Source organism: Prionailurus bengalensis, chromosome A3, assembly GCF_016509475.1.
Source record: "Prionailurus bengalensis isolate Pbe53 chromosome A3, Fcat_Pben_1.1_paternal_pri, whole genome shotgun sequence".
NCBI lineage: Eukaryota > Metazoa > Chordata > Mammalia > Carnivora > Felidae > Prionailurus > Prionailurus bengalensis.
The window spans coordinates 52,495,556-52,567,644 of NC_057354.1; the positions used below are offsets into that span (position 1 = coordinate 52,495,556).

General features: G+C 40.6%; 1 protein-coding gene across 1 annotated transcript; it reads right to left on the reverse strand.

Annotated features, from left to right (window-relative positions):
- Window positions 1-2,376: 2,376 nt before the first annotated feature.
- On the reverse strand, window positions 2,377-46,622 carry LOC122496658 (sulfotransferase 1C1-like). The gene is made up of 8 exons (XM_043603032.1): window positions 46,411-46,622; window positions 31,104-31,288; window positions 28,764-28,892; window positions 9,533-9,630; window positions 6,547-6,673; window positions 5,507-5,601; window positions 4,148-4,328; window positions 2,377-3,914 (listed from the first exon to the last, which is right to left on the reverse strand). Exons 2-8 carry the CDS (start codon window positions 31,273-31,275, stop codon window positions 3,802-3,804), a joined length of 915 nt encoding a protein of 304 aa, XP_043458967.1. The 5' UTR covers window positions 31,276-31,288; window positions 46,411-46,622; the 3' UTR covers window positions 2,377-3,801.
- Between the last annotated feature and the right edge of the window lie 25,467 nt (window positions 46,623-72,089).

A 72,089-nucleotide genomic window follows, 5' to 3' on the forward strand; every position in this document is an offset into this window, starting at 1 on the left:
CTTTATAATCCCTGCTAGCCTGGTCCACACCCACCATGGGTCCTGGATATGCTCACCTGCTTGCTCCTAGAACCCAAAATATGTGTGCTGCTTCTCGGAGTTGCATCCAGATGAGGGTGGTGGGGCAGACCCCACCTTAGGAGCTGGGCATCTCTGCTGCCCTGGGCCCTGTCTGGGCCTACTTGGCTGGAAGTACTGCCCCCAAAAGCCTCAGAAGGAGGCAGGCCTCTCCTAGGTACACATACTTTTGTTGCTGGAGGTGCTGGGAGGTGCTGCCCAGGTGCCTGCTGGAGGTGTTCTTTGGGAAGCAGAGGGAGAAGCTCTGGCAAGATCTAGATTTCTGGGGCTTCAGTTTGATCCCATCCAGGACTTCTGCTCTTGCATTCCAAATGTGGGAGTCTGAGTCTTCACAAATATGGACCTTCAGGATGCCTCTAGACTCATTCACACCAAGTCCTGGCCCAGATAAAGCAGATCCAAAAACTCAGGTCTGAGACAGGATAGTAGATGATATTTCAGGCTTTAAGGATCCCTTCTTCTTTGTTTCTGGTGTTTTTGCAACAACCTTTTTAAAATAGAAAAATCCTCTTAGCTCCCATGCATACCAAATGAAATGAATTTGGCCCAGGAGCCATAGTTTTCCAGCCCTTGTGACCCCTAGACCAACAACAGAGTAGGGAGAGAGAAGGGCAGGGCAGTGATGTTGAAGGAGGGTGGATGGTTTGCCACTGAAAAGTAAACTCAGAAGAAAGCTGGTCATCAGATTTCACTAGTATAAACTCTAATTTCTTCAAGCCAAAAAAAAAAAAAAAGATTGGATACCTAGAAAGATTTAAGAGTTTTTATTCCCATGCCTTGCCTTCCTTTCTCCATCAGTTTTTAAAGTTTATTTATTTTGAGAAAGGGAGAGAGAGAGTACAGAGGAAGGGCAGAGAGAGAGAGTGAGAGAAAGAATCCCAAGGAGGCTCCACACTGTCAGTGCAGGGCTTGAACCCGTAAACCATGAGGTCCTGACCTGAGCTGGTATGAAGAGTCAGACACTTAACAGATTGAGCCACCCAGGTACCCCTCTCCATCATTTGTTATTACCATTTCACATACTTGAATTCAGAATATTCCAGATTATGTGGACTAAGTTTGACGCAGATGGATGTTTTGAAGTTTCATTACCAGCAAACCCCACACAGGTTTATTATAAGTGAGATGGGTAAGGGACAGAAGACTGGTGGATGCAGGGTGGGGAATGAGATCCTCTTCCCCAAGGGTAGGCAATGGGCTTGGGTATGTTAGGATGGGAAACCCATAGAATACCAAAGAGCAAAAGAAGGGCCCAGGAGCCTGGGACAACAGATGGCTTGGAAGGACGGAGGGACCAAGAAGGCTACACTATTTTGGGAAAGGGGAGCTTCTGCTCAGGGCTACCTCACACTCACAGACTTTTCCATGACAAAGACACTCTGATCCCAGCGTTCTACTAGGGAAAAACTGCCTTTCTAACCATATTTCCACTAAGCCTTGGTTTTCTTTTTCTAAACATGCCAGTTAGGAAGGTTTTGGTATTTGTTAGATAATCAGAAAGGATCCCCGGAACCCCAGGTTGTGATGACAGTGTTCTGAGTGCCCAGATGAACTGAATTACAGCCTGGAGGAGGTGCAGGGAATATGCTCCAGCTCCAGGAGTGTGCTAAAAAATGGGCCTGGCCGGGAGCAGGGGCATGAATTCACTTAGCTCTGCTGGGTCCCACCTGTTGATTCTTAGTCATCTCATCACCAGTGAAGTCTTTGGGCAGTGTGACCTCATTCCTCAACTTCTTATTCTGGTTTCAGGATTCCAAGCTCAGTTCCATTTCCCATTACTCTGTTTTTCTCTCCTTCTAATTGCATGGCTCCAAATCCCTTAACCATGAATATTTACAATATCATCTTACACGACCACAGTATATAGAGGAATGTGTGTGTGTGTGTGTGTAAATATGTAATATGTGATTAGAAGGATATTATATTGCCCTGGATACGTGGATAGTCACCTTCTCCATCATCATGATTTTATAGAGCTGGGACTAAAGACTTAAAATTGAATGAAGCCTGGGACACCTGAGTGGCTCAGTCAGTTAAGCCTCAGACTCTTGATTTCAGATGTGATTCATGAGATAGAGCCCCACTTTGGGCTCTGCTGACAGCATGGAGCCTGCTTCGGATTCTATCTCTCCCTCTCTCTCTGCCTTCCCTGCCCCCCTCTCAAAATAACTAACCAGGTAGCTAACTAAAATTGAATGAAGCCATTACTTCTTGTTAGTACTCCAAGTATTGTTTTAAAGCATATATCAGAACGTTGTGAGAGAGAAATCCATGAATACTCTGCAACTGAAACTGATGGAGAATACAAGAATGGAATTTATTTTTATAATAAAAGTAAAAAGAATTTTACAATTCATAAAAGAATAGTTGCACATTTTCCCAATTTGTGAACTCCAGACGCATTACAGATATTCCCTTTATTTGCCCAGGTCATACTGTGTACAGAAAGGGAGTTTTAGCAGTCTGCTGTCTATATTTTTAGGTAGCTCTTAGAATGTGAGCTGGGAATGTGGTGTGGGTGTTCACTGATAAAAAATGTATTTACTATTCAATCATGCTGGTTCACTTCACCATGTATTTTCTCAGAGCAGCTTGGCACTGCACAAATACTGTACTGGATTATTTGCCATGTGGTTAATGATTTTCATGCTTAGAAAGTATGACGATGAAAGAATGCAAATGGGGCTTCTTTTGTTCCTGCACAGAGTTGATAATATTCTGTATATTATGATTTAGTGGCATAGGAATGCAGTACTCCCACAAACTGTACCTTCCTGACATCCTTTTAAAATAATACATTGATATTCACACTACTTGTGTAAATGATGCTAGACACTTTCTTGAGACAGATTTTAATGAAAAAAAGAGGCAGAACATAATTACATGTGTAGCTGAATAATTTATCAATATTGACCATTTTGCTTAGAGCCTCTTTTTAAGAAGCATGAAAGATGATCCTTCCAGAGATGTGATACTCAAGATTTTCTTAAAGTGCATGTGGTGCTGGTATCTTATTTTCTTTGAGGGAGGGGGGCTAATTTGAAGATTTTTCCTCCATTTCTCTCTAAAAAGCCCATCTGAAATATATATTGTTTTCTGCCTGTCTGCCTTGTGTTGGTCTCAAAAGTGAACTGCATCTGTTTCTGTTTCTTGTGCTGCTTATCACCCATTCCTTTCTGGCCTTTCTTCATGTCCAGCTTGAGACCTCCTGAGTCAGGCATAGTTCACTGGCTTCCCTTCTTTTTACCTTCTGCACCTCATAACCTAATACTTCCAAGAGCTGGGCCATCCTCTGTGTCTCGTTGTTGATGGTTAAGGATAAAACCTGGTTCCCTTTTCACATTCTCCATAGTGTTCACCTTCTCCTTCTCTGCTTCTCACTCACTTTATCTTATGTTGAAGTTCTACTCTTCTCTATTTCTCTCTTTTAATGAATTTTGCATCCAGAAAGCCAGGCTATTGTGAGATAGTGATTGGGTTATATCACGGGTTTGCAGATAAGCACACCATCACGTGGTGGGTGTCTATGTGAATGATCATGTAATTTAATTTTAAATTTCTACCCAAGATTTGGTTGCATTTGGATGAAGTATATCACAGTGGCATAGAATTTCTGAGAGTGTAGGAAAGCTCAGGATTAAAGTTTAAGTATTCTTGATTATGAGGCTCAAGTGTCTAAAATCTAGGAAGGAGGTCCTTGACTGATGGGCTCCCCTGTTGCCCTCAGATCTCTGTGCGGAAGGTCAGGGTGCTCCCTGCCATCTTCTTCTGGTAGTCCTTGTCAAATTCTTCATTCTGGGTCACAGTGAAATGGCTCTTCCAGTCCCCAGGCATCCCTGAAATGGAGCAAAGTCTCAGTGATTACCACACAAGAGTACAGGGTGGAGTGAGCACACACCCTTGGAACCAGGATAAGAGTGGGAAAAAAAAGGAAGTTTGCCTCTGAAAAATTATGTAGTGTCACTGACAAGAATGCATAATGGGGCAAGAAACATTACTGGAAAATCTAAGCAGAGTATGGGGACCACAGAGTCCAATCTGGCATCTGAGAATATGAGTCTTAACGTACCTTTCCTCATAAAAGGGGAGATAGAGTGGTCCAGGAAGCTGATAGGCAAAGTGGTGTAGTTGGCCATTGGGTTGTGCTTCATTACATCAAAGGATGTGTGATAGATGATTTTATTCAGAATTTCCTCTGGTATTTCTTTCTCCAAGAACTTCAAAATCTTCTGAATTTCCCGCTTTGGGTCCTGTATGTAGAATAGTTATACAAAGCAAATAATTTGAGTTTTCCATTAAGGATGACATTCTGTGTGGACAAACAGTGTTTGGGGAGAAATGAGTTAAGGGATCAGTTCAAATATATTCAATAAACATCCCTCAGGTGACGACTATGTGCAAAGGTGCTGCCAAGACACAAAAATGAGAGCTGTTCCTGCCCTCAGGAGGCTCATGCTGCAATAGGGAGATGAATGTAGACATAACTAACTGTAAGAACTGGCCCAGAAAACATGCTGTACACACACACACACACACACACACAGAGAGAGAGAGAGAGAGAGAGAGATTGAGATCCATGAGATTTGTTGAAAGCAGCAATTATGTTTCCTGGTAGAGATGAGGAAAAGTTGTATAAAGGAGAAAAAATGTTGCAGGTGAGTCATGGTATGACCAAATTTAGTATTTGAGCTATAAAAGATGACAAAAAGTCTGTGAATTTAATAGAAGGTCAGTAAGGGGATGAATACAAAGGAATCTCAAGTTGCTACAGAAATGTGAGTTCTTGTGCACTGGTTCTTTGATCAAAGAGTTGCAGAAAAGGAGCTATAGCTTTTGATTAGATTTCTCACCATTGGCACAAGAAGTAGTTTAATTCTAGGACACTAACCCTGGGGTCCTGAGAGTGATTTTGTCATGCCTCTCATACACAATGATTTGAAATGGAAAAATCCATCCTCTGTCCCAATATGTGAGATTAATCCTGCCAATGATTAAACTTCAGTTTGTGATGTGGGCCTGGGGTGTGGAAGAGGGAGAAGGAAACTGTCCCTCCACGTTCACTGAACACAACTAGGCACTTTGCATATGTGATCTTATAAATCCTTATAATAATTTCATGAGATACAAAATGAGATGATACCCACTTTGTAGGTGAAGACATGGTTCATGAGTGTCAGAATTAATTCAACTATAAAGACATGTGATATTTCCTGAGGAGGAAGGATCTTCCAGAAACTTTGAACTGAAGCAAAGAAAATTGAGAAGAGCAGAAAAGTAGTTAGAACTTTCAAGGGTAAAACTGAGTCAAGAAGAGTGTCATGGAGAGAAAGGACTTGCACTGAAGGCTCTCCTGTGGGCAAGCCCACAAACAGGATCACGACTGTGGTTTGCTGCCCTGGAGAATATGGTAGACTGCACTGCCCCTCACCTCCTTCATGTCCTCATAGAAGATGTAGAGAATACGGTGCTGGTCTTTTGCATCCCACCATCCCTTCACATGGTCATACCAGGAGCCCCATAGCACTGGAGGGAACAAGAGAGAAGTGGGAGGGGCATCAATATCAACTTGAAACTTATACAATGAGCATGGATGTCTCAAATAAAAGGGAAAAAGGCATAGAAGACAAAGACCCTGGACAGAATTCTTATTTGCAGAAGACAGTTTTTTTTTTTAATATTTAGGGAGATGATAAGAAGTATTCTGGATTCCTTGGTTTTATATTTCTTCTCTGGAACTTAATAGCACATTAGATACTGTGTAGTTGCCAGGAGTCATAATCTTTCTTTCTTTTGCATCACTACATGATGCCTAGATTAGTGTTACACAATAAACATTGTATCCTAGTAGGCTGATTTTCATTCTGGAAAATCTATAATTACCAGATATTTGGGCACCTTTACTCTCTGTAATGGTGAATGAGAGGAAGAGAGGTGCACTGGGTGTCTTCTGTTGGCCCTGCCAAATCCACTCTGCACCCTCCTCCACCCTGTGAGGTTGACCTCTAGGGACTGCGTCGATGCCTCCTTTGTGCTCAGACTTCCACCTGGGCTTTGCCAGGAAAAGGTACTCAGAGGCTTTTGCGGGTAAAGGAGAGTAGGGAAGGTATTTTTATTTCCCTGATGCTCTTCCTGTTGGCTCACTGTTGTGGTCTGTTTCCCTTAATGAAGGCTTCAGCTCCTGTTAAGGGGCCCTGTCCTTTTTCCAGGGGGCAATGGCTCCCTGCTCGTACTCACCCAAGAACACTGTATTATCACCTGTTTGTTTCTTTAAACTCTGCCCCGTAGCTTTCTAAATAGTCTCTTGGTTAAATTCTCCCCAAATGATCCAGCTTGAATGTGCCATCACACCCTCCCATGACCTTGATGACTACAATCATTCACTGAAAACCCATCCTTTCTGAAGTCAGTAGTGAACAAGGAAACATGAATGAATAAGGACACATGCACCCACAATTTCCTTTCACTTACCTTTACCAGCTTTGAATGCCTCAACAAACTCCTCCCATGTACCAGGGTTAGGTAGTAGTGCAGCCATTCTTGAGAAATGGTAGTAGGACACCACAGTGTCTTTTGCATTTCTAGCCACATAGATAATCTGAAATCAGCCAGCAAGTGATTGAGACAGAGAGAAAACAAAACACAGAAATATTATTGCTCGATGCAGAGGACCTTAGTATTAGAAGAATCTTAGACTATCCCATTTGAGTATCTGAACGTGTGTGCCTTTTCTGTGATCGGGATGACCACATTTTCCAGTTTATCCAGAGTTCCAACATATATCTGTGGTTTCAGATAATGATTAGGAGCATCCCTCCTTTTCTTAAAAGTACCCTGGTTTGCCTGATAAATACTATGGTCACCCTAACTATGATATTCCTGGAGGCTAAAGAGGCCCCTGTGTTTTTTTTCCAGTGTGTAAGGTAGGTCCTCCTTGGCTTGCACTAAGTGAGGACTCTAGGTTATTTTATGGGGGTAGCTAATGCAGTCAGCCATTTGGTCTCATCTGCACATGATGAACTGCAGCTTTATAGATTACTGATATCACTCTTACTTTTCATTTGTGGTAAGATTGCAGGACTTTTGACGGCAGTGCTAAGTCTCCCTTTGGAGCTGCTTGTGATGATTCTTTTCATTGGAAAAGCAGGGGTGTGGTCTGGCCAGGGAGATGTCACCTCTTTGCTTTGTGTCCTGTGGTTCCCTTTTTCCCACTCACTGTCCAGGCTCTAATGCCCACCTGTGCTGCTGTGTGCATTCTCAGCAGAGCCAGAGAGGAGGAGCACATTAATGGTGTCACAAGCATTTTCCCATGTCTCACTTACTGAACAGAATTTCTGTGTCCAACACAACCATTCACCCAGTGGTATTTCTCTCTCAGCCAATCTCCCCAGGCTCTTGCTTTCCCAGCTGCCTTTCCCCCACTGCTGTCTTAGAGGAGCACAGACCCAACATGTTTCTCTGCCTCTTTTCCTACTGCTTGATTTTTCTCTGATATTTGTGAAAGCATGTAGGGAACCAAAAAGTGTGACACAGCTGCCCCATCTTATAATGTAAATACATTTCTTAATGCTGGTGTTGGTTACTGCCTTTTTGTAAACTTGAGTAATTGTGAAGGGGCAGTCTGTGCTAGACGGGGAACATATCCAGTGTGCTTGTGGCAGGAGTCTGATGACTGGATATGACCTAATGTCCAGGACATTTTCTGAGAGCCTGCTGACTTATCTGTGTGAATCCCTCATGGCTGCTGTAAAAAGTGTACTGGCTTAAACAATAAGAGATTTATTCTCTTATGGTTCTAGAGGCTAGATTTCACTGGGCTCAGGTCAAGCTGTTGGCAGGGCTGGTCCCTTTGGTGGCAGTAAGGGAGAATCCCTTCACTTGCTGTTGCTAGCCCCCAAAGGCCACTTGCATTCCTTGGCTCTTGACCCAATCCCTGGCTTCACTTTTCACATCTCCTACTTTTTACTTTGATCTTTTTGTCTCCCTCTTCTAAGAATCCTTTTGATGATATTTAGGGCCCACCTATTAATCTAGGATAATCTTCTCATCTCAAGATCCCCAATTTAATCAAATCTGCAAATCTCATTTTACCGTATAAGGTAGCATTCACAGGTTCTGTTGATTAGGACATGGATATCTTTAGGGGATGGCTATTTAGCTTACCACTGCATCATAAAATGAAAATCTTGGCCTAAACTCTCTAATGTCACTTCCTGCTCAAATAATCCACAATTCTAAACAGATAAAAGGAGGTGCCATCATTGAGATTTTTACATTTTTAGAAGGCTGATTTTTATAAAAAGAAGGTGCTAGTATGATGACTAACAAAATGCTATTGTGTCTTCTCACACTGAATCTATAATACCATTTGGAAATAATATTGCTTGTTGAGCATCAAGAGTCACATGAGTTATCTACCTGTGGGAACAAAGCAGGAAGTTTTCACAAATCAAAATGACCTGGGTATAATCTCAGAGAAGCAGGTAATGAATGGGCTAGCATATTGGAATGTGGAATCTTATTCAATTGTATTGTACCTTGTTTGGAGATGGGAGATGGGCAAGATGAAGAGCTGATGACTCATGGAAGCCCAGAAAAAAAAAAAAAGAGTCAAAAGCAATCACTTGCCCTGTGTATCTGAGCACCACACATAGGGGAAATTGTCTTGACTAAATAGACTTGACCCTTATGGTTTTCTTGGTAAGGGTTCAGTATGGGTTTCTAAAGTAGCTTGCCTGCAAGGAGAAGATGTTCTGGTCTAGTTGATACAAACATTTTGATTCTGCTGGATGGCTACACTTTTCACTGCAAATTTATAAGTCCGTATTTTGCTTATATTCCATATTTCATTGACTTTAAGACTCACTGATGAAGCATATATCAAAAAGCAACACTAGCATTTTGCTTTACATTACACATTGATCCTGAATTTGGAAGGTCAAAATAAATGAAAATTTTTGAAAACGGAGGACATAGTGTTATAACAGTTCCTGGGAGCTTGCTCCACAAGATATTCTGTAAGGGTGGTCAATGTAGTATCATGGTCTTATGGTTGTTCATCTTTCTTTGTATTGCTCTACCTTTCCCTTCACAAGTTTTCCCTAAATAAATCACTTTTATACCTTGGCTTTTGCTTCTTAGATGATTCAAACTAAGATAAAAGCCTTCTTCAGGAAATATGTGCTTTGTTTCACAACTTGTTGTTTTTGGATGTGGGTTCACTGGCAGCTAATCAGAATGATTTTGTATGAAAACTTCCTAGTATATACCCAGAAATAATATTTTGAAGAAAGTTGGATCCAGGATGGAGTATGTGGGAATGTGGAGGTAAGGACACCATCTGCTGTATACCTTCATTGGTTATTTATCTTTCAACATCTTTGATTGTTTCCACTTAGACAGAGATAGTGTTTGTCCATATGAACAAAACTGGGATTGAAGAGCTGGATTTTCCTACCTTTGAATTTTCTTTCCAGAAGGAAGGTGGCAGCAACTGAACAGGAAGGTGAGTCTTCATAGTTCTAGGAGAAGGCATTTTTTCGGCCAGATCTAGACCTGGGAAAGAAGGCCACACCATTTGCTTGAACATTTTTCATCATCAGCCCCCTGCATTCAATATTATTGTTTGTTAAATATCTAGAATGAGATTTACCAAATAGTTGTCTTTGCCTGAAATTATGGTTTTACATGTCTAAATGCTTCCCTCCTGGTGACACCTCTACCATCCATTCAGGTAGAGGAAATCACTGATGAGATACCGGAAACCACCAAGGGAGGCAACATTACTCTTCTTATTTGATGGATTGGTTGTACTTGTGTGGGAAGATGAAGATGCTTTGGGAGGTCTGAGGATGGTGATAACTATGACCCCAACAAGCACTTGGATATTTTGTCCTTTGGGGTTTTCTATTACTGCAATGGAGAGTAGATTAAAGCAGCTGGAGAAGAGCTGGTGTCCCTCTTGATGTAGGTGAATTTCTAGCCAGCTCTACAACACAAGCAATTCCACTGATCTTTCTTCCAACCTTTACTTTCCAGGCCAAGAACTGCAACAGTCACTATCCAAACACCACACTGGTCTCTGTGCTAGGATGTATTTTCAGATGAAAAATTGAGCCTTACAGTAGTCAAGTAATTTCAGTAATTTCTCCAAGTTTGTAACTATGACAGCCAGGGCTGGAAATCAGTTAGTCTTTGGTGTGGAAAGCCAATGGAGTGGGGGGAGGTGGGGCTCAAGAGACTTCATGAAAAGCACCAGAGAGGCAAGGAACAATTAGATAAATCACAACCAAATCCTCCTTGGAAACAGAATGTCCAATCCTGAGTGTTAAAATACCAAATATAGGCTGGGATTTGGCCACACACAGTACCAGTCTCAGGGAGGGGGCTTGTCACTGAGGCAGATAGGCAGACTTGGTTGGAGAAGCACAGCTTCTAGTGGCGAATCAGAAGGAGGAGGCACCCCCTGGAGACCTGGCAGTGATGGGAAATAAGGAAGTAAGAGAAAGAAAAATAAAGATTCTGCAGAAATGAAAGAAACAGCATGCCAATTCTTCCTCCCCACCAACCACCAATGCTGTCCATGAACAAAACTGCACAGTAGAGGGCCGAATGGACAGAAGAGGGTGCTTTCAAACTAGAAATTATGACAATAAAATGAATACAAACATAAAAGCAGATCTCATGAATACAAAACTAATATAAAAAACAGAAAAGGCAAACCGAAGCCTTTAACCTGATGAAAATTCTCCCCCCAAAACCAACTACAATCCTAAACAAAATTGTGATACAATACTCCAATCTTGATTAAATATCCAAAACAAACGTTTGGGAAAAGGAACAAACAACTCAGAAATATAAAAATTAGGAAATGAAATAGACAAAATTTATTTATAAAAATAAATAAAATAAAATATATAAAAAAAGAAAAGGGGATAAATGAGAAAAGATTTTATGGAACTGAGAAAAGAAAAAGCACAATAACATAAGAAGGGAAGATTAAATCATAAGGTTGACAATGAAGGATAGGTTTGAAAGGAAATTTAAAAAAAGATGTTGAAGAAAAGCAAGAAGGTAACCAAGAGATGGACAATGAGGTAAATAAACAAGTAAAAAGGGTCAGAGAGAAAGTGTCTGATCTGGAAGACAAGCCTGGCAGCTCTAACGTTGGTATAAACTGCAGTTCCTGAAAAGAAAATGAAAATGGTGGAATAGAACTAATATTTAAACTTATAATATGAACAAACTTTCTTGAAAAGAAGACTTGAATTTGTTGAGATTTTAGCTAAACTATTCCATAATATTGTCTCGTAATCCATTCTGGGTGGCCAAGCAGCCTACAGGGGCCTTGAGCATGCCAGTTCACGCCCCAGCTGCATAACAGTCGGCAGAGACTACCCAATGGCCCTGAGATCAACAGTGTCTGTTACCTCCCAAGGCCTTCCCTGGGAGCACCCCTTTAGATAAGACCCTTGTAGAGCCTACCAAAACCCTGATCGTTTTGGTTTGGATTGACTGTTCTGGACTTAGCCCAGAAGCCCCAAAGCTTTCTACTTATGTACCTTAATAAGGGCATGTGCCCCAAGTCCCATCTCTCTACCAGCATCCTGCCTTGACCTCTCATTTGGTCACTCAAGGCATGCCCTGTACTTCCTCCAGGACCAAGGAGTAGTGGACAGTGCTATTTCAATTCCTTATGGTCTTTCCTTGAACTGAGGCTCACCAGACCACCAAATGTTAATTTAACAAAGTCATAATTAGGTTCACAAGTAGGATGGACTAAATCAGCTTGCTTTTGATAATAAGAAATGCATTTTAGTTTCAATGGCTTACTGACGGGCTTTATCATGTGCATAATTCCATGGGGGAGGAATCCACTGCCTACTGGAATTTGGTTGCACTGCTTTGCCCTACTGCATACTGCCTTTTCAGAGAGCTGCCCCAAGTTTCCATCCCAAAAGTGCACGTTACAAAAAAAAGCAATGATAATTCTCCCAAACCTTGAGAGTATTGCTAATCAGAGCTGGTTTGAGGGGCCATGGATGTATTTCCCACTTATTAATGCCCAAGATTACCCTCAGTGGCTGTTAGACTTTGAGCATGTTTCTCAGCTTGTAGTACAGACCCAGATGCTGACTGTTAGGGGCAACTAGCTAAGATTTTAGCAATATCCTCTTGCCCTTAGTTAACAGAAGGGAATATGTGAGTTGCACACCCGGCTCATATATAGGGCCACATAAATGTGCAGTGCCCCTAAGAGGAGAGGGACACTCCCTGTCTCTGATTGGCGGTGCTTATGGGATGTACTAGGACTCTAAGTTATAACTTGGATGATAGGGATGTCCTCACTGGGGAGGTAATGGCCCCTCAAAAAGACAAGAGTGGCTGGGTCCCACGGTCCCTCTGTCACTGCATACCTTGCTGCTGTGGCAGTTTGTCCCCTGACCCTATGAGGTATCAGGGGTCCCACTCCTGGTGTATAGGGGCACAAAATCTAATAGCCAAGTACAAATGACTTGAGCACCTGGTGCCTGCATCAACTAAAACTGTCTGAGGAAATTAGCAAGCTCTGTACTAAATGGAAAACACTCATAGAAGTGCTGTGGGCACTGCTCAGTGTTGTGGTGTACCAACAGACCAAGGGACTGGTTCTATACTTTAGGGACCTGGGGCCAGCCCTAATGATTCTGCCACTGCTGGTCTGATGGAGACTAACACTAAACCCAGTGAAGTCAATTGGGACACCCTGGAGAGGGAAGCAGCAGGTATTGGCCACTGGGGACGTCTACCACAGATTTTTCCAGTGAGGATTCAGAAAGTCAAATCAGTGGTGGGTAATAGAGAATTAGAAACTGAAATTTGAAGCTTTACACACCTCAAGATTAAAAATATCTGAAAGGACTGTAGAGCAGGAGGAAGGGAAAGGGGCTGACTGGCTGTTGAGAGTGTTTAATACTGACTCTGAGCTATTATTACTCAACTCACAGACATGAGTCAACTAGTCAGTATTTACAAGAAGCCCCAAATGGATAACTTTTTAAAAGTCCAAATTCTGGACAGACACAGATGGCCCAACCCCCAACCCACAAGAGACTACCCCAGGACTAATTCAACCAGAATTAAAGCAAAAACTGCAGCCACAGATTGTCTCCATGTCCTAACTGGGATTTCTAATAACAAGGGAGAATCCAAACCCAAAGGCACAAGCCTCAAAGATATAGAGGGCAAATTCCACTCTCTGCTTACTTGGATTTTCAAGGTTTGTTGTGAAGTCTACCCTTTTATCATAGTTATTACTGCAAAGATTCAAAGCCAGTGGAAGATATTCAATGAGGCCCAACTCCTTTCCTGTATGATTGATATGGTCCTGTGGGTATATCACTCCTTTGAATATAGCAACCTATCCAGATGACCTGGATTTCATCTCCAATCTGAGGAAGTCCCAATTGATTATGAATCCAGAGAATTCTTCTTGCAGGGAGCCTCCACCAAATGACAGGACCAAACTTCATTTTAAGAGGACCTCCCATAATATTCTGGAGGCCATGCTGGGAATAGACTTGACAGTTCTTCCTTCATGAGGGAGACACTCTGCCAGCTGGGGGTCCAGATCTCATATCTGGACAGTTATGGTGCAAGCTTCTCTCAAAAACTCATGTTCATTTTGAAAAAGATCCCAATCTCAATGGCCCAGATGACTTTAGGGGGTTTCAAAGCTCCCTCTGCCCCAAACAACATCACTGACCTGTGGGTCTGACAAACCCCCAGAGCATTACCCTAGAACTGAATGGCTCATGGAACTTGTCACCTCCTGGGGATAATTGCCTATTCATGACTCAGTAGTCCACAGGGACTAAGGCAGTAACCTGACATTCTTTTCTTTGTTAAACACCATAGCCCAAGTCATAGGAATCCCAGGTAATCCTAAATTTCTCAAATAATCTACAGCCTACAAGTCAAAGCCAATAAAACCACAAAGGGAGTACAAGGAAAGCTGGCTATGGCTTTCCAAACCAGTTGCCAGTGGTGGTGGCCTCCCTGGCTCTCTTTTTCCCTATTATAGGTTTGCATGCACTTACTTCATGACATGCCTAGTAGAATAAACTCAAATTCCTGGATTTCTCATAAAAGGTGCCAGACAGTAACCTGCCCAATTGCCTCCTCCAGGAAAAAAAACTAAATACACCACATTATTGACTGAGTACACAGGACCTAAGGTCTGTCATTAGAGATATACTTGAATTGGGGTCAGTAGGCCCCCCATCTCACACTTTAATAGCCTGGTCTGGTCAGTGTGAAAACTGGCTACCAGTTAATGGAGATTAACTATTGACTATTATTGGAGGTGGGGGGGTGCCTGGGTGGCTCAATCAGTTAAGTGTCTGACTCTTGGTTTCAGCTCATGTCATTATCTCATAGTTCGTAAGACTGAGCCCCACGTTGGGCTCTGTGCTGACTGTGTGGAGCCCGCTTGGGAATCTCTTTCTCCCTCTATCTCTGTCCCCCGGACCCCTGTTCACCTCTCCCCTTCTCTCTCAAAATTAATAAACTTAAAAAAAAGAAATACTTAAAAAAACACAATTGACTATCAAAACTTAAATGCACAGGTTTCTATCATTAAGTTTCCCATTCCCAGTATTATAGACATGGTAGATGACATCCAAAAAGCATGCGGTCCTTACTTTGATGTCCTAGATCTAGCCAACGTGTTTCACTTGATCCTGATAATGGAAGACTCACAACTTCAATTTGCTTTCCGTTTCAAGGGCGTTTTGAACCTTTACTTGGGTGCCCATGGGTTATTTAAACATTTAAGCACCCTGCTTTTGCATATAACCAATGCAGACAAGATTTAAATTCACTCCAATTAACCCACTGTAGCCTTTGATATTATATAAGTGACATTCTCCCTTTGGAACCTTTTGAGGATGCCATCCAGGAGACTTACACTTAGTAATGTATTTATAGCAGAGAGGATGGGCCATTACCTTGCATAAGATCCAAGGACCAGCCACTTCTTTCAAGTTTCTAGACATAATGTGGCAGCTGAGGACTGTGAAGTTTCTCTCACTATAAAACATCAACTCCTTATAATTAAGCCTCCTGTTACATTATAGCAGGCAAAACACATATCAGGTGTCTTCACTTTTTGGGGGAAACACATTCTACATTTACCATTTTACTAAAACCTATTTGTGCTGTTAGATGCAATCCAGCTTCTTTCCATTTGGGAGAACCTCACCAAACTGTCTTGCATCTGGCCCAGCAAGCCATACAGCAGGTCCTGTCCTTAGTCTCTCTGGGCTCAGGCTTTTGAGTTGAATCAATGGAGATATTTGATTAGGTCTTGTGGAGTCTTGGGACTAAGCATGGCTTTATCTGACTGTCCATGGGACCTGGATCAAAGATCTGCCCCAGACAGCAGCTTAGCACATGCCACTTGAGCATGAAATTTTGGCAGTCCACTGGGCCCTTTTGGGAAAAAAAGCATTCATAGCCCACCCTGATTTGCAAAAAGTCCCCATCCTTCATTGGGTTAGTAATTCAACCCAGCAAAGGTTCAGCATGGTCCTGAGACCTCATTGTTAAAGTGAAAATGGTACCTTTAAAAAAGCTCAATCTGATGTCAAGGGCCTTTCCAGATTACAGGAGGGTGTGGCTCCTCAAAGCTCAGCCTCTTGCTTACTATTAATGAAGGCAAATGGTGGCACCCCCAATGTTGGCCCCTATAGCATTTTGAGAAGCTCCCTGGGACCAGTTGTCTGGCATGGAAAGGGAGTGAGTGTTCTTCACATACAGCAGTGCTGCCATCATACACAGTGCTGTCCATCAGCAGGCTGCAGTAGTCATCCCTAGTCAAGAAGGCCACTCCTCGCTTGGCCCAGATGGCAGGGTTGGTGGCAGTGTGCTTGGTTCCACAACAGACCACAAAGTGAGACTCCCAAGGGCATATATTTTTACTGACTCCTGAGCTCTTAGCCAGTGGGTTCTCAGTCTGGTTTGGATAATGGCAAAAGGATAATTCAATGTCTCTGGGTGTCTCCATTTGGAGAGGGACAGCCAATTCACTTATGCCAATTATAGTCACTCATGTCTGTGTAAAAATGCCAACAAACACCAGAAGCACATTCTAATAACATTGCAGACTCCTTGTTCCAACATTCTAATAACATTCCAGACATAACCTCCATATAACTATTCCTCCAGAGATGCCATGCCCACCAGAAGAGCAGACCCCTATTTCAGGCCACAGGGGAGCAACAACACTCACTGATTGGGGAAACAGGCGTGGAATCCTTTTCACCCTTGCTCTATCCAAACTGGTGGTAGATAATTGATTGCTTCTTTGTCCCCAAACAAAACTCTGGAAGATTATCAGGTCAGTGTGACAACTTGTGATGGCAAATTTGTTGTATCAGACTGCTGCTGCCCTCTGCTGGAGCTAGTGGGTATGTAAACACCATCATCAATACCTTCTCAGGATGCCTACAGGCTGTTCTCTCCAGAAACACTGCTTCCTATTGCTCAATATCCTCCTTAACCAGATATGTGCTTGTCCCCTTACACCCACCAGACATTACAGATTCAGATCAAGATAGCCTTCCACCTCCCAAGCAGTTCAATAATGGGCTCTGGAACATGGAATCTTGTGGAATTTCTGCCTAGCTCACTGGCCCCAAGCGGGTGGACGTATGGAGAGGAACAATGGCCTTCAGAGACATGCTTCTCAAATTTTAAACAGAAGGGAGGCCCCAAGTGGACAGAAATTTTCCTCGTGGCTCTAATACTGCTTGATTCCTGGCTCTCAGCTCTTCCTACCCCCACACCAAATACATCTTCTCCAAAAACTCCCTTCTGGTACTGACAGGGAACCCTGACTCCTCTGACATCAAGGAGGATGTCATTCACTTCTGTTCACTGGATGAATGCTTCCCTCACCATTGTGGTCTTTCCATTGTCTCACTGTCTTCCATATGCTGGCAACCTCATCAGGGGTGGATTGTACAATATGACCCTCTTCTAATAGAGAGCTCAATGGAACAAACCCTACCAAATTGCTTAGAGATCATGATTATACCAATTTCTTTGGCATGGATGATGGTCCAGTATTAGCCACAAAGGTAAGGACACTGGCCTTGCTCAATATTCTGGTTTTAAGGCAGGTTAATTAAAGGAATTTCATAGAAAGTTTTGTGGGAGATTGAAATTATGGCTTCAGGGTCAACTAGTGGGATTGTGGATCTCAGAGAGAAGAAAAAGGTATTCTGCCAGTGGATGCCAGTCACATTAAGAAATGAAGCCCCCAAAGAACCATAGAATCCAATGGTGGCTCTCAGTGGATGCAGGCCAGGTCTCTACCCCACCTTAGATGAAGAGGTAAATGACCTCTTGCTCCTAAGCAAACATGCTCCTCCTTTTGTTGCTATCCAGATTGCTTTCCCTGAAGGACACCCCACAAGCTAGTCAAATGCAAATGCTCTCTTTTACTGTGGCTACCTTGGATAATAGGGTTGTTGGTAGATCCCTCCAGCCCAACTCTATCTCAGGAGATGAGCTGGAACAAAATTAGCCAGGTATACAACTGTACTGAATGATGGCTGAGCACCAAGTGTTGCAGGCTCTATGTAGCAGGGGTCAATTCAGCAGGCACAAATTCTGACCCAGAGTTCATCTCTTCTACATTAAATGGTGCCAATGGAAGTGATGCTTAAAAGAGTCATTCCATCCTTACACCATGCTTCAAATTATATTTACCCCAGGCCAAATGGCCCTACTGTCATAACCAAATCAGACCCATCTTGGCTGGCAGGTTTGTGCTCTAACCACCCTATCATAGTTTTCATGGGGTTATCTCTGGATTGTACATCTGCCATCCACAAAATATCCCTACTGTGAGCCTATCAATGTATCCAGAATCTATACGCATTATGGATGTGGTCCCCATAAAGTTCAGTCATGGATATTGCATGCTCCTTTGCAAAGTGCACCCTGATGATCTAATGGAGCCCAATGAGGTCTGCCCATCTAGTAGTAGAGTCCACACTTGTAGTCCCACCCCGAGCCAGGCCTCTAGGACATGTACTTGGTATTTAACACCAGCAGCCACTTCTACCCTTCATGGATCTTCACCTGGGAAACCACCCTCTCCTGGCCTCACCATCCCCAAGCACAGCAATGCCTCAGATGACACTGCCCCAGCCCAAGAGCTCTTGCTGCCATTAGAGTTGTGACTGCCTTACAGACAGCAATGCCACAACCCAAGGGAAAGATGAGAGACAATGTACTTCAACCTTACTTGACCTTGGGATTCCCACCTTGAGATCACCTCTGCTCCAGGAAGGAAATGACTGTGGTAACTGTCAGCACAGAGGCCTCTATTTGTAAAAATGCCTCCACTTGATGGAACCTGAAGACCTCATAGATTCTACTTTTCTGAAAGAGCTATCTGCTTCTCTGGAGAAACTTGCCTCCATCAAAACAATTGCAAAACCTCTGTTGACTGCCTGGTGGTGGTAGACATCATTTTACCTTTGTGGCAAGCCAAACAATGTATTCTTAACCACGCTAGCCAAAATATAACACTTCTTTGCAAAACTTTCTTAACCATGCATATCATAAAAAGTTGATTATTATTGATCAACTCTGAAACATACCAAACTAAAATTATTATATTTTAAGATAAAGAAAAAAATTCTTACTCCAGGTAAAAGATGAAATAATTCATAAAGTCAAGAGAATTAAACTGGCATCAGACTTATCAAAAACAGCACACAAAGCAAGTAAACAGTAGAACATTTTCAAGAAACTTAAGGAAAGAAAGTGTGAATGAAAGATATATCCAGGCAAGCTGTGCTTCAAGTATCAACACTATAGAAAACAGTTTAAAACATTCAAGAACACACACAGAATACAATATATATGTATTTTCCTGAACAATTCACTAGGGTAAGTTTGATTTAACCAAAAGGAAAAAATTAGTACAAAGATTGATAGTGAGAATTTCACATTATTTAATACTAGAACTAAAACTTAAAAGGGATGAAGGGATAGGTGGAAGAACAATATGTAAACCTTATAGGCTGTAATAAAGTAGAAAGAATGCAACTTAAAATTTAGAGTAGGATTACTGGTGATTGCATAAGTAACAGGGGGAATAAAAAATTCCTTTGAAACTGGCAGATCAGGTAGTAAAAGCTTAAGTAAGAAAAAAGAGGATTAAGTACTTATAAAAGGTGATAATAATACATAAGCAACCAATTGCTAGAAAAAACTTAAGAATTTTCTAAAGAAAAAAAAAATGAAAAACTCCCACACAAAGCCATCCAAATTGGTAAGGAAGAAGTAAACCTTTAACTATTTGCAGATGACATGATACTATATATAAAAAACCCCTAAAAACTCCACCAAGAAACTATTAGAACTGATAAATAAATTCATCAGAGTCACAGGATACAAAATTAATGTACAGAAATCTATTGCATTTGTATACAATAATAACTAAGCACCAGAAAGAGGAATTGAGAAAGTGACCCCATTTATAATTGCATCAAAAATAATAATATACCTAGGAATACAGTTATCCAAGGAAGTGAAAGATCTGTACTCTGAAAACTATAAAACATTGATGACATAAATTGAAGATGACACACATAAAATGGAAAGACATTCCATGCTCATGTATTGGAAGAACAAATATTGTTAAAATGTTCATACTACCCAAAGTAATCTACACATTTAATGCAATCCCTATCAAAATACCAACAGCACTTATTCTCAACAAATAATCCTAAAGTTTGTATAAAACCACAAAAGACCCCAAATAGAACAATTTTGAAGAAGAAAAACAAAGCTGGAGGTATCACAATTCTGGACTTCAAGTTATACTACAAAGTTGTAGCAATCAAAACACTATGGTACTGACACAAACATAGACACAGAGCGATAGACCAGGATAGAAAGCCCAGAAACAAACCCAAAATTATGTGATCAGTTAATCTTCAACAAGCAGGAAAGAATATCCAATGAGAAAAAGACTCATTCTTCAACAAGTAGTGTTGGGAAATTTGGACAGCTACATGCAGAAGAATGAAGCTGGATCACTTTCTTACACCATACACAAATATCACTTCAAACTGGATGAAAAAGGCACCTGGGTGACTCAGTCAGTTGAGCATTTGACTTCAGCTTAGCTTATGATCCTGCAGTTTATGAGTTTGAGCTCCACATCAGGCTCGCTGCTGTCAGCTCCTTCAGATCCTCTGTCCTCCTCTCTCTCTGTTCCTCCCCTGTTTTTGTTCTCTTTCTCAAAAATAAATAAAACTTATAAAATGGGTGAAAGACCTAAATGTGAGACCTGAAACCATAAACATCCTAGAAGAGAGCACAGGCAGTAATTTCTCTGACATTGGCCATAGCAACATTTTTCTAGACATTACTCCTGAAACAAAGGAAATAAAAGCAAAAATAAACTATTGGAACCACATCAAAATAAAAATCTTCTGCTCAGAAAAGGAAACAATTAGCAAAACTAAAAAGACACCTTACTTAATGGGAGAAGATATTTGCAAATTATATATCTGATAAAGGGTTAGTATCTAAAGTATATAAAGAACATATATAATTCAATACCACAAAAACCAAGGGCATTTGCCACTAAAGTGGGCAGTTTTGCCACTAAAGTGGGCAGAAGACATGAATAGACATTTCTCCAGGAAGACTTAAAGATGGCCAACAGACACATGAAAAGATGTTCAACATCACTCATCATCAGGGAAATGCAAATCAAAACTACAATAATGGGTGCCTGAGCGGCTCAGTCGATTGAGTGTTGGACTTTGGCTCAGGTCATGATCTTGCAGTGCATGGGCTTGAAACCTTCATAGCTCAGAGCCTGGAGCCTGCTTTGTATTCTGTGTCTCCCAATCTCTCTCTGCCCCCTTTTCATGCTCTCCCTGTCTCTTTCTCTCTCTCTCTCAAAAATAAACTTAAAAAATATATGTATATATTTAAAAAAATATGAGATATCACCTCACACCTGTCAGAATAGCTAAAATCAAAACACAAGAAATAACAAGTGTTGGTGAGGATGTGGAGAAAAAGGAACCCTTTTGCACTGTTGGTGGGAATACAAACTGGTACAATCACTGTGGAAAACACTATAGAGCTTCCTCAAAAAATTAAAAACAGAAATACTCTACAATATAGTAATCACAGTACTGGGCATTTACCTAAAGAATATAAAAACATTAATTCGAAAGGATATATGGACCCCTATATTTATTACATCATTATTTACAATAGCCAAAATATGGAAGAAGCCAAGTGTCCATCAATAGATGAATGGATAAAGAAGATGCAGTATTACTGAGCCATAGAAAATAATGAACTCTTGCCATTTGCAATGAGTTAATGACATGGATGGAGCTAGAGTGTATTATGCTAAGTGACATAAGTCAGTCAGAGAAAGACAAATACCATATAATTTCACTCATATGTGGAATTTAGGAAACAAAACAGATGAACAGAAGAAAAATTAAAAAAAAAGAGAGAGACAAATCAAGAAAAGACTCTTAACTATGAAGAACAAATGGATGGTTACCAGAGGGGAACTAGATGAGGAGATGGGTCAAATAGGTGAAAGAGATTATAAATACACTTATTGTGATGAGCACAGAGTAACATATAGAATTGTTGAATCACTGTATTGTATACCTGAACTAATATAGCACTGTATGTTTACTATAATTGGAATTAAAATAAAAAACTTAAAAAAATAAAAACTCCCACACATTTAAAAAAAAAAAGAAAAACAAAAAGGATATAACAAATAGGGAAAGAAACTAAATATTTCTTATTGCACATGACAATATTGTCACTAGCTAGACACCAAGACCTGATCTTACCCACCTGCTTGTAACCACCACCATTTGTCTCACATTTTCCATCAAGCTCTTCTTTTCAGCTTATCTCTTAACTTGGGCAAAAGACCCAATGGTCATGGCATCCTGTGATGGAAACCAAAACTATCCCTCAAGCAATAACGACTGCCCTGATGATGAGCTCCAACTGGCCCAGACCACCCAGACCAGTTTGAGCTCAACATTCAACTCACATCTGTGCAGATGGACCATGGAGTGACCTGTGGAGTGACCAACAGTTACCTTTACTTCATTATAATATAAAAATCTCCACCCAAGGAGGAGCACAGGCCTCATTAACATAACATGCAATGTATGTATAGGCATGTTTCCTTAAGGCGCATGCATGACGTTATGCCTCCCCCTTAACATACATGACAAAACTCCCCTTTCTGAATATTTATCCTAACCCTAAATAAAATGAACCCATTTACCCTTGTTGTGAGAGTCATGGCTTTGGAAATTGTTCCCCATGATCTCCTTATTTGCTGCAAATAAAGTTTCCTTTGTGTGACAGCTCTACCTGGTGTAGTTTTTATCTGTGACTCACTAAGGAGTAAACTCATGTTAGTTTGACATATGACATATGATATATGACATAATTGTGAACAAACATATCAGTCATATCAATAAATGTGAGTGGGATTAAATCATCTATTATAAATAGATGATTCAAGGGGTGCTTGGCTGGCTCAGTTGGAACAGCACATGACTCTTGATCTTGGGGTTGTGAGTTTGAGCCCCATGTTGGATATAGAGATTACTTAAGTGAATAAAAATAGGTTCAAATTGGCTCATAGGAGAAAACCCAATCATATGCAGCATAGAAGACACACCTAAAACACAAGAAAGAGTAAAAATAAAAGGGTAGATAGATATACAAAATGCAAATGGAAACTACAAAAAAGCAAGGATTATGGTATTATCAGATAAAGTAGTATTAACCCCGAAAGCATTATATAAGAGAAGAAAGGAACTCTAGAGGTGCCTGGGTGGCTTGGTCAGTTAAGGGTCTGACTCTTAATTTTGGCTTAGGTCATGATCTCGTGGTTCATGGGATTGAGCCCTGCATCAAGCTCTGTGTTAACAGTGCAGAGCCTCCTTGGGATTCTCTCTGTCCCTCTCTCTCTGCCCTTCCTTGTGCATGTACTTGTGTGTGCTCTCTCTCTGTCTCAGCATAAATAAATAAACTTAAAAAAAAAGAACTTTATAATGCTAAAGTCTCCATTATAATAATACAATAGAAAAATCATGAATATTTATGTACCAAATAACAGAATAACCACTTATATAAAACAGAAACCACAGTAGATGTAAGGAAAAATAGAAATACACTAATAATAGGATGTTTAATTCTTAGTACATGACAAGTCAAGTGGACAAAAAGAAAAAGCATATATAAGATTTAAGCAACATACAGAATATATTAGATCTGGATAATAGAGAATGTATTTTCTCAAGTGCACACAGAATATTTATAAAAATTGATAATATAGTACAAATGAATAATTTTCAAAAAGGTGGAATACTACAAACAACACTCTTTGATCACAAGTGCAATAAAACTAGTAATTAAATACAAAGCACCCCCCCCCCCAAAAAAACACCCTCCCATCTGGAAATTAAAAACATCTACTAAATGTCTCTGGTGTAAAATTACGGGAATTCTGAAAAATGTGGTAAAATGAAATGTAAAGAAAACACTACATATCAAAACCAAATATATTTAAAATAGCAATTGAGAAAAATGTATAGTCATAAACAGAGAATGGCTGAAAATGAATGGATTAAATCCCCAGCTCAAAGAACACTGACAAAATTCAACAGTGATTTATGATTAAAGACTCTGAGAAAATAAAGAATTGAAGGGAGCTTCTTTGCCCTGATAAAGAATATCTACAAAAAAGCTTTAGCTAGCATCATACTTGATGGTAAGACCTGGATGCTTTTCCCTTAAGATAAGGAAGAAGACAAGGATGTTTGCTTTCATAATTTCTGTTTGACATTGCACTGGAGGCTCCAGGGAATGCAATAAAGCAAGGACAAGAAAATAACAGATATCCAGACTGGAAAGGAAGAAGAAAAATATTCATTATTCACAGAACACATGATGGTTCATGTAGAAAACCCAATAGAATATACAAAAAAGTTACTAGAGTCAATAAGCTAGGATGCAGGATACAAGGTCCAATACAAATAGCAATTATATTTCAGTATACCAGCAACAAATAAAGATTAAAATAGAAAATGCCATTTATAATAGCATTAAATAAACATTTTTAAGGTTAAATTTGATTGAAGATGTGCCAGATTAAGTGATAGAAGGTACCAGACACCAGCAAGGGAAATTAAACAAAGCCTAAATAATTGAGATGAACCACATTCCCAGATCAGAAATCCTGATTTTGTTAGGGTAATACTTCTTCCCAAACAGATCAATAGATTCAATGCAATCCCAACCAAATATTGGAATATATTTTTTTCCTAGAAACTAACAGCCTGATTCTAGAATTTATAAAGATCCTAAAATAGCTAAAGCAACTTTGAAAAAGAAGAAATCTGAATTTATAATACCTAATTTCAAAGCTTATAAAGCTACAGCAAGCAGAAGGTGTAGTGTTGGCATAGAGATAGACACAAAATGGAGAGGAACAGAATAGAAAATCTAGAATATACCTATATATATATGGTTAGTTGATTTTGGAAAAGAGGCCAAGGTTATTCAATGGGAAAAAAAGATATATTTTTTTCAACTAATGGTGCTAAAATAGTTGACCCAATCAATAATGGGTTTTCAATAGGTACTATTTTAAAAATAAAAAAATAACTTGGGCTTGAGAGCTAATAATTTGCTCAATGTCACCCAGATAAACATTTGAAGCTGGGTTATTTGATTCCAAAGTCTATGGCTTTTCATCATTGGGTTGTCATCTATTACAAAAGCTAGTATTTGCCACTATTTACTTTATAAAAACATGACCTTTATTCTTAACTGATTTCAAGCTCTTCAAGGGTGCTGTCTGTGACTGTGTGCTGTTTCCTTTTTTTTTTTTTAATTTTTAAGTTTAATTTTGTGGTTTTTTTTCAAACTTTTACTTACATTCTAGTTAGTTAACATATAGAGTAATAATGGTTTCGGGAGTGGAATTTAGTGATTTATCACTTACATATAACACCCAGTGCTCAACACAGCAAGTGCCCTCTTTAATATCCATCACCCATTTAGCCCATCTCGTGGTCCCTGCTGGGACCAGGTGGCCACCCACCTCACCTCCATCAACCCTCAGTTTGTTCTTTATGGTTGAGTCTCATATGGTTTGTTTCCCTTTCTTTTTTTCCCTTCCCCTATGTTCATCTGTTTTGTTTCTTAAATCCTACATTTGATATCTGTGTATGTGTGCTGTTTCTTAGTATCTTTGGTGTGAAGTGTAATTGTTTGTTAATGATAATGATGCTATATATAATTTTGTTGGATTCTGTGGTTAACTGGTTATAGATGAAATATATTTGAAGATAATCCTCTATGCCAAAGGAGCACAATCACAGAGGAATATGGTTCTTAATCACTGGATGCTAGGAGTCCTCACCCTGCCTTCTCTGTGTTATACATTAATGATCACTCTTGAATTCCCAATCACCAGTAGGAAGTAAGCTGTCTGATGTTACCCAATTGCATATTTTATTTTATTTTATTTTATTTTATTTTATTTTATTTTTAGATTTTCTGTTAACAAAATTTCTTTTTTTTTAATTTCTTTTTAAAAATTTACATCCAAGTTAGTTAGCATATAGTGCATCAATGATCTCAGGAGTAGATTCTTTAATGCCCTTTACCCATTTAGCCCAATCCCCCTCCCATCTGGTAACCCTCTGTTTGTTCTCCACATTTAAGAGTCTCTTATGTTTTGTCCCCCTCCCTGTTTTTATATTATTTTTGCTTCCCTTCCCTTATGTTTATCTGTTTTGTATCTTAAAGTCCTCACATTAGTGAAGTCATATGATCTTTATCTTTCTCTAATTTTGCTTAGCATTATACCCTCTAGTTCCATCCATTTAGTTGCAAATGGATTTCATTCTTTTTGAATCTTATGGGAGTCCTCTGTGCTTCCTGGATTTTGATGTCTGTGTCTTTCCCGGGTTAGGAAAGTTTTTCTTTTTTTTTGAAAAGTTTTTTTTTGCTATGATTTGCTCACATAACCCTTCTACCCCTTTTTCTGGCTCTTCATCTTCTGGGACTATGATTCTGATGTTTTTCCTTTTTTTTTTTTTTTTTTAATTTTTTTCAACGTTTATTTATTTTTGGGACAGAGAGAGACAGAACATGAACGGGGGAGGGGCAGAGAGAGAGGGAGACACAGAATCGGAAACAGGCTCCAGGCTCCGAGCCATCAGCCCAGAGCCCGACGCGGGGCTCGAACTCACGGACCGCGAGATCGTGACCTGGCTGAAGTCGGACGCTTAACCGACTGCGCCACCCAGGCGCCCCTGATGTTTTTCCTTTTTAATGAGTCACTGATTTCTCTAATTCTTAAATCGTGACCTTTTGCCTTAGTCTCCCTCTTTTTTTCTGCTTCATTATTCTCCATGTTTGTCCTCTATATCACTGATTCACTGTTCTGCCTTACCCATTCTTGCCACCGTGGCATCCATTCGACATTGCAGCTCAGTTATAGCATTTTATTTCATCTTGACTAGCTTTTACTTCTTTTATCTCCACAGAAAGGGATTCTAATCTATTTTTGACCCCAGCTAGTACTCTTATTATCATGATTCTAAATTCTGGTTCAGACATCTTGCTTGTATCTGTGTTGATTAAGTTCCTGGCTGTCATTTCTTCCTGCTCTTTCTTTTGGGGTGAATTCCCTCGTTTCATCGTTTTGAAGGAAGAAAAGGAATTAATAAGGTAAAAATTTTTTTAGTTAAAAAAATTAAAAACAACACACACACACACACACACACACAGACACACAAATCAAATAAATGATGTTAGGCCCTAGGTGTGTTTGGTCTGGTTGTTGACAGAAGCTTGATAGATTAGAGAAAAGAGAGGGGGAAAAAAAAAGAAAAATATTTGAAAATTTGAAAAAATGAGTAGAATGAAATAAAATGAAATGATGGAATAGAATTTGAAAAATTTTACAAAAAAATAAAAATATATAGTAGAAAAAAGTTAAAGAAAAATATTTTTAATAAAAATGGAAAATAAAAATATTTTTTTTCTCTTTCTGTTTACAAGAAAAAGAAAAGAAAGGAAAAAGGAAAAAAAAATTGAATAGATGGACCAGTGAACAACTGAAATACGACTGAAATTACATCATTTTCTCCTAGATGTCAAACTATGAAGCACTTTATAGTCTGTAAACTAAGCAGGCAGAGAGAGTTGTGGTGTTCCTGAAGAGCGAGATTGGCCCAATTGGGCTAGGCTTAGTAATGGCTCCATTCTCCAGTAGATGGTGCTGCTTAGCTTACTGGGGTGGATTGTTGTAGCACTTGTAGATGTGCACACGCATGCACGGGAGGGGTGAAAATGATGCCACCCAGCTACCTAGTCTCTAGTATCAGTACTCTGTTCTCCCCAATCAGCAATTGTGCACCCATCCTTTGTCTCTGGCTTCCATCTACTGCCTGCTTTTACACTGTCTGTGACCACACCCTCAGGTTGCCATGTGGCACCTCTCTCCTGAGTTCTATCTCAGATGTGGCTGTGTTTCCTGACCCCTTGCTTCTGAGGGACTGCAGCTTTGACCCTCTGGAGGAGGGTCTCACCAAGCAATGGCCAGGTGCTGGCTGCACCCAGGAATGAGGGACCGAGCTGCTGCAATGGCAGCTTTGTGGGACCGAGCTGCTGCCAGTGCCCAGAGACTGGGGCTGGGTGTCAGCCTTCCCCAGAAAAAGTTCACATGATCATGTAGCAGCAGCATTTCAGGGATTATGGAAAGTCACAACACACATCTGGCACCAGGCTTCACCCTTAATGACCTTGTTCCAGCAGCAGCAAATGTGGTTGTTCTCTAGGGTCTGCTGGGACCAGGTGGCCACACAGCCTCTACCAAATGATTTCCAGCAGGGGAACCACTTTTCCTCATGTGGCCTGAGGATCCCCAGACCTCACTCTGCTCCTGAGAATTTGCCCTTCCCACCAAAGCACTGTCAGGTATTGAGCTGCAGAGTTTCAGACCCTGCACTCCCCCTGTTTATAGAGTCTCAATGGAATTTAAACCCTCTCCTTTCTCCTTTCTCCCTTTTTAGTTCAGTTCCTGTAGCTGTTTCCACTTTTCCACTTTCTCTCCAGCTGCTTGGTGGGGGGAGCCTTTCCTGTACTCTCCCCCCATTTCTGTCCTCTCTCCTCAAGCAAAAGCAGCTCCCTACTCTCCATGGCTTCTCTCTCCCCAGTTCACCTCTCCACACCATATACCTGCTGAGTTCTCTGGTTCAGGTTGTGCATATTGTTGTGTTAATTCTCAAATAAGTTTTCTAGGTGTTCAGGATGGTTTAGTGTTGATCTGGCTGTATCATGGACATGAGGTGCAAAATAAAACTTCCATGCTGTTCTGCCATCTTGGCTCCTCCCCAATCATATATTTTAGAAGAAGAATTTAAGAGTATTATTTCCCAATTGGAGTACTTTGATCGTAACCTTTTCCCCAGTAACCTTGAAATATTTTCCAGAAGGTTGATTGTAGAAACAATTCTATTCTCAGATGCAAACTCACCTAACACACTAGTCATGGGTCTTAGCTACAACATCATAGGCCTTATTTGGGCACTTACCTGAGTTGAAGGGTGGGGGTAGAGTCCACTCAATGAAAGGATGCCGGTCAAAGGTGTTGGCCCGTTGGCACTTCTGCACATCTCCGTCATTTTGGATCATGTCCACAATCTCCTGTGTCCAGGTGGTGCCTAGAGGCAATACTGATTGTCAATTCCATCCACTCACTGCACAGTTCAATTCATTTCCTTGATTATTTATGTATTCAGTAAAATTTACATTTGCTGAGTGTTAAACAGAATCAGCTTACTTACCTTATTCTCTTTAATTCCCAGTGCCTTGCATAGGGCTTTGCAACTGGTAAATGTAGTCTGAGTGAATGAATACTGAATCAAGTGAATGTAGGGACATACAGAGATGAATTAGCCACCCTCCCTGTCCTATGACATTTACAATCTTTTTGGAGGAGATAAGATAAGACAGTGACTGCTTTTTGCCTAGCTTATATCCATTCTTCCTTTCTTTCTCAAGTTAATAGATCCTTAATTTTTAGCTGGGCATATAGCTACTTGCCTCAAAGGTAATATTTTTCTTGCATGATGTAGCCATGTCATTTTGGGAAGTTGTCTTTAAAGGGAAAGGACATGAACTTACTCCTCCCTTCCTACCTTCTTGCTGCTTTTTGGAATGTGCATGTGATAGTTAGAGCTCCAGGAGTCAGATTGGACAATAAAACCAAAAGCTACACCTGGAGATGGTGCAGCAGAAAGTTAGAAAAAGCCCAGGTCCTTGATGATCAAGGCAGCCACCATTTCATAACTGACTACTAATTCTCCAGACTGCTTTTTCTTTTGTGTTATTTTGGGTTTTTGACACTTCTGGCCAAATTGAATCCAAACAGACACAGAAGAGGAATGGACATAGACATATAGATAGGCAAAGAGGTAGACTGTGCTCATTGTCCATCAGATACCCATTTTCCTCTTTACATCAGAAGTATTTGTGTCTTTCTGGCTTTTAGCAAAACCTGCTCCTTACTGATACATATGACATATACACAGATAACTAGAAGATGAACAGTATATAGTAAAAGCCAGAAAGGATGTGCAAAGGGCTAGAGGACTGGTCTACAGAGGAGGAAATCCAACTTGCTGTGGAAGAGGTCAGTAAGGCTCAGCTGAGATGGCTTTGGAGTGTAGAGTCAAGCAGGACTGAATGTGCATTCATATTAAGAAGCCAGGGCATCCCAGGCAGGGAGCCTCAGGAGCAGGATAAAGAGTCACATTTCCTCACTGGGAAGTAAAAGCAGGCTCACAGTGGGTAGGAGGTGGTAGGGAAGGTGAGGGAATAAGGCTGGAGACTTGGGGACTGTCTTATGAGGGGCTTTGGGACTGACTGCATAATTTCAAAGGTGAGCTGAAAAACATTTCTGCTCTGCGGTGCAATGCAAATTCAAATTCAGTTCTGGGCAGGAGAAATGTCCTGTGCAAATCAGACAGAGAAGGAGATTCTTGAAACAACTGAACCCTGATGACAGGAAGACCCTTCTCTAGTTTAAGTAATGCTGAATCATGAGAACAGAGTGAGGTTAAGGAGGGAATTCCCAGCCAGAGAGGACAGGAACAGTCTAATGAAGGTTTGAAGAACTGTAGTGACCAGACTGTTTTCTGAGTTCTTTCTGGTTATGAATACCTAGAGTCCCTCTTGGTGAGTCAAATGGTCACTGGGACTTTCCCAAACTGGCTACAGCTTCAACTTCCATGCCTCACTCAGTCACTTGACATTATAAGCACAGGTAATGCAGGGGGATCATCAATCATTCCTGGAGCTTCCCCAGTTAGGATTCTCCCAACCCTGTACAAGCCTGGGAACCCTTGCCTTTTCAGACTTTCACTTTTGTCACAACCTCCTCTTCATTTTATGAGGTCCTGGTAAGTATCATCTCCCCTCCTCCAGATTCTTCCCACTGTGCTTGGGGTTTGGACCCAGTACTATCAGAACATTTCATATTGGGGTGAAAGCCCTCATTTCCACATCAGTGTCCCCCACTAAGAGATGTTTTTTATGGGCAAGGAGTGCTGTCACTCCAGGATTTCCTCGTGGATGGGAACCAAGAGTGGCTGGGTTGGCAAGATGACTGTGATAACTTCTGCACAATTTCTCAGACTCTGCTTTTAAATAATTCATTCAGTCCTTTGAAGATTTGGGATTCTGGCAATCTCTTTCTCCATCAGAGACCTAAGAAAACAGGAGAACCTTGGATCCTAGGGGATTGGAGCCCAGAAACAAGTCTGGTTTCATTTTTCCTGGGGCCAGGCCTGGAGAAAATCTGCATTTTTTAAAATCAGGAGGCCCCTGCTCCTCTATAGCTGGCCTCCCCACTTCCAGTTTCGCAAACCTACCTGCCTTGGCATAGGATGCAATGAGGAGATCATCAGGTCTTGCTTGGAAATTCCAGATGTTGTCCCAATTTTCACTTATCATCTTGGTCACAAGGATTCCATTCACTTCCTTGGTTTCTGGTTGTATGTATTTTCCCACCAGCTGAAGATCTTTCATTTCCTCCAGGGACATCTTTCTACATAGACTTATGAGACAGATGCATAAAAGAAAAGTGTGCTTGTGTCAGCTTAGAACAGTCATTCCTGTCAAGAAAATATTCTCTGAGAAAGTTAGGAGAAGGGCACTTGGGTGCCTCAGTCAGTTAAGGGTCTGACTTTGGCTCAGTTCATAACCTCTTGGTCTGTGAGTTTGAGCCCCCATCGGGCTCTGTGCTGACAGCTCAGAGCCTGGAGCCTGCTTCAGATTCTGTATCTCCCTCTCTCTCTGCCCCTACCCACTTGTACTCTTTCTCTCTCTATCTCAAAAGTAAAATAAACGTAAAAAAAAGAAAGAAAGTAAGGAGAGACATGGTGGGCATTCATTACTATGCTTAATGTTAACTTAAGTAAGAGAAGTCATGGTGGAGCCAGAAAGCATTTTAAATAGCTTTGTTTTAGAGCATCAGGATGGTGAAGACAGGAACATATTTCAGAGGAAAGCACACTGGGAAATCAGCTAGACTGCATGGGTTTCAAGGAGCTCATCAGAGATGGCTTGTCTGAGGCCTGAGTGACAAGAGGGGACCAGGGCAGAAGGCCACTGGGTTCACAAGCCCTTGTCAAGTTTGAGCAACAAGAGAGGGCAAGAACAGAATCAGGACTTGGGCTAATTGGGTCGGTGAAATCACGTATGACCTAGACAGCTCTAGATCTGACCAGAGTCATAGAGCGGGTGGGGCAGAAAGGGATCTCAGTGTGTCAGGTCTGCATTACACGAAAGTCTCCCTGCAGGTCTACAGCTCCAGGTATCACACCCTGCCCCAAATCTCTGGCTGAAGAGCAACATTTGCCAGCTGAGAAGGTAACCTCAGTTTGCTTGGGGGAGTAACCCCCACTGGCTTGGGATGCCACAGCTGTTCCCTTTGCAGATAACTTATTTCAGTTTCTTGAAATCCTACATCTATTATAGAAATGTAGCACACTAAATCAAACCACAGCATTACTAGTTTTAAGTTTAAGAATAAACTTGGCACACTTAGTAAGTGCTTATTATGTAGAAGAAACTTTGACATACCAGAATATCCAACAGATAAGCCTTGCAATTAGAAGTTAAAATGTTATTGGGGTGCCTGGGTGGCTCAGTCGGTTAAGTGTCCAGCTTCGGCTCAGGTCATGATCTCACAGTTTGTGAGTTCGAGCCCCATGTGTTGGGCTCTGTGCTGACAGCTCAGAGCCTTGAGCCTGCTTTGGATTCTGTGTCTTCCTGTCTCTCTGCTTGCACTCTCTCTCTCTCTCTCTCACAAATAAATAAAATGTTAAAAAAATTTAAAAAAGAAGTTAATATGTTATTATTTTAATGTTTAGACTTGGGATTTTAGGCTGAAAGTTTAGGCAATTTTACTTTGTTTATGAGAAATGTTTAAGAGAATTTAAGAGTCAATTCAAAGCTTAATTTTGCTAGATTTGTGAGATTTAATGAAGTAATTAGGATTTCTTCCTATTTTGTTATTGTCAGATAACCAAAGAACTTAAAAAGAATAAATGTAATTTAAAATATTTAGTGGAATCTTATTAACTAGGTTGAAGAAGCCTTTGTAAGTGGAAAACATTTACACATATGCCCTTGATATTCTGTGATCTACTGTTTTAATCTTAATTCTCAGTTTTTCTTTCTCATCTGTAGCATGAGGGGATCAGGCTATAACTCCAAGTTGCCTCTGACTTAACTGCATATCTAATTTAACATTTTATTTAGCTGAAAGTCAGATAAAATCATGACCACTCCATTCACAAGGAGGTTTTTGCTTCCTGAGATCTCTTCCCTCAATCCTAAAATTTAAAGTGATCAAGCAGAATATGCAATTGTGCTCTTGACAGAGCTTGACTGTGGCATTTCCCTTCACCTGTCCTCCACCTTGGGGGTCTTCATGCAGGCATGGCACACCACATCCAGGTCTGTCATTCCAACTGGTCTGTCCCTCCTCCATCTCTCTCCTAGCTATTTTCAGGCAGCAATAGATGCTTCTGGATCACTTGGGATGCCTCTGTGACTGCAGAGGAGGCTTGGGAGCTTGTGGTTCTCCAGCAGATGAGCTCTGGGTCTTGTTCTTCCATTTGGATGGGGCAGGTTTGCATTTACCTATCTTCTATTTTGGGTTTCCAGATACATTTTGTTTTGAAGAAAGGGCTCTGGGATGCCTAGAACAAGTGTGACAACCACCTTTTTAGGACACTGCTCTCCACTTCTAAAGCAACAATTACAGTACTTTTCCAGGAATTAATGTCCCTAAAGTCAGAGGAGATGAATATTGGGGGTGGAGGAATAGAGACAGGTGGAAGTGTACCCTAAAGCATACTGAAGCAAATGAAACAATTTTGGAGAACTTTCTTTTCTCTTAATGATTAAATGAGTTGCAGTGGAATATTGTTCAGAACTAAAAAGATGTGAGCTATTAAGCCATGAAAAGACATGGAGAAACTTAAGCGCATATTACTAAGTGAAAGAAGTCAATCTGAAAAGACTTTATTACTGTATGATTACAACCACCTGCCATTCTGGAAAAGGTAAAACCATGGAGACAGCAAAAAGATCAGTGGTTGCCAGGGGTTGGGGGGAGGGAGGGAAGAATAAGTGCAGCAGAGACTGTCTTTAGATACTCTGTATAATACTATAATGATGGACACATGTCATTATACATTTGTCCAAACCCATAGATCAGACGGCACCAAGAGAGAAACCTAATGTAAACTATGAATTTGGGATGATTATGACGTACTGATGCAGGTTCATCAATAGTAACAAATGTGACACTCTGGTGGAGGATTTTTCAAAAAAATTTTTTAGTGTTATTCATGAGTGGTATTTTAAAAAATTCAATTTCTGATTGTTCCTGGTATATAGAAATACATTTGATTTTTGTGTATTGATCTGTATTCTGCAATCCTGCTAAATTCACTTAATTAGTTCTACAAGGTTACTTATTGGTTCCTTCAGAAAAAAAATATTACTTCCTTTCTTCCCATTGCCTTATTGCATTAGCTATGACTTCCAGTAAAATGTTGAACAGAAGTGGTTAAAAACAAACCTCCTGGTCTTGTTCCCAATTTTGGGAGTAAACCATTCCATCTCTCATCTTCAAGTATGACATTAGCTATAGGTTTTCTGTAATGCCCTTTATCAGTAAAATGAAGTTCCCTTCTATTCCTAGTTTGATGAGAGTTTTAGCATAAATGGATATAGAATTTTGTCAAATTATTATTCTGTATTTACTGAGACCATTACACAAATTTTTCTTTTTAAGTCTATAAAAATTGTGAACTACATTGTTTGATTTTCAAATGTTAAACCAACTTTGCATCCTTGGGATAAACCCGACTTGGTCATGACATATTACCATTTTTGTCAATTGTTGGGTTGGATTTGGTAGACTTTTTGAATCCACGTTTGCAAGGAATATTGGTGTGTAGACTGTAGTTGTTATTCTTTAATTGAAATGTCTTCATCTGGTTTTGGTGTTAGGTTAATGCTTGCCTTTGACTATTTATGCCTTTAAATTGTGTGTTTAGATCATTTTCATTTGCTGTGATTATTGATATGGTTGAGTTTAAATGTACCACTTTTCTATGTGTTTTCTATTTGTCTCATCTGTTCTTTGCTGTTTTTCTTGTCTTACCCTCTTTTGGATTAATTAGAATACTTTTTATAATTTTATTTTATCTTCTTTATCTGCTTATTAGTGATATATAGTTGTTTTTGTTTTTAAATGATTGCTCTGGAGTTCACAGTATACATGTTTTAATTCATTACATTCTACCCTATGTAACATTATACTAATTCATGTATAGTATAAAGATGGTAATAGCACATACTTCCTTTTGTTTCCACTCAGCCTTTGTGCTTGGTTGCCATTCATATTTACCTCCACGTACATTATAGACTCTACAATACCTTGTTGTTATCTTTTGCTTTCAACAGACATCTTTATTTTAAATATTTTTTAAATTATGAGAAATGCCTTTTATGTTTACCCACATATTTACCATTTCTAGTGCTCCTCATTCTTTGTATAGACCTACATTTCTGACTGGTTATCGTTTACCAGAAGAACTTCCTTTTCTGTTTCTCCATTTCTTCGACTGGTCTGCTGGTAATTCTCTCAGCTTTTCTATGTCAACAAGTGTTTTTATTTTGACTTCATTTTTGGAAGCTTTTTGCTGGGTCTGGAATTGTAGGTGCACGTTTTTGTCTTTCAGTACTTTCAGGATGTTGTTCCATGTACTCTGGCTCATCTCTGTTTCTCTGTACTGCATCTTGTTTCTTGGATGGCTCTTAATATGTTCTTTTTGTTTCTGGCCCTCAACAATTTCATTTTATTGTGCATTCATGTGTTTTATCTCATGTTTCTTTTGCTTGAGATTTATTTGGGCTTCTTGGATCTGTGAGTTTATACTTTTCATCCAATTATGAAAATTTTGGTCATTACTTCAAGTTTATTCCATTCCTCATCTTTCTCCTCCCATTTTGAGACTCACACTACACATTTGTTAGACTGCACAATGTCCCACAGTTTTTTAATTTTTAATTTTTATTTTTAAATGTTTATTTATTTTTGAAGGAGAGACAGAGTGTGAGTGGGGGAAGGGTAGAGAGGTAGGGAGACACAGAATCTGAAAAAGGCTCCAGGCTCTGTGCTGTCAGCACAGAGCCTGATGCGGGGCTTGAACTCATGAGCTGTGAGATCATGACCTGAGCCGAAGTCATATGCTTAACTGACTGAGCCACTCAGGCACCCCCACAATGTCCCATAGTTTAATGATGCTTCATTCTATTTTTCCCCTAATCTTCTGCGTTTCATTTTGAATAATTTCTATTTTGTTACACCTCCAAGTTTACTAATCTTTTCTTTAGCACTGTCCAGTCTGTTGCTTATCCTGTTCATAGTGTTGTCCATATTTGATGTTGTTTCTTTTTTTCATCTCTGAAAGTTTAATTGGGTCTTTTATATATCTTACATATCTCTGCCACCATGATCACACTTTCCTCTACCTTTTTGAAGATATGGAGTATTTTTAAAATAGCTGTTTTATTTTATTTCTTTTTGGGGGGAGGATATTTTTTAAAAATTTATTTTATGCAACCAAAACAGTTCATTCATTTCTCATAACACTTTCTCCTCACCTCTCCTCACCTCTGACAACCACCAATCTGTTTTCTGTACCTATGAGCTTACTTTAAAAAATACATGTATATTTTTTTCTGGATTTCACATAGAAGAGAGATCATACAGTATTTGTCTTTCTCTGTCAGATTTATTTCAGTTAGAATAATGCCTTTGAGGTCCATCCGTATGGTTGCAAATGGCAATATTTCATTTTTTTTTAAATTTTTTCAACGTTTTTATTTATTTTGGGACAGAGAGAGACAGAGCATGAACGGGGGAGGGGCAGAGAGAGAGGAGACACAGAATCGGAAACAGGCTCCAGGCTCTGAGCCATCAGCCCAGAGCCTGACGCGGGGCTCGAACTCCTGGACCGCGAGATCGTGACCTGGCTGAAGTCCGACGCTTAACCGACTGCGCCACCCAGGCGCCCCATATTTTTTTAAGTAATCTCTACACCCAATGTGGGGCTTGAACTCCTAACCTCGTGATCAAGAGTCACATGCTCTACCAACTGAGCCAGACAGGTGCCCCTTATTCTTTTTTTATGTTTTGTTTTTAATGTTTATTTTTTTTTTAATTTGTTTTCAACGTTTATTTATTTTTGGGACAGAGAGAGACAGAGCATGAACGGGGGAGGGGCAGAGAGAGAGGGAGACACAGAATTGGAAACAGGCTCCAGGCTCTGAGCCATCAGCCCAGAGCCCGACGCAGGGCTTGAACTCACGGACCGCGAGATCGTGACCTGGCTGAAGTCGGACGCTTAACCGACTGCGCCATCCAGGCGCCCCTAATGTTTATTATTTTTGACACAGAGGGAGAGAGAGAGACAACACATATGTGTGGGCACATGTGTGTGAGAGGGGGAAGGGCAGAGAGGGGGGACATAGGATCTGAAGCAGGCTCCACACTGACAGCAGTGAGCCCGATGTGGGACTGGAACTCATGAACCATTAGATCTTGACCTGAGCCAAAGTCAGACGTTAAACCTACTGAGCTGCCCAGGCACCCCCCCCCTTTTTTTTAATGGCTGAATAATATTCCATTGTATATGTACACCACAAATCCCTTGTCAATTTATTCATTGAGGAACACTTAGGTTGTTTCCATATCTTGGCTATTGTAAATAATGCTGCAGTGAACATGGGGGTGCATGTATTTTTTTTTAATTAGTGTTTTCATGTTCTTCATTAAATACACAAAAGTAGAATTGTTGGATCATATAGTAGATGGATTTTTAATATTGTGAGAAATTTCCATACTGTTTTCATAATGGCTGCACCAATTTACCTTCCCATCAACAGTGCACAATCCTCATCATCACTTGCTATTTGGTGTCATTAAACAGGTGAGCCTCCTTCACTTTAAGTCTGGGAGTGGTCAGCTGCCTCTGTGTTGAGCCCTGGGGTGGGGGAGTCTGAGCACATGAGCCCCTTAAGAGCTGTTTCTCAGTTTGCTATATATAGTCTTATGGGTCTTGGGACATGAGCTTCCTTGGTTTTCAAAGTTAGATGTTTTAGAGACCCATTTCTCAGGTGTATGCCTTAAAAGTTGGGGTGCTCGATGTGGGCTCTTCAGGGAGAAACTGTGGGTTTTGATTTTCCTCCCAGCTGTGAGTTGCAGCACCAAAGGTAGGATTTTTGGTGAGATTTTGTCCCAGTCTCTCTACCTACTTCAATGTGGTCTTCCCATTTGCCCAATCCATAGCTGTTGCTCAGTCAGCCTTTAGGTTTTTTATTCAGGAAATTGTTCCATATGTGGCTATAGACTTAGTGAGTTTGTGAGAGGAGGTTGAGTTCAGGATCTTCCTACATCGTAATCTTGAACTGGAATTCAGTCTTTGGTGGGAAATATCCATGATGGGGAAGCTAGGCATACATTGGGAGGGGATATACGAAGAATCTCTATACCATCCTCTCGATTTTTCTGTGAACCTAAAATCACTTTAGAAATAAATTCTTATAAAAAATTAAAATGAGTTTTCCATTCTTCCTTGTGATATATCTATTAATGTTTCATATAACAATATTTTTTCTCCACCCGGAATGTTCAAGTAAACTTGATGCTTCAGAGATATGTAGTCTGTTTCATGCACACCCAGAGCCACTACACATATTTTCTTTAGCATTTGTAGATTCGTAGATGCTATTTAAAAACAAAATTAACAGGTTACCAGTCTGGCAGGATGGCTTTAATAGGGCCATGGAGACATAGTCATAACTTTAAGAAGTGACTCTAATTGTAGAAAATCCTGACAGGCCAGTGAAGCCAACTTTGGCAGGTGTTGCCCGCCATACCTGTTGGTGCTACCTCTTCTTCCTAAATGGGATGTATGTTTTGCCTGAGTTCTTTTAGAAATTGTTCTAGGTTTGGGTAGAAGTATGAGATATTTAAAAAATGACATTTTTTCCAAATGTAGAGAAATATGATTCTACCAGTGATTCCAAAGACAGCTTCAAGGAAGAGAGAATCTGGTCCCTGATGGAAATCCCTTTTCATCTACTATCATCTTCCTCTCCACCATGCCTGTGCTGTACCCATACTGGACTTATTTCCATTTTCTGAACCAGTCACAGTTAAGATTACTACCATTTCAGCACATACAAATGACCATACCAGAGGCTGTACTTAACCACAAGGTGGATGCCTCTCCCCTAATAATGGTCACCAACCATTTGGGGCTTTCAACTTTTGACTCTACCAACAACTCTACAGGCTCCACTTTCCATCATAAAACCAAAGCTCCCACCCCCACACCCCCGTCATTCTCTAGGTCTCACCTCCACCATTTTGGCCTTTCTTAGTTACCTCTCCCTCACTACTTACTCTTCCCGTGTCTCTTCAGGTCGTGGGGGAGCTGCTGCCACACTGGTCTGGGCCCACTGTAGGGCAGTTGACAGCCCTTGCAAAATGCATTGTTCTGAATTGCAAACTATACTCTCAAGCCAAACACTGGAAATTTTGAGGTCGTGCTTCAGTTCAGGGAGGGGACTGCCTTTTCAGCCACTGGCAGTTTGATTTCATAGGACCACTTCCTCTGTTAGTGGGCACTACCCACTTCACTATTACCTGTGTGGATACTTTTACCAGCCTACTGCTTGCTATACCCCCAAGGAACATTTTCATAGAGCAGATAATATTTCTTTTCTAAGTATGTCCTGCCCCCATTCAGCCCTCTTGATACCACTGACTCAGTTCAAGGATCTCATTTTACTGCCCTGGGCCCTACTGCAGGACATCCAATGGAAATTTCACATCCCATACCACCACAGTCCTCTGGCATTATTGAATGTCACAGTGGTCTTTTAAAGTCTTTGCTCCTTAAGTGACAGGGCAACACACGGACTCCTAAATGAACTTCGTTGCTGCAGGGACACTTTAAACTCTTGGCCATATGGCCACCACTCTCCTCACACCAATGGGCTTGTCTGGCCCTGCTGCCTGATTCTTATCACACGAATCTAATGCCTTCACCTTATGGGAGATATTATTTACATGTTTTCTGACATTTTTGAGTCCCCTTCCTGATTTCAAACGTCAAACATCTTGCTTTCCAATATTCACTGGTGACCCAATGGGGGACAGGTGGTTAGTGATGATCCCCTGGTTGTAGGTAGTCCTGGCCCATTAGAAAAACAAAGACCCCCTCTACTGCTGCTGGGCCACACTTACCCACTTGATATGCAAATTCCAGCTGAAATTCCAAAGTTTAGTGGCTTCAGTGGATAGCTCATTTTTCCTAACCACACCTCCCCACAAGAAGTGAGACCCTAAAAGCCGATAAGGAGCTCAGGATGCGTGACACCAGAAATGTTAGATGATGGTGTGTTGTGACAGTCACAACACTTTGTCCTATCCCACTTTGGGATACCAGCAAGCAGCTGACCCACAATGGTCCCATAGTAAATCACTACGAGGAGCAGTCAGTGCACAGGCATGAAATTATAGCATACAGATGTTTGCTGCTGCTGGTCTTACTCTGTGCTTCATGTGCCATGCCATCTGGGTCATGGGGCTTCGCCTGGATCCCAGAGAGGCAACACTAGAGAGTTGCTGAAACTGCCTGGCCACTCGCCTGCAATTGCACCCAGAGTCAGGGGAAGGCTAGTGTTGGAAGTCAGTTCTGGAGGGGCTACACCTGAAAGGACGCCACATGTGGATACTAGCTGGCAATTCAAGCCCTCTCTCTTAAATGGGACCAATGGCACAAATGCTTAAAGGCCATCAGCCCTGCCCAAATGATCACCAGCATCCTCACCTCTGGGAACAGGCCATTACATTGCCCTAATTTCAATGCTAATTGACTGATAGGTGTATGCAGTTCACACCAATCTCTGGCAAGAGAAGGCCAAACATCAAACTGCCAAGCGCATATCACTAAATTTTCTTAAAACCACGGCTATACGTGTGCCTCCAGCTGTTCTGTTCAATGATGGAGACTCATGCCTTGGAGGAGAGCACCACCCAATCATTTGTGAGGTGCATCTCTGAGGACCCCCAAAATTTATTGAGAATTTGTGATAAATTCTGGCAGGGCAAGCAAACCTTAATCAGGGCGTTTTAAATCCATGAGACCCTGTTAGACCTCTTGGCCCCTCAGTCTCCCTCCTAAGTGGCTCCCTGGGAGAGCCACTCTACTATAGCATGGCTCCCTTTGACTGTGGCTATGCTGGAGATGGCAATGCCCATGTCCACAATGGCATGAAATCTGAGACATGACCATACCAACAGTATGGGACTTGAGGATTCTGGACATGATAGAACCCTAGCCCATGACACCCCAGGACACAGCCTCATCCTGAATGCTATCTCTGTGACCTTCTCCTGTAGCAGAGATGACATCCAGGAACACATGGCAGTTGATGATGGTGAATACTCCTCAGGACTTGGTTGTGAACTGAACAGAATTTATTTATCAGAATCCCCTGCTGTTGATCCCCATTTGGCATAGTTAGCTATGTTTATCCCAGGCCCCCTTGCTTGCTACTTGACTGTGAGGCAGGCTGCTCTCTGCTGTGCCTTTAAGCTTTGGGAAGCCAAGGTATGTGTCCAGTCTTACCACTTTGTGGGGCCCTTTTAACACATCACTCAATTGCTTGCTGTCATCACACCTGTTAGATTGGTCCATATCATGCATCCTACTGGGAGTTAGTGATTTTAATTTCTGTTGAGAGGACCCTTCCCTGGCTAGAGGTGCACCTGGCATAGCACTCCCCACTTCAAGAACAAAGCCGCAGGGTCACCTTCCCACACCACCCTTCCCCATAGTCACTGCTCAGGGCTCCATAATCTCCCTGTTAAGCTCTCTACTAGTCTTGTTTGTTAGTGCATTTCTTAGTGATTTCTTAATACAGATGGTTTTAGATAACCATGTGGCTTTAGATTACTTATTGGCCAAGCAAGGAGGTGTATGTCCTATAAAGGCCACCCCCTGATGCATATGTATTAATAATTCTGGACACGTTCAGACAGCCCAACAGGTACAACTATCTTATCCAAGGGCTTTGATTTATTTTCTTGGCTGGACTGCAACAAATGAGGGGAAAGATTTGACAGGATTTCGAACTGTTGTTCGTTGAATTATATTGTTTGGCATTTATGCTTTGCTCATATGTTTCACGTGCTGGGTGACCAATCCATGTCAGCAGCTTTCATTATCTCTGTTGTCTGGACAGTGCCCATGAGTTTCCCTAAAGACTAAAGTCTAGGCATTGAGGGGTCACTTGTGATGTGAAAACAGCTATTTTGAGTTGCTGCCCAGGGATTTCACAGTATGACAACTTGCTCACACCCAGGGTCTGAAATTCATTTTAAGATGCCCACCATAAGTTCGTGCTTGACTTTTACCAGGGCACCTTCTAAAATAACCACTTAGGGTTAGGCCCACGAAAAGTCAGTGACGACCATCCTGATCACCTTGTAAGAGATGCTTGCTATCCCGCTCTTGATCTCCTGCTTGCTGGTGACCTGGGACTGAAGACAGCCCTTCCCTGGGCTCAGTGCATCACCTCCCTTCTGGGATCTCTAAATAACTTCGTTTATGTGGGTATACTGAAATTGCATCTTCAATCAAAATGACTCCAGGGTTTTCATGGCCCCAGACTGGGAGGTCAGATGTTGAGAGAGCTACCTGTTGCCCCTGAGCTTGTGCCTCTTCATTCAGCAGGTCAGTCCTGCATATTCATACTTCAGCACATTTGCTCTGGCTTCTCAGCACAATTTATGGTCAGGAACACTTGATATGTGGAACTTCTTTAGTTATATTTTGAAGGTAGGATCCTCCAGACAACATTTTTGTTTGCTCTGCTGGGCTCTGTGACTGCTTTTAAAGCATTTCAGCTGATCTTCTTTGTGGATGAATACAGCTAATAAATGTAAAAGGAGTGGTAGATATAAAAACAGCACCAGTGGATGCTAACCACCACTAGATACAGTGTTGAGAGAAATAGGATATTCACACAAAGTATCCACTCACAGCAGATTATAGAGGGGAAAATGTACTTTCTAATGAAGAGATGGGGAGGCGATGACCTCCACCAAGTGTAAATTAGCATTCCTGATAGCAGAATGACCTGGATTGTGTGCCAGCTGCAATGCAGCCAGATATCAGAGGCATCACCTGGGGCATTTTCTAGTAACAATGTCTAACCTGAATTTCATCATCAAGAACTAATTGGATGCAACCAGAATGTGGACTGTTCTGTGAAATAACTGGCTTGAATTTTTCAAAAGAATCAATATCAGGGAAATAGACAACAAAAGAGAACAAAATGGTTTGGGCCAGGGGTGCTGATCCAGATTTATAAGAGACAAAAGAGATATAACAAAAGGCAACGCAAGGATGTTTACTGAGTTCTTAACAGGAAAAAAAGCAGCTTTACAGGACATTATTGGGCAAGTTGGGGAAGTCTGAACATAGATTGCCTGCCTAGTGGTGTTCTAATAAGAGAAGAGAATGTCCTTACTTTTAGGAAATATCAACTGCAGTATGTAGGAGGTGAAGTGTCACAGTGACCTCAATTTACATTCTGATGTTCCTTTAAAATATTATACATTTATTTGTAAATAGAGGGAAAGGGTGGGGAATAGGTGCAGCAAAATCTTATTCCTTGTTGAATCTAGGAGAATGTTTATAGGTGTTCTTCACACTATTTAAACAAAAATTCATGTAGGGGCACCTGGGTTGTTCAGTTGGTTGAGCATCCGACCCTTGATTTTGGCTCAGGTTGTGATCTCAAGGTTGGTGGGTTCCAGCCTCACATGGGTTCCAGTACCACATCAAATACAAGATATATTTGAAAAATATTTTGTCTAGTTTTTTAAAAGGACGTTCTATAACTATCGGCTTGTTCAGGGTATTTGCTTCTCTAAACATACAATTCTGTCTCTGGCTATGCCTAATATAAACTTTAAAATATTGATGGCTTCATAGTCATATTACCTAAAGTTCTAAGAAGTCTTCATATGCTGTTTGCCCTTTCTGCTGGTTCTTTATAAATGAGGTTTTAATTTTGGAGTTGTGAGTTTGTTTTCTGTGGGGACACATGTCAGAGTTCTATGTGGTCTGGTTGCGGGCTTGTCTATCCGAGGTTTGGATGTGCCCCTGTGAGGTGGACCAGAGCTATTTCTAATTTGTGACTTATTTTTATGTTAATTTATTGTTTTGGGGTTGCTGTGCCCAGTGGGTTGTAGAATTTGATCTGTAGCACAGACTCAAGCTTACAAATCTTTAGGGGACACTTTTTTCTATCCATAACCCATGAAAACATAGTCAAGCTTCCTCACTGTCTCCTGGTACAGAGAGACAAGTTTTCTTCAGAACGCTATTTTTTTTAGAATATTTTAAAGAATCCAAGTTCATGACAGGGCTGTTTATCTTCAGTTCCCTCAGGTCCCCGCTTCTGACCTTCACAGGCGAGGAGGTGGGCATTTTCCCCACCACACCCAGCAGTGGTCGGTGCCCTGCTACACCAAGCCTTTTTTCCCCTGGGTACCTTTAAATGTCCTTTTTTCTTCCTCCATGCTCAGCTTCACATTTAGGTGGATGGGGAAGCAAGATACATCCCTGGCCCAAAAGTATGCTTGTTGTATGTAATAGAATTTCTTTGCATTGTCAGGATTTTCAAGCAATTTTGTTTGTTTTGTTATTGGAACCAGTTCATTAATCTATTATTTTTGGCTTAAGGGAAGAAACTATTATTCTGTACACCAGCAGAAAGGACTCCCCTGGGTTTTAAACTTTTAAAACTTCTTACATTGATTGAAAAATTAAATAACATTTATTTAAAAACCAAATTCTTTCTTAAAAGATCATCTAAACATAATAAGTTTGGTGAAAACAATTTCCATGACACAGGAAAATAGTGGTGCCCTGGAAATCTATAAACAAACTAGTTTCAGCTTCTTGATCTCAGGAACCACATTCCATTTATCTCAGGGCCTCCACAGTGCTGGTTTGATAACTGGCACAGAGTGGGATCCTGATTTTTGTTATTGTCATTAACTGACTTTAAATGTGCTTATCTACCCATCAAATAGGAAGACACATCTTTTTCTTTCTGAATCACATCTTGCCTTCTGTGCGACCTTAACCCCAACAGCATATCGTCATTGCTACTACTTACAGACAAAGCCCCAGCCTGTGTATTTCGTTGTGGGAAAATGGAATTGGCATGTGGTCAGCTCTCCTGTGCACTGTGAAGGTGGGAGTTTCCTCCTGATTTCAAGCCCTCTGGGTCCAACCTCAATCACAGCTAAGCCAGTGGAGGCATGCATGAGATAGGACTTGCCCAGGACACTAGCCCATGAGTGCCGCCCTGCAGGCCCCTAGTTCCAGTCCCCTGTCTTGGTGGAATGTGAATGTGTCCCTTTGGGCCAGGGATGTATCTTGCTTCCCCATCCACCTATTTACTGCATTCTGACACAACTTTGTTGGGCTCCAAGGCAAGGTGAAAGGCCCAGGAGCCCACACTGCCCTGTAGAGCAGTTTTCAGGAGGTTACTGGGGGTAGTAGTTAACACTACTAGTGCCCACCTGAGGGGAGAACTTCAGCTCTGGAATGTCACAGAATTGACCTGGTGCAGTTCACTCACTTGATCATGCTGGCCACACAGGGACTGTCTCCACCACCCAAGTTCTGGCATCTCGGGAAGGGGTGGGGGTTTCAGTAACGGGAGTTACTCAGGAAGGGGGTGGGGGTTTCAGAGAACCTCTGAGCCTCACTTATGCAAGATGTGGGTTATGCAAGATGCCCTGCACTACCTCAGGCTCCTGTTTCTCCTGTGGCTTTGGAATGTCACAACTCAATGTCACAGCTCCCTGGCCTGAGGCTCCAGAGAGCCTGCGCATTGTCCTTCCACTCCCAGAACTAAATGTCTATGGTTGCCTAGCCTGAACCTTTTCTGAAGATAGTAAGTTAGGAGGAGAGAATTCTTTCTGTAGCCACATAAAGGCAAAGAAGGCCTATGGTCATCCCTGTAGGCTGCTTGCCTGGGCTCCTGAATCTGCTGCCACTGTGCCCTTCAACTTTTTCAAAACAACGTCCATTGAACAGGCAGGGAATTCTGGCTCAGTCATGACACCCTTGGCAGAGAACCTGAGACCTAAGTGTCTTGGTTCATCTGAACCCTGTTTTAGGATGGTCTCCGTTATTTGACACAGATTGGGAGCCTTACTCTGTGGAGGTAGACCAGCAGTATCTCCCACCTGCAGGGAGGGGAAAGACCTGGCAATAGTGTGCTCAGAGAGAATTTAAGTTAATTTTGAGGAAAGAGTTATACTTTTAATCCAGTAAGGCCACCACAGGACCAATGGACAGAGGCCTTGGGAAATTTGGGACTAGGGGCAGAAAAGTATCTTTTTTCTCCTTCAGATCTTTGAAAAACAGATTTCTCCTTTATGAGCTGTAGAAAGTAATCGGCTTTCATTCCATCTTCCTGACCTTGCTTTATATTCTCCTTGAAGGAAACTAATCTGGTGATTCCATATAAGGACTTTTGGGTAATACTCACAAGATTCCAGGCAAGTGGTTTTATGAGACCTTGATCGTTGCTTTCTATTTGTTGACACTCGATGACTCTGCTTATTTTAGGCTTTTCTTGCAGGATTCTTTGTGATTCTGAAGCCTCAGATGTGTGCCACAAACAAGGACAGGATGTACACTGATCCTGTCCCTCAGTTCCCTTGATATAGGACCCACTAAGGTAAGTCGAGCATCAGGCTACATCTAAGTGCTTAACAATGGAAAGAGGAGGTGAAAGAAGTAGCCAATGAAAGCCCTGGTCATTATCTCCAGCAGATCTCACTGACAACACAGACAGACCTTTGGTTCCAAACTGTTTGCTATATGGCTGTCTATTTTCTGGCACTGGTAAACTATTTTGGAATTACAAATTTGGAATTACAAGGAAGAGTAATTCTATGGCATGTGCAGCATCACTTTCCCTGTATATCTGTAGTGTGTGCTAATAATTGATCAGGAAACTCTTTCCAATGAACCGAAATGTGTTCTCAGAATCTTTCTTAACATTTTTCAAAGAGTTCCAATTGATAACAGTTGGCTAAAAGATGAAACCTTTTGCCATTCCTGGTTTATGATGTTCATAATGCTCTGATAGAATATAAGTCAAAGGTTAAAAATGCAATGGATCTTTAAAATTTGTTTAGGATTCCATTTATTGGTAATTGCAAAGTAAACATTTTTTTGTTTTGTTTTGTTTGTTTAATTGAACTACCTGGGTGCCTTACACAATTCTATTATCATAAAATGTCCTTACACATGGTTATCTTGCACATTTTCAAAATCTGTTTGTTTTAATTTATTTCACAAAGTGATAGCTACATTTGCTTATGAGTTTATGCTACTCACAGTTTAGTCTATGTGCTGCCTAAGCGAGCACTGCTGCTCACAGTTTAACCTGCATTTTTTCTTTCTCTGATATTTTCAAGGCTTACATGTTAATATTTGCCCTCTTATGGAAATAACCATGCAAGGAAACCATGGACCCCCAAATGAATTAAGTCAAACAATAAGCAGCTAACACTTATTAAAGGCTCAAATATATTGGGCTCAATTTCTAAGTGCTTTACTTGTGTTACTATAATTTTAAAGTTCTTACCATAGCCATGCCAGAGAGATAGTATCATTTTTTTCCTATATTACAGATAAGGAATTTTGGAGAATCAAATAGCTATTTCCTGGGTTAGGAAACCATAGGGAACACATTGCAAAGCAGAACACTGTTTTCTGGCCTTGCTGAAAACAGCAGACCATGCTTTCCTTACCTAGTTAATGTATATCCAAGGGGCTCTCACCTCACTTTTCTATATGTGTTGGAATGTCACTTAGATCATGATGGATTTCTGTCTTTATTGTTTTCTATCAATGTCCCCTACCAACTACCTACATTACAAAATTGGGCAATTCCCCCTTGCAAAGCTTTTCCAGTGTTTTCCATGGGTTGAAACGGCAGTTTCTTCTTGGCCTTCTCAGCAAGGCCTCTCTCGAGGAGGAATATGGAAGCTTGTCTTCAGTCTCCAAGGACTCTCCCTTGGGATGCCTTTTTAACCCACTGGAAACAATTCAGACTGAAAAATTTGGGAAGGAAATGATCTCCTGTAACACTACATGACCTTATTAAACAGGGCAAATGGACAGAGGTACCCTAAGTCTAGGCCTTCATGGCTCTAAATCAGGACCTGGACCCATGGGCCTCTTGCAGAGTGTGTTTGGTCAGGAACAAGGCCAGTAAACTCCCTCCTGATATATTGGATAATAATTATCTAAATATGCCACCTCCTAATAGAACCCAGTTGCTGGAGGAAACACAGGCCATCCATAATGAAGGGGATGCTGACTTTCTCCTACTGTTTTTAATAAAGGTGAGGGCCTGTCCCTCATTCATTTCCCAGGTTAATGGCTATAATTGGAGCCAACTGTGGTTAGTCTACCTCAGGATGGCAACTTTAAAGAATATTCCCAAGCAGCTGCTGAAACTCCCTTTGTTTCAGGAAATTCCCTGTCTTCTCTAGCCTGACAAGGACTGCCTAATTCCACTAGTTGGTGGAAAACAAACAAAACAAAAACCTGGTGCCTGCTCCTCTGTCTGAGCTTACAAGGTTTAGAACCAGGAGTCCTCTTTCTCTGCCTTCTATTAGCACCCCACATCTTCTGCCTTCCCCTCCCCCTCCTCCTGTTTCTGTACCACCTGGGGTGCTCCCTGCATACTGGCTCCTCAGTGCCTCAGACACCATATGTTCCTCCTCCTATCCTCAATGTCATGAAGCAAAGAGCACCCCCTTGGACCACCTACTTCAGATTCCCCCACTGGTGTCCCAGGTAAAAACTTACAATGGGAACAACAAATTATCTTTTAATGTGTTATTTTATTTTTGAGAGAAAGAGACAGAGTGTGAGTGGGGGAAGAGCAAAGAGAGAGAGGCACATAATCTGAAGCAGGCTTCAGGCTCTGACCTGTCAGCACATAGCCCAACACAGGGCTCAAACTTGGGACTGATGAGATCATGACCTAGGCCGAAGTCTGATGCTTAACCAACTGAGCCACCCAGGTGCCCCTAACAAATTAACTTTTTAGTGGATACAGAATGTATTGGATGTTTAAGCTAATCTAAGTTTGTTGGTTTGATACAGACCTGTTTATCAGGATTAAATAAAAAACTTTTTATTCTATCTTGGTTTGCTAAAGGCCAAATAATCTTATGTTATCTCTGTTGTAATTTGTTAGCAAAAGGATGACTTAGAATAATAGTTAATTCTGTCTCAAATTTTTCATGGGTAATTGAGATAGCTTTCAAAGTCTTTGGTAACCTGAAACTTTAAAGTTTTATTTGCACCATAAATGGGATTGAATTCTTTGGATATCTAATAAGATAAAAAGTTAAGGCACTGATTAGTAGATGTAGGTTTGTGCTTATTGCAGAACAACCAAGTCTATTTGGGTCTGGTAAACATGCTTCATGCTTTTTTAAGATTTTACTATGGAAAACCTTCTTTGTGCTTACTTGATAAATTTACCATCTAAAAACTGTTGTAACGGTTCTCAATTGGTTACTAAGTTTTCATTGGAGGCTAAGGTTTCTAATAGTTAAAATTCTGCTAAGTGTACTTAAGACTGATGGAAATAAGGAAAGCAACTCTGTATGTAGGAAAGTAGGAGGTATGTAAGAAAGATATAAGGAATGAAATACATTTTTTACTAAAGGTAAAAGAATGTAGTTTTGTCCTAAATGAGACTGGTTGTTTGGAGAGAAATGACGTGGGGCAAAATCTGAATGCAAAGAAAGTTATAGAAGGTTCATGAAAGGAAATCTTTGAAAATAAATTTTATGTGTGGTCAGGATGGACCAAGGTTGGAATGAATGAATTAAAGTACACTGGTATAAAATTGGAATTCTGCTTTCCCCTCTATTCAAATTACAAAGTTTTCTTGGACTGTGATCTGCTCTTAATAAGAAAATGTAAACAAGGTGTTTTCTTTTTTCCTTTTTTTGTCTGCCAGGAAAACCAAAGCTTATGTTTTGTAGTTTTTCAGGTCTTTGATGACTTATTTAAAACTTCTCAGTGTTGAAGGAGCTAAATTTTGCTAACAACTAAATGACCTTACTGGACAAGCTATTATAGAATGTACACATGCCAGTTTAAAAGAAATGCTTCATAAACAAAAAAGGGGAAACCCACATAATTCCTCCCCTTGGAATTCACTACGTAAAGCCTTATACACTCTAATTTTTTAGAATTGTGTTTTCCAAGGACTCACAGCTGCCAAACAGCATTTTAAACCATCTCCTGGCTCGACTCCATGAACCAAGGTTTTACTCAAAGACATACAAGGCAATAATTCTTGGAAAGAACCTTATGAACTGATAACACAGGGAAGGCAATATGCACATGTTCTTCTCCCATCAGGACCACACAGGGTGCCTGCCCATCTGATTATAACCATATCATGAGTTGGAAGGATCAGCCCTTCACCTCTCTTTCTCCAATGGCTAATTTATCCTTACAAGGACAATAGAGGAGACCATGCCTTCGAACGACCAAGGCAAATGATGTCACCTGGGGACAACTTAAGAAGCTTGATAAAAATGCCACTGAAGTCATGCACCATGTTGGAGCACCACCAACCCCAGAAAACAGGTTTTTAGCATATTTAGCTGTGGTTTCTCAAAACTTGGCTAAGGTAATGTTTTTCTTAATGTTTCTCTTTATCCATACCTCTATTGCTTTTTCATCATTTCATTGGGCTAATATCATAGACCCCCCCCCCCCCCTTTCTTTAAGTTGGTTACATTACTGGTTAGTTGTGGCTATGCATCCCACCACTAACCATTAATGATTCTTTTTGGACTGGAGACATCTGGCTTCCACCAAAAGGCCCTCTTACTGAATGGAGAGATTGCTTAAAGCTGAATACTTCTGTTCCTTTTGTGTCACCTTTCCCTCCTATTTGTGTAACCACTATGAACAATTCTGAATGTTTAAAAATCACAGCACAGATATATCTTCATTACATGCCTAAACAAAAACTATAAAACAAATTTGACATTCATTTCAGTAGCTTCTTTTGCTACATACACCTCCACCAATGATTCTTATCCACCTGCCCACCCCCCATTGATCATTGCCAGATAAACAAGATATGGTCCCCTAGTAGTTCTTCAGTTATCTGGCAGCCCCTGCCAGACCTCCCTTGCCAATAAAAAGGAATTTTTTCAAAATCTTACTCTCATTAACTGGGGTCCTAAAGGACACTTAACCTCAGCAGGCAAACCTATTAGGTTTTCAGAACCTAGCAAATCTTCCATCCTTTGGACTGATGGCAGACTTTAAGGGCAATATTAAGAATTGAAAACAAAGTTTCACATAGCCCAATGCATAAGACAACTTATGGTGTCTTAGCCTCCCCCCCCCGCTTTTTTAATACAATCTCTCCCATAGGCATTATGCTAATAATAACAGTACCTACTATATGAATTTCACACAAAATGTCTCAGCATCATGATCTGTATATCTCATCCCTATGTTTTCATAATTTCCACTAAGCTTGTTAATATAACATTTGCCAACCCATATTATGTTTTTGAAATACCTCCTCTGGCTTGGTACACAGCCTGTATCAGCCATTATAATACCAAACTTCCTGTCTCACATATGTGTATCTTAATAAGACATCCTCAAATTTGGCTGCCAGTAAATTTAACAAGGCCCCGGGAAGTTTCCAATGGCTTCACTGAATTAGCCCAAGCCATTTCTAAGTGGAGACCTAAAAGATTTGTTGGATGGCTCATTGCCTTCCTTATCTCATTGGTTGTCATCTTAGCCACAGCCTCTGTTGCAGTGGTCTCCCTGACAGTCTATCCATACTGCTAAAGTAGTCAATCACTAATGACTAATATCAACAAAGCAATGATTACTCAAACACAGATTGATAACAGTATCAGGCAGAAACTGCAAGCTGCAAGAACAGCACTCGAGCGGATGGGGGACCACCAACAGACACTTGTTGAACAAAATATACAATGTGATCAGCAACACGACAAAATTTGTGTCACTTCCTTATAATATAATACGTCTTATACTCCTGGGATTTAGTAAAAAAAAAAACACCTACAAGGATCTTTTTCCACAAATTTACAGTCTGAGATGAATGCTCTGTCTTCCCAGCTGCACCAACAACTATTAGATATTCAACAGAAAGCACAGATACAAGTTGAACAGGAGTTATCTGAAAATGTGGAATGGTTGAATCCAACCAACTGGTTCCATGGCCTCAATTTATGTATTTGGATTTTTGGAGCTCTCTGCTTGTTAATCTTTTTTTAAATTTCTCATAGCCCTTTGAATGATCTACACTGTAGTGGCCTCCTTAAGATGTCATCAACAACAACTTATTGCCCTCCTCAGCTCCCATGAACAAGAATATTCTTCAACCAAAAAAAGGGGGATATGTGGGAAATCAAAGAGTTATGTCCTGGGTTAGGAGATTATAGGGAACACATTGCAAAGCAGAACACTGCTTTCTGGCCTTGCTGAAAACAGTGGCCATGCTTCACTTCTCTAGTTAATGTGTATTGAGGATTTAGGTCCTGCCTATGCTCATAAATTCCTTAGACCATGTTATCGCATGGAATATTTTATCTTGTTTTAACTTTTTTCTGCACGCTTTCAATATGTTCTTATTTGCACATAGACCACTGACTTATTGTTTCCCTAAATGTATGCTTAATGAATATGGGAGCTTGAGAGAAGCTTGGGGAAACTTCCCTTAGCCTCCCTCTCACCTCTCTTGTCTTGAATGGAGTCTTGAGTAATCCTTTCTGCCATCCTCAGCTTTGCTGGTCAAAGACAAAAGCTGAACCCACAAGGAATCTAAGTCCTAGAGAGCTTAAATAACCTCCCAAAGTCACATTGTTGGTCAGGGATTTCCTGTCAGCCAAGGTTGGAAGCCTCTTAACCACAATACCGTTCTTTCCACAGAGGAAAGAGAGGTTGCAGCTCTAAAGGAGATTAGTGTAGTTCAGTGCCAGAATACTCACTTTGAATAGACAGAAACAGATATATTAGATCTATTGGATTCCCCATACTTTTGTTTTTATTTTTATTTTTATTTTGAGGGAGAGAGAGAGAGAAAAAGAGAGAGAGAGAGAGAGAGAGAGAGAGAGAGAGAGAATGTGCACATGCACACACCTGCACACGACTGAGCAAGCAAGTGGGGGTGGGGCAGAAGGAGAGGGAAAGAGAATCTCAAGCAGGCTCCACACCCAGCTCAGAGCCCAACTTGGGGCTCTATCTCATGACCCTACGATCATGACTGAGCCAAAATTAAGAGTCAAATGCTTAACCGAATGATGCACCCAGGCAACCCCAATTCTCCACATTTTGAAAGAATGACTTTAGATTATGAAATTAGAGTAGTAAACATAACTTTTTTTAATGTTTATTTTTGAGAGAGAGAGTGTGAGTAGGGGAGGGGCAGAGAGAGAGGGGGGTACTATGGAGTTTTTTGTCTGAACTCTATAGGTAGATAGATGATCTTTATTTGTCCATGCATGCATCCATCCATCGTCCAGCAGATAGTTACGGAGCACCTTCCGTGTGCCAGGCACTTCCTGAGTGTTGGTGTGGTAGGATGAAGTTTCTCATCTGGTGCAGGGAGACACATAACAGCAACATGATGAATAAAATTGTAGCAGGTGGTATGCTATGAAGAAATAAGGAGAGTTAGTGATGGAAAGCAAAAAGGTCATGGCCAAGAAGCCAAGAGTTATAACAGATGCTCTCTGAGTTGGAATTCAGGCCTGAAGGGGTCAAGTCAGTGAAAAACCTTGACAGGAGAATGCCAGACAGACAGAACTGTGGGTTCTAAGACTCAGGGCTTTATCTGTCCTTGGAGCCAATAGAAGGCCTGAGCCTCCAAGTGTGCTGACCGGGAGCAAGATCAGAAAGGTAGGTGGGATCAGCTTAAGTAGGCTTTGAGACCTAAAGTGAGTATGGGTTTTATTCTAAATTAAGATGGCCTTTTGAAGGGCTTGACTCCCTTGCTTAAAATCATGGCTCTGATTTACACCAGACAGGCTTTGATTTACCCTGGCTGCTGTTGGAAAATAGTTGGTAGGGGACAGGCACGCCAACAGCAAGAGCATCTCAGAAACTGTTCTGCAGTCAAATAATTACTTACTGGAATTTGTTCAGCCTTGGAGTAATACTACAAAGGCATTAGTTTTATAGGCTTGTTCTAGAGTCCAAGGTTCAACAATGTACTCTGGCTAATGCTGTTACAGACCTGTGGTGTCCATGGGGGAGTGAACCAGTCACAGATCCCAGCTGCCTTACCTGTTGGCCCCTTTTCAGTGGATACACCTGTTGGGAGTATTGACTTACCATTTGGATACCTGCAGGGATCATTTCTTTCTCTCCACAATAGAAGTATTTTCAAGGAAAGCCAGACTCACTACTCGGTTACACGTGCGGGACTTCACACGATTTCATCATTGGTGAAAATAAGCTCAATTGTGTGTGACCACAAAAGGATTAAAAAATTGTTTACCTGATCATGAAGAAGTAGAGGGCATGTGGAAGTGAGCCTGTGAACAGATACACAGGCTATAGGGAGTGGGCTGCAGGGGCTGCCTGCTGACTTTATTTTTCCTTAGTGGTAAAGAGGAAAAACATAGTTGAGTAAAACTCATCTCTCAGAAAGGGAGAGGACTATAATTTTAGTAAGTTTGTATTTGAAAACAAAACAAAACAAACCAAAAAACTTTCTAGAGGAGAAAAGTAAACTTTTCTGAGAGATGGAGTTGCATTCCCAGGAAACTTGTTACCCCAACTTGGATTTCCTAAATAGATTCTTCTGTAATTACTGAACTTCTGAGATCAGGGCTATGTCGCATCTGCACTTCCCCAGTACCTATTATTTGTTCTAGTTTGGAGAGGAGGTTATAGGACAGTGTATAAGAGAGGGAGTTAGCAGAGGTGGATCCTAGAGGTGTTCTAAAGAAAACTTGGGATTTTAGAAAAGGTTCATTTCCCTTCAAGGGGGGACTCATGATTGCCAAGTTCAGAGGCTGGGTTGGGCAAAAGCACCTGGATATGGCTCCAGAGTTGAACTGGAACCAAAACGGCCTTGGCTGGTTAGACACTCATAGTCGCGACATGGAGACATTTCCCAGGAATGCTATAGTTAGGACTCTCTCCTAACCAGGCAGGCAAATGAGCTCAATGTCTCTCCTGGGTGGCTTAGAAGTGCCTGGCCTTCAGCTCTTGGTGTGCGCATCTGAGAACCACTCAGCTCAAAAGAGAGTATAGAAATAAATTCAGACACATTTGTTAAAGGTGAAGAGAAAACAATGCTTCTATTGCAATCTTTAGCAAGATACTGTTGCATCTGTCCAGACCACCCCCAACTTAGTTTCTGGCCAGGATCTTGATATGGGTTGAATTGTGCCCCCCTAAATTCACATGTTGAAGTCCTAACTTTCAGTACTTCAGAATGTGACTGTATTTGGAAATGGGGCCTTTAGTTAAAATGAAGTCATTAGGGTAGACTCTACTCCAATCTGACTTGTGTCCTTAAAGAAGAGGAGATTAGGGTGGAGGCACACACAGAGGAAAAACCATGTGAGGACACAGCAAGATGGAGGCCATCTGCAAGCCAAGGAGAGAGGCCTCAGGAGAAACCAAACCTGGTGACACCTTGATCTTGAATTTCTAAGCTCTAGAACTGTGGGACAATAAATTTCTGTTGTTTGAGCCACTCAGTCTATGGTATTTTGTATGCCAGCCCTAGAAAGCTATACACATTCTTTAAGACCCAGCTGAAGCTTCCCTTTCTTTGGTAGTCTTCCTTGACCTGTGTTTCCTGATTTAGTCTGTTTTGTGCCTCTCTCCTCAGGTGACTGTATAATTTATCACCTAAAGGAGTGAAAGGAGCTACTTTTAGCAACTCTCACAGGACAAGTAGATTTAAACTTGTTATTTACTGGGCAAATGGAAGATATGGGGTCATCTCTCCCTCCTCCATGCCCCCATGACACTTTGTGATTTCATCTATGAAGCATGCTGTCAGTAAGTCTCCTAATGAACATATATCTCTCCCTCACCAATAGGACAATAAGCTTCTCAAGAGCTGGATTGTGACTTGCTGACTCTGTGTCAGTCACTGGAACAGTGGCTGGCACATTGGTAAATTTGTTAACATTAATTGAAAATTGAAAGCAAGAAAAAAAATGGGCATTCACTTTTGAATGTTCCCTCTCTGTAAAGAGAGATTTCCTACCATTCTTACTTTTTGTTTTTTAATATTTATTTTTGGGAGAGTGCAAGCAGGGGGGAAGGGCAGAGAACAGGGACAGAGGATCTGAAGCAGGCTCTGCACTGACAGGCTGACAGCAGTGAGTCGGATGTGGGGATCAAACTCACGAATTGTGAGATCATGACCTGAGCCTAAGTGGGACACTGGACCCACTGAGCCACCCAGGTGTCCTACTTCTTTTTTTAATTTCATACTCTAATAAACTTTTCCCTGCAGTTCAAAAAAAAAAGGAAGAAAAAATTTAAAAGCACAAAGGCAATATAGGATGGAAAGTAGCCTTTCTCCCTTTTGTTTCTACTCTCAGCTCTTTTCTCAGAAGGTAAACAATTGTCAATGGTTTCTAGTGCATCTGTCCATTAAAAAGTTATGCATGTATGTCTGTAAGTCTGTCTACATCTATCTCTCTATCATCTCTATATGATCTATCATTTCTCTGTTTTATTTGGTTTATCCAGAAAAGATCATCTTAAAAACACTGCTTAGTACCTTGCCTTTTAAAAACTTAATACAGTTCATATATCTTTTGATATGAGTGCTTACAAATATTTATTCCCATCCATTATTTTGCACAAATACTCTTTATTCCATTGCACAGATGCATAGTTTATTTAAGCAGTTCCCTAGGCTATAGAGGACTTTTTTTGGATATATGTTTTGAAAATTTTCATGATCAGATCTGCACTGCAAATTGTAGGGCAGGGGAATGTACATTTAAATTTTTGATAGACACAAATTTCCTCCCAAAACAGGACTAGGATGAGCATGTGTCTCCTTCCCCATATCCCTTCTGGCACTTGGTATTCTCTAACTTTGTGATATTTATCAATCCGTGAGGAGAAACATACCTCATTTGAATAGAAGCCTTTTATATCCAAGAAAGAGCAAATATCCTGCACATAAATTTCAATATTGTTTCCCCAGTTTGTCATTTGTCTTTTAGCTGTGACATTTCTCTACTGAAAGTAAAATATATAAATATTTATATATTTAAATTTGTCAATATTTTCCTTTATGGCTTCTGGGTTTTGTGTGCCATGCTTTGCAAGATCTTCTTTATGCTGAGATTCTAAATAGATTAAGTCTTCAATTCCTTGATTTTTTTAAAATGTTTAAGTCATTTACTCATTAGGAATCATTAGGAATTGGTTCACTTTAATAAAAAAACTGTGGTAGGATGTTAGCTTTATTTGGTTCAAGGGTGAGCCCCTGATTTGAATATAGTTATTGAAAAATGTATCTTTTCTCCACTGGTTTAAAATGCTACCTTTATCATTATCTAAATTTCAACATGAATTTGGAATTTTCTCTTTTATTCTAAAAGGTATATTTCTTCTTTATTGTAGAAGAAACTTTTTTATATATTATCATGATATATTTTATTTCATTAGACCTAGCTCTTTCTTATCACTTTTATGTTTTAGCATTTCCCAAGATATTCTTAAAGGTTTATTAATATTTTTTTGGTCAAATTCTCAGAAAAAAAAGGAAATGTAAATGTAAGTATTCTGTATCTATAATTACATATATATAATGTATCTATCCACATTTATATTTACATATGCATATATATTTCTTTACATATACATGATATAAAGTTTTATATAGGCATCCTTTTAAAAATGCAGTTAAAATTTTTTTTTAATGTTTATTTTCTGAGAGGGAGAGACAGAGTGTGAGTGGGGAGAGGCAGAGAGAGAGAGGGAGACACAGACTGTGAAGCAGGCTCCAGGCTCTGGGCTGTCAGCACAGAGCCTGATGCAAGGCTTTAACCCATGAACCTTGAGATCATGACCTGAGCTGAAATCGGATGCTTAACCGAATGAGCCACCCAGGTGCCCCTTAAAAATGCAGTTGTGTGTGTGTGTGTGTGTGTGTGTGTGTGTGCTTTATTCTTCTATTATATACCATACCTCTTAATGAATTAAAAACCTGATATGTGTCTTTTCTTCATGCTTAAACACTTTTATATAATGTGTACCTTTGCATGCTTATTGTTTACTTTTTTAAATGAGATCCCATTTTATGCATTACTCTATGTTTAATTGCCATGTGAATACTGCTAACCTTGTTGATTAAAAACAGCCCAAACTCATTCTTTTCAGTGGCTGAATAACATCCTATGATGTGGATGTTGGGGAAATAAAACTTCCCTGAATTTCTCAGTTCTCCTATAAAAATCCCTAATATCCTGAGAATTCTGAACATTAGTAAGAATTAGATCTCTAGTCGTTGGTCTAGTTAGTTAATCTGACTCAGAAGGATAAAAACACTGCTCTTCATCTCTTCCTAGAGGGCCAAAAGTTTAGGGCCTGGTTTAAGTTCCTGAGTTAAGCCCCAAGAAGCCCAAGAAGACAGGGCATTTTTCCCTAATCCCTGGCCTATGTTGTGTTGGATGCTTTTGTGGGAATTTTTCCATCTGGAACACTGCAGGAAGAGCACCTCCAAGTGAGCATTAAGGTCCGCCAACCACTCATCTTTCTTTTGTTTGCATGTTTGAGTACTAGACCAATCAGTATGGGCAGGGAAGACTCTAGGAATGGTTTTTAAAAGATTAGCTGCTATTTTGCAAGATTTCTCCGGTCCAAAGAAGACCATGTTGGAGACTGAGGATCTCAGATATCATCCTAGAGATTATATCATTCTTTTTCCAACATCCATTCTTCCTCTCCTACTAATAGGTGCACAAGCTGATAAGTTATCGTTTAGTCTGGGGTCATAGATCCTGATAAAGAATTTAAACTCTTTAAAAAACCATTGGGGAACCTCCCCTGGTTTAAGAAATTCTTTAACTATGGCCCTTAGTTCAGTCTTTGACCAAGGAGTACAAGATATCCGAGGAGGACTCCCTACAACCTCAGGAAGTTTTAGTTTAAAAAGTAACTGCTTCATTTTCTCTTCAGAGCGAAAAATTGTAGACTATGAGTACTCAGGTAAAAAAGAAGAGAAGGAGGCACATCAGTCCTGTAATCTTTTGTCTTAAGTACTGTCAGCAACTAGACCCCAAGACCTGACCTTTCCTGACAAGCTTCTTGTACCCGCCAACTTTTGTCCCACATTTTTTCCCTTAAGTTCCTCTATCCAGCTTATCTATTAATTCAGACAAAGGTCTCTACAGGCATAACATCCCAGGACGGAAACCAAAGCTACCCATCAGGTAATAGTGATTGTCTGGAAGAAAAGCACTGGTGGCCTAGACCACCCATATCAGTTTAAGCCTAACCCTCAATTCACATCTGTACAAATGGACCATGAAGTGTCTTCTAGAATGACCGGCAACTACCTTCCCCTCATTATAATACTAAACTCTCCACCCAAGGGGGAGCACAAGCCTCATTTACATAATATACAGTGTATGTATATCCATGTTTTAAAGCACATGTATGGCCTTCTGGTTGCCTCTACACACAGTCATAAGCCTTCCTTATCTAAATATTCATCCTAACTCTAACCCTAAATAAAAGAAAGTCATTCACCCTTGCTCATGGAGTCACAGGTTTGGAAGTTATTCCCTGTGATGTCCTAATTTCTGCAAATAAAGTTTACTTTGTGTAATGACTGCACCTGGTGTATCTGTGAAGCACCAAGGAGTAAACTCACATTGGTTTGGTGACAGTACCTCTTGGGTTTTTAATTTTTCACCGGCCTTCTGTAATGAGTTTTTCTTTTTTTTTTAAAATTTTTTTTTCAATGTTTATTTATTTTTGGGACAGAGAGAGACAGAGCATGAACGGGGGAGGGGCAGAGAGAGAGGGAGACACAGAATCGGAAACAGGCTCCAGGCTCTGAGCCATCAGCCCAGAGCCTGACGCGGGGCTCGAACTCCTGGACCGCGAGATCGTGACCTGGCTGAAGTCGGACGCTTAACCGACTGCGCCACCCAGGCGCCCCTGTAATGAGTTTTTCAATGAGGCTATTTTAGAATCTTGACTTTTGGAGTCTTCTACATACCAATTAAAATATGCATCCCATTCTATTTGTTTAATTTGGGAACCCTTATTTTCAAGTCCACTTTTTTTTCCTTTTTCTTTTTTTTTAAATTTTTTTACATTTATTTATTTTTGAGACAGAGAGAGACAGAGCATGAACAGGGGAGTGGCAGAGAGAGAGGGAGACACAGAATCTGAAACAGGCTCCAGGCTCTGAGTGGTCAGCACAGAGCCCAACGTGGGGCTCGAACTCACGGACCATGAGATCATGACCTAAGCCGAAGTTGGACGCTTAACTGACCAAGCCACCCAGGCGCCCCACAAGTCCACTTTTTAAATGAATAATCTTATCTAACTGGAATGTTCCCCATGATGGCCACTGTAATTCTAGGTTATTTTTAGTAAATTTTTTTCCATTTTGCAGGATATCTGCAACTTCCAGGACTGTAGTTCTTAGACATAAAATAAGCAGGTGTGCCTGAAGTGTCATGCATGACTCTAGAATTTAAGGATCTCATTAGCTAAGTCTTTGGATTTCTTGGAGCTGAACCAATACTGTAAGGGGATGTGCTGTGGGTTTGGGGGTTGTGTATGTTATACAGCATATCTCATTTTCTTGAGCCTGGCAGGTGACCTAGTATCCATCTAACCCATTCTATGACCAACTTACCCTATCATGGGAGTCTTCTTGAGGTGAGCATTCACTTTTAAATGCTTGACCCATGCCCACCATTTTTTGTGACTTTTTGGCTTCCAAGATGCCCATACATTGGACCAGAGAAGGCTCAAAAAATAGCAGCTGATCTTTTAAAAGACATTCCTAGGGTCTTCCCTTCCCATACTTATTGGTCTATTACTCAAATATGCAAACAAAAGAAAGATGAGTGGTTGTCAGACTTTAGTGCTCACTTGGAGGTGCTCTTCCTGCGGAGTTCCAGATTCCATATAATAAAAGAGGTGAGGAAATCTGCTCAGATGCCCTGTTTGTAAGTGGGTTAATAAAAAGGCACAAAATATGATGAGAGGCCACAGGCCTAACTGAATTCACTGATATAGCTGAGTATTTTGAAAGGACCTAGGGGAAAGATTGTAAACAAAAGCCTGCCACATGGTTGGCTTTCTAGTTACAATGGCTCCAAGGCCAGAGACCTAAAGTAACACCTGGTCTTCCCACATTTCACCTTTCTAGCTGTCCACCATCAAAATCATGGTCTTAAGATGGATGTTTCATTTGTAGTAAAATTAAGCATTAGCAAAAAGTTTGTCCTCAAAGACCTTAGGCAAATTCTTCAGTTTGAGTGTCTCTCAAGGGAGGGCTCACACACAGGTCCCTCCCAGAGTTGATGGGACTCTATAGGATTCTCCAGGAAACCGCTATCAATAATTCCCTTAGAGCTCAGGGGAAAACCAAAAGTAAATAAATAAATAAATAAATAAATATTTAAAAAATAAAAAAAAATAAAAAACCTTGGCAAATTATAGTTGATACCAGAACCATGTTGTCTGCTTTAAACCCCCATTTTGGACAAAACAAAACAAAACAAAACAAAACAAAACAAAACCTCAGTGAAAAGTAGGTTTCCATATTGGGGGTATCTAACTTTATTTATGATCAGAAACTTGGCCAAATTGAAGGGTGATATTCAGAGCCTGATAGGAATTTTTCTTGGCCTTCTCCCTTAAGCTAAATGTACCCAGAGGAAAACAAGACATTCCCATAGATGAATGGGTGTGTCAATCCTTTGGTATGATTTAGGTTGCAAACCAATTCTCTGAGAAATGAAAAACAGCTATCCTTGTTTAACAAATCCAGTTTTTACCAGGCCAGAGAAACAATTCAGAAACAGGTTCAGAAACAATTCACAGACCACCAATCATTTTTACCAACCTCCCAAACTCCCCCATTTATCTCAAAAGGCTTATATGTATTGTAAAAAAATCTGGTCTTAAGGGAACAAAGGCCTTTCTAGAAGGTGCCTACATTTTTTCCCCCTGTGCCTTTGAAATATAAATTTATTGTGTTCTACCTGGTCTTCTCCAGAAACTTCTTATCTAGTCCATCTCTTTAAAATGTTATGGAACCAGGCTGGAATGCTGGCGGAAAAACCAAGCAGCACTCGGAGATCTTGGTGGATTAGAGATTTATTTAACACCGGTGGGCTTAGAGGAGACCGTTTTCTCTAAAGATCTGAGCCCTGAATGCAAGTGGGAAGGGTAATTTATAGTTGTCGCTTCCATATCTGTGGCAGGTTTTTGGGCGCATGGCAAACAGGGCAAGAAGAACCCAGAAGAGGAGTCTCTAAGCTAGAGACCAGAGTTTGTTTTAGTCCCCTTGGCCATCTTTGGTGAAGTACTTTATTCATTTCTCCAACAAAAACACAAATTCCAGGGGCACCTGGGTGGCTGAGTTGATTAAGTGTCTGATTCTTGGTTTTGGCTCAGGTTATGATCTCATTGTTGGTGAATTTGAACCCCACCTGTCTCTGCACTGATTGTGCAAAACCTGCTTGCTATTCTCTTTCTCTCTCCCTCTCTCTCTACCACTCTGGTCCTCTCTCCTTCTCCCCCTCCCCTCGAAATAAATAAATAAAACTTAAAAAAATAAAATGCAAATTCCAGGGAGATAATCTTACCAAGAAAAAAACATTAGGCAGAAGTTCATTTAGGAGTTGACTTGTCAAGGACAAATAAAATTGTTAAGTGTCTTCCTCACAAATATTAAAAGAAAGTTTTAGCCATCCAGATAAATAACCTTAACTTATTCCATCTACCAGGAAAACAAACTCACATCTAACTTTTATAACTAGTCAATTCTGTACTTATTACATGGTGGTACTTTTTTCTTTTTAAGGCATGGTGGTAATTTTAAAACAGAAGCTACAGGGTCTCTGCATGTCTCTGTATGTTCACATCTCTCTCTCTCTCTCCCTCTCTCTCTCTCTCTTTCTCTCTCTCTCTCTATATATATACACACACACACATATATGTTGTAAATATATATATATATATATACACATATGTTATATATATATAATATACATATGTGTGTGTGTGTGTGTGTGTGTGTGTGTGTGTTGTAAATGTGTTTCTACCTCTGGATGGTATTACTAAAATTAATTTGTAAAAAAGCTCCATCTAATGCTTGTAAGGACTGGGTATTCTAAAATTGAGACAGATAGAAACTAACCCAAATGTTTTTCAAGTTCATGTGATCTGGAAAAATATTTGTCATAAAAGCTAGTTGAAGGTTAATGGTTTAATTAATATGGACATGTCTTTAGAGTTAGCAACACTAAATATAAAACTTTTATTCTACCTAAGTTTACTAGCCAACTAAATTCATGTTATCTCTTATAAGATCTGTCAACAAAAAAATAATGGCTTAGGATAATAACTGACTTTGTCTAATGTTTAATAAAGTTTTTATAGGTAATCAGAACATAAGTGTTAAGAGCAAGTAGATTAATTTTTTTAACTTTTATTTATTATTGAAATTCAGAGAGAGACGGAGCAAGGGCATGAGGGGGGCAGAGAGCAGAGGGGGAGACACAGAATCTGCAGCAAGCTCCAGGCTCTGAGCTGTCAGCACAGAGCCTGATGCAGGGCTGGAACTGACAAACTGCAAGATCATGACCTGAACCAAAGTTACACACTTAACTGACTAAGCCACCCAGGCACCCCAAGAACAAGTAGATTAAATAAAAAGTTTTGGGTAAAATTTTAAAATAGCTTTCTCAAGTCTTTTTGTTAACTTAAAACCTTAAAGTTTTGTTAAATGATGAGTTATAGCCTTTAAATATCTAAATCAATTCCGACTGAGACAAAATACTAAAATATTTACTAAACATAGGTTTACCTATTGTAGCAGGATTCTTGCACAGAGAGTTGGGACACCAAAGCTTTTCTTTCCAGGAGGCAACTTTATGTCTCGTGCCGGCATGGGCTCAGTGGGTTTGTATCCAAAAACAGCCCCAAGTGCAGCGGGGTGTAGCCTTTTATACAATTTCTACTTCTTTGTCTCCCATATATGGTGACATATAGTTTGACTGGACACAGTCCAAGTTACAGAGTTGTGTCAGAGGTACATATATCCGGATATAGGAGTTGATTGGACCACGCTGCCTTTTTTGTTTTGAGGAGGCCTCCACCACATTCCTTAGGGAGGGGTTCTGCCACACTATGTTTGGCTCCTTATTACAGAAAAACTAAAGATATATGGATATATTAATGCTCCAGTGGAAAGTTAAAAATGCATATGCTTCTAAAAATTTTAAGATGTATTTATGAATTTGCAAATTTAAAAAATACTAGTATGATAGATAGTTCATGATTACCTGCTCCTTGGTTTTCACTAGAAATGAAGATTTCTAAGGGTTAAGAATTCTAATATATGTAATTAAAACTATTAGAATTAATAAGGAAAACATCTCCATATGCCAGGAAAGTAGGATGTGTTTTCAGTAATTACAAAAAAGGATGAGAAATAGAGGTACATTTTTTTGGTTGAGTTAAAAAAAGTAATTTTGCCTTAAAATAAGGCTGGTTTAAGGAGGAAAATCATGTGGCAAAATCAGAATGTAGAAAAAAATAGTTGTAGAAGTTTTGTGAAAAAGGAATCTTGAAAAAAATTGTCATGTGTGGTCAAGTTGGCTAAGATTAAAATAGATTTATTTTAAAACGAGTTTTAAAGGCAAAATTAAGCTGGTGCAAAATTAAAATGTGTATCTCTTTCTTAAAAGGATAGAATTTTCTTGGACTTTTGGTCTGCTTTTAATAAGATTATAAAAGTTTTTTTATCCTTTAAATATTAAGTTTATAATGATCTTATTTAGTTAAGTGCTTTAAAACTTTTAATATTTTGACAAACTTCCCCCAAATTCTAAACTAAAGCTTTTTGACCTGGATATGTAAATTACATAGAAAGCATTGTCAAATAAATAATACTAAGCCTTGCTTGCATTATATTTGTGAGACTATGGTTCATATAAAGTCCATTCTGCTTCCACTAAAGTGGTCCCTCATTGTCAGACTTTTTCCATTCTGCTGTCCTTGTGATATGTCAACAGTGCTCCTGAGTCAGAAAAACTAGGGTAGGCAGGGGCACCTGGGTGTCTCAGTCACTTGAGCATCTGACTGTTGATTTTGGCTCAGGTCACAATCCCAGGGTTATGGGATCGAACCTCGCTTCGGGCTCCAAGCTAAGCATGGAGCCTGCTTAAGATTCTCTCTCTCTCTCTCTCTCTCTCTCTCTCTCCTGTAACTCTTTCCCTCCACTCTATCTCTGTAAAATAAAAAAATAAAAATAAAAATAAAAAATTGAAGGCTATATTTGAAAGAAAAACGATGGGAAAATAACAATTGTAAATTCAATGAACAGGGCTATGGGAAGTTCAAGAGAGCCAATGGGCTCCTCCTGGCTCCCTGAATCTATTTTTTTTTGATATTTACATTCTTCTGCCCACCATGGTACATTTAAGATGACTCAAATTATGAATAGACATTGATGTGGAGACTTCTATCAAATGACAAAAACAGTCTACTGGCAATGTCTGACCTGTTCATTCCATAATCCTGGAAAAACTTTCTGTTTGTTCCCCAAGGTTTCAGACCTCCTTCTGGACTCTTTGAATATTTGCAGCTGGATTTCATTCAACAAGAATAACATGTTCTTGTTATTGTGTGTGTTTTCTGGATGGGTTAATGCTCTTCCCTTCTGTAGCTGGGATGGAGGGGTGCAAGAGCACCTGGCTCCCAAACAGACAGGGGTCCCAAACAGACCAGGCTCTGCCACTTACCAATGATAAAATCCAAAGGCAGAGGGAGGAGTGGTGGTGACACAAGAAAGGAATTTATTTCAGTGAGCCCAACACCAGGAAGACAGCAGACTAGCATCTCAAAGACTGTCTCTAAATGCTGAAAGTACTTCTAGGTTTATGTATGAAAGTGTGGGACAAAGTTTGGAGGATATGTGCAGGTGGGAAGTAAAGGTCAGGTCCATCGTTGTCTTGGGGTCAATCATGAGGCTGAGGAGGAGGTGTCTTCCTGGATCAGAACAGTCCTTATTGTTTGAGGGGGTAGTTTTGGTCCCCATTAGGGGGTGCTTTGCCTTCAGGGTCATTTGCCTGAGTTAAGAGATACACTGGAAAGAACTTAATTAGAAACTTTAAGGTCAAAATAGAGGTAGCTGAAGTCCTCTTTCACTGCCACAAGACTGATGACCTAACAGTTAAAAACAGGAGTGCCTGGGTGGCTAAGTTGGTTAAGCATCAGACTTTGGCTCAGGTCATGATCTCACGGGTTTGTGGGTTTGAGCCCGGCCTTGGGCTCTGTGCTGACAGTTTAGAGCCTGGAGTCTGCTTCTGATTCTGTGTTTCCCTCTTTCTCTGTCCCTTGCCCACTTGCTTTCTCTCTCTCTCTCTCAAAAATAAATAAACATTAAAAAAACACAAAGAGGGGTGCCTGGGCGTCCGACTTCAGCCAGGTCACAATCTCGCAGTCCGTGAGTTCAGGCCCCGCGTCGGGCTCTGGGCTGATGGCTTGGAGCCTGGAGCCTGTTTCCGATTCTGTGTCTCCCTCTCTCTCTGCCCCTCCCCCGTTCATGCTCTGTCTCTCTGTCCCAAAAATAAAATAAACGTTGAAAAAAAATTAAAAAAAAAACACAAAGAAACCCATTAAAAATACATTTTCCACTTGGAGTGTACTTTCTACTATCTCCAGTGACTAAGGCACTCACTTCATTGGACAAATTATATGAGCCTTAGCAAAAACCTTACAAACTCCCTGAAATTCTATCAGTCTACAACCTTCCGCTGATTCCTTTTTGCACTATGCTAGTATGGCAACTACTGTAAGTCTCTAATGTCTTATGCTCCAGTCTGTCACCTACAGGTTAAAGAAGCTTTCTGGATCCTAATTCAGAGGAAACCGCCGGTCACAGTGTAGAGCCTGGGTGACTGGGTTTTCTAAAATGTCATCAGAGGAAGACAGCCCTCAAGCCCCATTGAGAGGGACCTTAGTGATTGCTCCTGAACACTGACAGTGCTGCAAAATGTATTAAGTTTTGATTATGCATCACACAGCTAAAGATGGCTTCATCTGACACCTGGTCCAGTCCAGATGCTGGAGGCTCTAAACCAAACTGATGAGGAAGAGAAGTAGCAGACACAGAGGCACATTAAGACAACAGATCAAGACTTCATACTTTAACTGAATGTAAAACTCTTTCTCCTTTTCTTTTCCTTTCCTCTGGCATTGGCTTGGAAAGGTAATGTCCTTAGTCTATATTCCCCAGGCTGTTGGGAAGGGGGGACAATCTGTTTTATTCTGGGCCAGCAGAAAATATAACTGTGCCTCTAACTTTTCACAAACAAAATAAGACATCTCATTAGTTGAATCCCCTAAATTTATATTGTTGAGTTAAACAGGACCTAGAAGGCTTTTGTGATTCAGAATTCACTGCTTTTGGCAGGTCCCTACTTCTCTGACTAGGGATAAATGTAAATGAGGCTATGATCAAGAACTCCTTAATTTCTAAAATAATTACAAAATCTGCTGCTAAAGCAATAGGTACCCAATAAAGATCCTTAGATTCTCTGGCCAAAGTTGCCTTTGATAATAGAATAACTCTTGATTATCTTTTAGTGGGCAAAGGGGTGTCTGCGTTGTGTCCCACATAGTGTATCTCTGTTGCAATTTGTTAGCAAAAAGATGGCTTGAAATGATGCTTAATTCTGTCTCAAAGTTTTCATGGGTAATTAAGATAGCTTTCAAAGTCTTTGGTAACCTGAAACTTTAAAGTTTGGCTTGCATGACAAATGGGTTTGAATTCATTGGATATCTAATGAGATAAAATGCTAAAGCATTGAATACTAAACATAGGTTTGTGCTTTTAACTTCTTGCAGAGAAACTAAGGATATTTGTGTTTATTGGAAACATACTTTGTGCTTAACTGATTCATAAATTTACCATCTAAAGATTTCTGGTGTAACCAGAAATTGGCTACTACTTAGCTTTCACTGGAGACTAAGATTTCTAAGAGTTAAAATTCTGCTAAATGTAATTAAGATGGATAGAAATAAGGAAGACAACTCTGTATGTAGAAAAGTAGGAGATCTGTAAGAAAGATACAAGGAATGGAAATACATTTTTTGTTGAAGGTAAAAGAAAATAATTTTGTCCTAAGTGAGACTGGTTGTGTGGAAATGGCTTGGAACAAAGTCTGAATGCAAAGAAAAGTTGTAGAAGGTTCATGAAAGGAAATCTTTGGAAAGGAATTTTATGTGTGATCAGCAAGCTTGTCTTTTATAACTTTCTAAGGCTTTAACAAACTTCCCAAGATTTAAATCATAAATTAAGCCTTTTTGAACAATTATGCCTCTTTTATTTGGTATGTTGTTACTCTGGAAAGCTCTGTCAAATAATAGTAAACCTCAGGTTGTTGCTGGGTAAATGCTATAACTGTTCATATGTATAAATGCAATTCCTGCAGTTTTAATATGTTTTGGTAATAAGGCCATCATGATATACTGATTATTGAAATATTATGTGTTACAGAAATAACTGGATTACCTTGTCAACTACATAATAATGAACCCTCAGATTATCCATGTCCATTTTTGAGTCTTTTGTCATTTATAGTTATTGTTCTGATGCTCTTACAAAGAACATCTTCAAGGAGATTTATAAAAAGGATCTTAAAAACAAATAGAGGTCTTTGACATCTTTAAAATCCTAAAAATTAAAATGGGTAAGAATTTCCAGAACTAAAAAGCTGCATTTGAACTGAACAAGAATTAAGAACATGGAAATAAATGAACTGAGGAAGATTATAGTTTTTGTGACTCTTGTGTTAAAGTATTGCTGGTTTTCTATATGTTTGCACTTCCAGATTAAGGAAAGTTTCTCTTAAGATATCCATGATATACAAAAATCAGATTCCTCTGTGAACAAATAGAATTTTAACAAAATTTGAATTTGAATTGAATTTGAATTGAATTTGAACAAAAATTCCTCTGTGAACAAATTGAAGCATTTAGCTTTTCACTCTACATGAACCCCCTGAAATTCACAAAATCTCAATGAATGTTCTCTCTTCCATTACAATCATATTTATTTGCATAAGTTCAATAAGAATCTGCTCTCCTTATAACAGGACACCATTAGAAATACTGGTTATTTTACCAAGGCTTTGACTGGAATGTCATATTTAAGAGATATGCATAGACTCAGATATGACCAAAGAGCTTTAAGGAACAAAGACCTGACTTTATGAAACATGGAGCCTTTTGGAAATGTTGGCCTGATATTGGTTGCCATGTTCCCAGCAGCCTTACCACATGAGTAAAGAATGTCACTTCCCAGCAGGTGCAGGAAACTCAGGATATCTTGGGGACCTCATGAAGAGAAATTTGCCCAAATCTACAGGCAGCATGTCTGATGTCAAGTACTTGGCTTGGCTTCTAGTCTGGAGAGGCTACTAAAAGTTTTCTTATAAAAAGTTCTAGCAAAGCAACTTTTAAAAGATTTATATGATCGGGGAGTTGCGGCAAGATGGCGGCTTAGGAGGACGCTGGGTTCACCACACGTCCTGCTGATCACTTAGATTCCATCTACACCTGCCTAAATAACCCAGAAAACCGCCAGAGGATTAGCAGAACAGAGTCGCTGGAGCCAAACGCAGACGAGAGGCCCACGGAAGAGGGTAGGAAGGGCGGCGAGGCGGTGCGCGCTCCACGGACTGGCGGGAGGGAGCCGGGGCGGAGGGGCGGCTCGCCGGCCAAGCAGAGCCCCCGAGTCGGGCTTGCAAAAGCGGAGGGGCCGGGCGGACTGTGTTCCGACAGCAAGCGCGACTTAGCGTCTGGGAGGTCAGAAATTAACAGCTCTGCTCGGAAAGCGGGAAGGCTGGAGGACAAAGGGAGGGAGAGCTGCTGAGCCCCCTGACAACAGAGCTCAGTTTGGTGGGGAACAAAGGCGCTCGCCAGCGCCATTTCCCCCGCCCATCCCCCAGCCGAAATCCCAAAGGGAACCAGTTCCTGCCAGGGAACTTGCTCGCTCCGCACAAACACCCAACTCTGCGCTTCGGCGGAGCCAAACCTCTGGCAGCGGATCTGACTCCCTCCCGCTGCCACAGGGCCCCTCCTGAAGTGGATCACCTAAGGAGAAGCGATCTAAGCCTGCCCCTCCTGCACCCGAGCACCTTGCCTACCCACCCCAGCTAATACGCCAGATCCCCAGCATCACAAGCCTGGCAGGGTGCAAGTAGCCCAGACGAGCCACACCACCCCACAGTGAATCCCGCCCCTAGGAGAGGGGAAGAGAAGGCACACACCAGTCTGACTGTGGCCCCAGCGGTGGGCTGGGGGCAGACATCAGGTCTGACTGCGGCCCCGCCCACCAACTCCAGGTATACACCACAGCACAGGGGAAGTGCCCTGCAGGTCCTCACCACGCCAGGGACTATCCAAAATGACCAAGCGGAAGAACTCCCCTCAGAAGAATCTCCAGGAAATAACAACAGCTAATGAGCTGATCAAAAAGGATTTAAATAATATAACAGAAAGTGAATTTAGAATAATAGTCATAAAATTAATCGCTGGGCTTGAAAACAGTATACAGGACAGCAGAGAATCTCTTGCTACAGAGATCAAGGGACTAAGGAACAGTCACGAGGAGCTGAAAAACGCTTTAAACGAAATGCATAACAAAATGGAAACCACCACAGCTCGGCTTGAAGAGGCAGAGGAGAGAATAGGTGAACTAGAAGATAAAGTTATGGAAAAAGAGGAAGCTGAGAAAAAGAGAGATAAAAAAATCCAGGAGTATGAGGGGAAAATTAGAGAATTAAGTGATACACTAAAAAGAAATAATATACGCATAATTGGTATCCCAGAGGAGGAAGAGAGAGGGAAAGGTGCTGAAGGGGTACTTGAAGAAATCATAGCTGAGAACTTCCCTGAACTGGGGAAGGAAAAAGGCATTGAAATCCAAGAGGCACAGAGAACTCCCTTCAGACGTAACTTGAATCGATCTTCTGCACGACATATCATAGTGAAACTGGCAAAATACAAGGATAAAGAGAAAATTCTGAAAGCAGCAAGGGGTAAACGTGCCCTCACATATAAAGGGAGACCTATAAGACTCGTGACTGATCTCTCTTTTGAAACTTGGCAGGCCAGAAAGAATTGGCAAGAGATTTTCAGGGTGCTAGACAGAAAAAATATGCAGCCAAGAATCCTTTATCCAGCAAGTCTGTCATTTAGAATAGAAGGAGAGATAAAGGTCTTCCCAAACAAACAAAAACTGAAGGAATTTGTCACCACTAAACCAGCCCTACAAGAGATCCTAAGGGGGACCCTGTGAGACAAAGTCCCAGAGACATCACTATAAGCATAAAACATACAGACATCACAATGACTCTAAACCCGTATCTTTCTATAATAACACTGAATGTAAATGGATTAAATGCGCCAACCAAAAGACATAGGGTATCAGAATGGATAAAAAAACAAGACCCATCTATTTGCTGTCTACAAGAGACTCATTTTAGACCTGAGGACACCTTTAGATTGAGAGTGAGGGGATGGAGAACTATTTATCATGCGACTGGAAGCCAAAAGAAAGCTGGAGTAGCCATACTTATATCAGACAAACTAGACTTTAAATTAAAGGCTGTAACAAGAGATGAAGAAGGACATTATATAATAGTTACAGGGTCTATCCATCAGGAAGAGCTAACAATTATCAATGTCTATGCACCGAATACCGGAGCCCCCAAATATATAAAACAATTACTCATAAACATAAGCAACCTTATTGATAAGAATGTGGTAATTGCAGGGGACTTTAATACACCACTTACAGAAATGGATAGATCATCTAGACACACGGTCAATAAAGAAACAAGGGCCCTGAATGAGACATTGGATGAGATG

Coding starts and splice junctions, on each gene's coding strand:
- LOC122496658 (XM_043603032.1), bottom strand. CDS start 31,275: ATGTCCCTGGAGGAAATGAAAGATCTTCAGCTGGTGGGAAAATACATA. Junction 28,893..31,103: donor TGCATCCTATGCCAAGGCAG/GTAGGTTTGCGA, acceptor TATTGCCTCTAG/GCACCACCTGGACACAGGAG. Junction 4,329..5,506: donor TCTATGAGGACATGAAGGAG/GTGAGGGGCAGT, acceptor TTCTACATACAG/GACCCAAAGCGGGAAATTCA.